Raw genomic sequence first — 70368 nt, 5'->3', positions numbered from 1 at the left:
GCCGCCGCCCTCCGCCGCCACCGCCCGTCGCTGGCCGCCGCCGCCGGGAGGGGAGGGGAGAGGAGAGGTGAATGAGAGAGGTGAGGGGATAAGCTTGCCGGCCGTGAGTGGTGAAGGTGCGGAGACTTAGAAAAAATCTCCTCCTATCCTAAGTCTATTTATATTCAAGTCTATTGATTTTCGCAGGCGCCGCTTAAGTGGTCCGCCTGCGAAAATAGATTTTCGCAGGCGGACATCAAATTTCACCTCGATTTATATGTTTGTAGGCGGTCATTTAGTTCTAAGGGTTATGTCCGCCTGCGAAAATAAGACTCTCACGTTGGGAAAAATACCTTTTCTATTAGTGAGTTTCCGAGGAAATTATTTTTCTTCTGCTGTTGCTGCATTCGGCAAAACTATTGCACGCCACCTATCCAAATTCTGAAATCAGCCCAGCATGCTTTCCGAACAAGTTACTACTCCTACCCCACGGAAGAACACATGGACAGATTGATGGCCTAATCTGCTCGAACATGCACACATGATTAGCGAGAGATGCTCACGCCCAACTCCTGCTCAAATAATGGGAGATCCCTCCCTGCTCACCAATCATCATCAGACACGCACCCATATTTTCTCTCCTGCCCATACAGCGTGAAGCACCAAATGCACCATCAACGCAACAAACAGTAGTAGCGCTCACGCTCGTTCTTACGTACGAGTAGGTATATTATGGTCTGCATGCGTCCGTATACACATTGGAATATTCGATCTACCACGTAATAGTATATCAGTGTATGTACGTACGTAGTACGTAACTGCTACCAATACGGAGGATATAAAGCAGTGGGGGTATACTCCTCCGTAGTAGAGGAGAGGAGAGCGACGCTGACATTTCCTCGGCATGTGACGCATTCAATTGCGATGGGTAAAGCCGGTAGGGGTTGCAAAGGAAAAGCGCCTCAAGTTGTTGGTGTCGCGACTACTAGCAGCAGCTATACACTCGGGTACAGCAGTTGCTTCTGCCGCACTCCACGTAGTACTACTACGCGCGCAGTCAGGCCACGCACGAACATAATCGCCCTACGGTGGTGTAGCGCGTAGCAGTAATTAACTCCCCAAAGCCCTAACCATCGCATTGCTTTGTTGACGCCGGCTACAGTGGTACTAAGGGTCTGTTTGGGACAGCTCCAGCTCCAGCTCCACCCCTCCTAGAGCTGGAGCTCAGCCAAACAGTTTCAGCTCCACCAAAACTGGGAGTGGAGTTGGGTGGAGCTTTCTCACAAAATGTACTAGAGTTGTGGAGCTGGGTTTAGACAGCTCCACAACTCCACTCCAAACTTAACTCCTGAAGTTATATTTAGGGGTTGGAGCTGTACCAAACATGCCCTAACTGGTAAGGCAGCATGGAAGTGAAGCTGTAGCGGATAAGATGCAGTGAAGGAGAGGGGGCAGTAGAAACGAGAGGAGAGCTTGGCGTCTTGCTAGTGAATGATCGATCGGTCGATCGATCGAGGTCGATGATTCGAGGCCCATATGGATGGAGTAGTGGCTAGCAAAAAGTTAATCTTGCCAACATTCACAGCCCTCCGGCCTCCGGGACCTCGATGTGGATGGATAGGGTTCGAGCTGATCCATCGATCCACTAGCTGAAAACTTTTCCCCACACATGCACCCGTCTCTTTCAGCTCGTTATTACTATTACTCTGTCATGCATAGTAGAGTGTCAGCACAGGAGAGCATAGCTAATCGCACTCGAGACAGGTTTCCACGAGATCATGACAGTGTGATCAGCAGTTGAAATGAATGTCAAAATGCGTGCTCGCCTCGCCGCTGACGCGCTGCGCTCATCGGTCCGATCGCGCAAACGCGTGGATACCGAACCGAGCGGCCTGAGATGATCGCATCAACCGACGAGACCCACCGTTTCCAATCGCGTCTCCCCTTTCTGGCACGGGGCTTTTAACTATTTGCCACTCTTACGGATGTTGCTTAATGATTTGCCACTAGGCCCACATGTCATAGACACATGAGGGCCCACATGTCATTGACAGGGTGTGGCAAATCGTTAATTGCCATGTCACAAGAGTGGCAAATAGTTAAATTTCCCTTCTGGCACGGAAAACCGCACCGGTTGCTCGTGCCGCGACGGAGGGAGGTAAGGGGGACGGGGACCAGAGGGGCCAAGTCCCATTTTTTTCACCGCGTCGCGGCGAGCGTTTCGTGGTCCAATTCCGGTTGGCTCTGCTGCACGTATACTACTTTTTTTTTCTCTCTCTCTCTTTACGTGTACGTTGTACAGGAGTGCGTAGACTGTGCGCAATTGTATTCTGTCCCGCTTACGTACACGTAAGAAAGGGAGTATTTGCCGAGAGAGAGAGAGAGAGAGAGAGAGAGAGAGAGCAGCAGCAGCAATGGCCATTTACGCGGATGCAATACGCACGGAGTGGTTTTTATGAGAGCGGTGCGTTCGTGTTCCTGCAAAGACGTTAGTATCAGCAAGTTTGCTCTTATTGGCATGTTTCGGGTGCTATTTATATCTGCAGGTATTGTGACCGAAATAGGGCTAAACCTATAATCGAACTCCTCCCTGCTATTCACGTAGATTTGGAAAATTCTTCGCTTCTTTATTACTACTATATGTTGGGGCCTGTTTGGTTTCCAGGGACTTATTCCAAGTCCATGTCACATCGGATGTTTGGATACTAATTTGGAGTATTAAACATACACTAATTACAAAACACATTCCATATCCTTGGACTAATTCACGAGACGAATCTTTTGAGTCTAATTATGTCATGATTTTGACAATGTGATGCTACAGTAAACTTTTTATAATTATAGATTAATTAGGCTTAAAAAATTCGTCTCGCGGATTAGCTCTTATTTATGAAATTAGTTTTTTTATTAGTCTATGTTTAATACTCCAAATTAGCGTCCAAACATCTGATGTGACATAGGCTAAAAAGTTTTAGCCCCATCTAAACACCCCCTCACCCCCTTAGTATGTTACCGAGAATAATAGTTGTATCTGGCTGAGCTAGCTACAGTTAATAGACTGTAGAAACATGAATAAAAAAATAAAATTATATGTACAACTTTTATATCCATACTGCTAAATATTTAAAAGCAAATGTTAACTCCAATTTTTAATTTCAAAATTGGTTGCAGTTGATAAATCAACAAACAATGACGAGAGCCGATATCTACTTATGTATCTACCAACACTTATAAGGAGACATATCTAGTGAGTAGTGAAACCAGATATGAAAGTTTTGTAAAATCATGAAAAAATTAGATATATGTAGGCATGAAATACATTATCACCAAATCTGAATTTCAAACTGAACTTTATTATGGAGCAAAGAAAACAATTTTCGAGTGAATAGTAAGAAAAACACCATTCACCTAAAAATTGTCATTTTTTCTCTCAAATAAAGTTTTTTGAGTTTGAACTTAAGATTTGGTATAAATGTATTTCAGGCCTACACACATATCTCTAGTTATTTTTTCATAAATTTACAACACATTTAGATATGGTTTTCACGAGTTTTTACTTATTTAATGATTTTCTCTGGAGATTTCCCTCCCTATAAACTACTATTTTGCACTCTAAGGTAACTCTTACAGTCCTACATTAATTAGAAAAAATCATTTATATAATGGCATGAGATAATATAATACTACATAAGTAAGTAGAACTTAGTATTAATATAATACTACATAAGTAAGTAGAACTTAGTATTTATTAATTCTAAAATTCAAAAAAGCAACATTAATAAATAAAATAAGACCCCAACACAAAAGCAAACATTAATTCGGATTGTCCATTTCCATATTACGAAAAAAAGCTATAATTGAGAATACAAAACGAGTATAAATCAATACTTAGTATAATTCATAATTTCTCAATTAAATTAAGGAAAAAACTATACTATATATGACTCTGACATTAATTAAAAATCAGCATACGAATAAAACTTTATTTTATATTATATTAATAATAATATGTGCAAATCACGAGTGTGCAACTAGGAGTCTATGACCTATACTGGTTAAGCACTCTAAGAGCAGTACAATAGCAGACTATTAGTCAGCTATAAACATATTTTAATGAGATAAAAGATGAGAGAGAAGAGCAGCGGGATACATATCTATAGCCAGCTGCAGCACAGACTCCAAGACACAATGTGTGTATGACAGGTGGGACCATATATTAATAGTATAGTAAGCAACTATTGTATGAATTAACTATTAGATTGGCTATAGATGAATTGGAGCTAGTAGTGGGCTGTACAATTAAACTTGCTCTAAGGCTGCGTTCGTTAGGAGTAGTTCCCAACTCCTCCTCCTTGTTTTTTGCGCGTACGCTTTTCAAATTGCTAAACGGTGCGTTTTTTGCAAAAAGTTTATATACGAAAGTTACTTTAAAAAATTATATTGATCTATTTTTGAAAAAAAATAGCTGAAACTTGATTAATCACGTGATAAATGCTGCTTCGTTTTGCGTACCGGAGAGTGAGGGTTCCCAACCCTCACTCCCGAATATAACCTAATTAAGGGAGCTCTTGCATTGGTTTGAAACGATCTACCCGTTGGTTATAGATCAAATTATCATGATTATACATCTTCTATTGCATACTAAAATCCATTAAACTTACTATAAACGGTACTAATTTGACATTTGGCACTCCAACAAATGCTTATAGGTTTGTTAAGGACGAAATTTGGTAAGCCCAAAGTCATCATCGGCTTAGAGTCACTATTGGCTTCAGAGTTATAGAATCAGCCGATGGGAGTTGTCAAATCGCCAGCAACCGTGTTCTCGATGGAGTCGGATCAACTAAAGGGAATTTATCCAAAAGAGTCTGAGTTCAAGAAGGATGCGGCATGGCAGTTTATCTATTAATTAGGAATAGTTTGTTAGTTTCCTTTTATCTTTAGAAAAGTGTGTTTAGTGTTCGATAAGGATTTTATGTTTTCCTTTTATCTTTAGGATAGTTTATTTCTTATCCGACAAGGACTTGTATCAACTCATGGGTGTAAATATGTACACCCGGGGTCTATGTAATCTATCAATCTCGATCAATACAACTACTCTCGGCGCATCGCCACCCTATTCCCTGAGGTTTTTTACTTATCAATCGGCGGAATTTGGCACCTGACGCGGGGCTGCATCGGCTTTCGATCTCCGGCGAAGGAGTAAATCCTACGTTCCGCCGGCCCTGGTGAATCTATCGGCTACATTGGTGTTGTTCAAGGCTGCATCGCTTCAATCTCTTGGATCGCTCTGGTTTGGTTGATATATTTGCCCATCTGATATCTCAATTCTATCTCTAATTGCATTGTATTTAGAGACGAATCGGTTTAGTTGGGACTGACTCGGTTAGGTCTGATCTCCTGTCTTAGCCGATATATCTCTACAATCACAGTTGTTCTAAATAGATTTGTTATATCCATTACATTGGACAGATCTATCGGCTCATCGAGTATTAGATTATCATATACAATCTTGTGCTGCATCGGTTAGGTTCGACCTACTAGATTGTTGTTGATAATATAAGTCTTGCTAAGCCGATAGGTTCATGCTAATGTTTTATTGGGGTGCTAGCCGATAAGTTATCTGGACGTTGCATCGGCTTATAAGGATTACATACAAGTTAGATTTAGCCGATGACAACTAAGCCGATCGCTTTTATATCATTATCTACATATAGCTGATTGCTCAACCCTATCGACATCGGCTGGAATCGGCATCGGCTAATATCGGCTATCGGCTGGAATTACTCCATCGGCTTGTCAGCCGATCGGCTCATTGATCTTCAATTTGTATATCTTGTCAGCTGCAGGGTCAAACTGACTGGCACGCTCGTATCTTACCAACCTTTGGTCCTACACTGGAGCTAAGCAAATATCTCAGGCCAGTGTGTTCTCTAAATAGTTGATTTAGTGTATTAATGATGTATTACGCTTATTTTATTGGCACATACACAATTTCAAAATAGTGATAATAAGTCGTGGTGACAAAAGGATAATTTATACATAACCGGTACAAAGTGATTTTTAAAAGATATTCTTATCATTTAAGTCTATGGTCTATCTCATGGCGTAAAAATGGTGAGATATGACTTTTGTTAGCATTATTTCATAAAACAGTAAATAAGATTCCCACTAGTTATATAAAAAGCCATGTTAAATAGAACATGATATTGAAAATAACATGCACTCTTTAGTGTTTATTATTGTGAACTCTATAATATTAGGTATCCTAAATTTAATAATTTTTAAAACTAGAATTAATAAATACTACGTGCAATGCACACACTTTTTTATTGATATCATAATTATTATATATACTAGGTGAAACCCCACTCGTTGGTGCAGGAGTTTGGTATGATAATAATAAATAAAAATAATGTGTAAGATAGCTAGACGACATAAACTCGCTTAAATTGATGTGGTTTATCATAATTTAAATAATATATAGAATGTTGATCCAAATGTAAAAGTAATATGATGTGGTTTTATGAGAGAAGAAAATGAGGGAGATAATTCCGACCATATATTAATCATTTGGGGGGTTAGAAACAACTGCTGTGATATGGCTTAATGATACAAGAGAGAAAGAATATAAACTAATTAAGTGACGATGAACTGTATAGGTATATAGATATTATACAAAATGTTGGAGAGATATATTGAAATATTTTGAGAATTATGTGGAATGATGATTTAACATGTTTGGATTTTTAAAGCTCTAAAATGTAAGTGAGGATAAACTATATAGTCATATAGGATATTAAAAAAAATTGATGGAGATATATATTGAAATATTTTGTGAATTATGTGGGATGATAATCTAATTAACATGGTTGAATTTTAAAGCTCTAAAACATAATAAATTAGCATGCTTGCATGAGGTTTAAGATGTAATAATTATTAGTGGATTATGTGGCATCTTTGCATGTTGAGCTTTAGAATTTAGTGTGCCTTAAGTTTATAGAAATATATGATTAATCAAATACTAAATACGATGTTGTTTTCTTTATTGTAGCATTTAAGAAGGGTCTGCAACTTTTGCAACTCACAAATTTAAATTTAAATTAATAAAATACTAAATACTACTAGTATGTTTTTATTCAGGTGTATAGTAAAGTGGGGAAGGGGAAAAAGTATGCACAATACACTTTATCTTTCTCTAAATTACAAACTGTAATCTAAACTGATATGACGAAGTACGATCCGACTGCGTCGGAATTTTATGTGTAACATAGGAGCTCCCTCAAAGCACCCGAATAATATAATAATGAATAGATAGATGACGTTTTACCCACATTAGACTTTCCATTTAATATTTTTTTAGGTTCATAATAAAGTTAAAGATTAATAATCAGTGAATTATAATTGACATTGACTCTTCTCTTAACATTCAAATATTAATATTTCTACAGTAATAACTATAATAATAGCTTTTGCATTTGCACGGTTCGTATACCTTAAAAAAATGTGATAGTCCTTTATTTGCTGATATTCTCTCACCTTTGGAAGAATCGACGTATACTTATATGATACTCGGCCCTTTAAAATCGATAACCTAAAATAGAGGAGAGAATAAAAGAAGAGTAAATTGCAGTTTAGGCCATATATTTTGATCCTTGTTGTGGGTTGGACTAGGTCTTAGCCAATGTTTTCACTTTGGACCACATAATATAGCCATTTATTTCACCTTACACCACCCTCTCATCTTTCCTAAATTCAAACAGCCCATCATTGATGGCATCAAATCACTCTCGAGTATGGAACAATATTAGTGGCATTGGTACACCACGCACAAGCTAATAGACATCGGCCAATGAAGCAAAGAAAAAAGAGAATTAGGAAACACAAGTCCAATATGAAACTTGTGCAAAAATACCTAATCCAAAGTGATACTATTAACTTACCCTTAGTCTAACTTACAACTCTGATAATAAAATGTGGCCCAATGTACTATTCACTCGTAAAAGAATCATACAAAGAGGGAAAAAGAAGTGCAAGAAAGAGGAAAAGAAGAGGATTTTTTTTTTTGGTTGGGCAAACAAAGAGATGTGTACTGGAGTAGTGGGGCAGCAAACACTATTCTCTCTCCATCCTTTTAAAGCTCACCACCCTATACAAGAACCTTTTTATTTATATCTGCTGGGCCTGTGAGTGTGGGGAAGAAGAGGCGGAGAGGTGTTGCCCAGGCATCTTGGCCAGCTAGGATGTTGAAGGATCGAAGCTTTCTCTGAAAGGGAAAGCAAGAGGAGCAAGAGAGAGAGAGAGAGAGAGAGAGAGAGAGAGAGAGTGTGAGTGAGAGAGGTGGTGTGGTGCAGTGCAGTCAAAGCTGGCATTTCTCTCTATTTTTGCATTATTATTCCCTTCTCCCATCCCATTTCTTCCCCATTCATTCAAACCAAGAAAAAGCTTATAAAATACGGGAGGCGATGGGTGTAGGAGAGGTAGAACGACAGGGTCCGTATATATAACCTCTCCTCTCTTCCTTCCTGCCTAGCGGTTCCTCCTCTCATCTCCCCTCTTCTCTCTTCCTGTGGGCGTGTGTCCTGTGTCCCCCGGGGGATCGGCCGAGGCGTCCGTTTGGGTTGGGTCGATTGATGCGTAGGAGGCAATGGCGGTGTCCTCGCCAACTTCTGCTCCGGAGAAGAAGAGGAAATGGCTGCTCAGCAACAGGAAGGTCAGTGCTTGTGCTCTGCTTGCTATCCGTTTCTCTCTGTCTCGTTCTCTTTCCTCCATTGTTGGTTCGGTCTGGTACCATCTGCTCGTTGCCGAACAGAACCAATGGCTCATCTGTTCAAGAACTGTGTATGGTCGTTGGTACCGCACAAATGCCAAGAGCATTTTGGTCCTTACGTTTTGACTTGAGAAGTTTCTGTTCAGTCCAAACGCGAGGACGGCTTGTTCGAGCCAAGAACCATTTGCCCCTTTCGATCTTGCCCGGCGTGCAGGTTTTGTTTGCTTGTTTCGTTCAAGAACTGCTTGATTTGAGCGCATTCCATCTCCTCGTCTTGTTTTGGTTGTTTTTGTCCCCTTTGTCCACCCAAAAGAAAAAAAAAGATTTTTCTTTCCTGGCTCCACAGATTTGTTGATCTTTCCCTGTTTCTGCAAAGATCCAAGTCTTGGATTGGAAAATCTCATGTCGATCGGTTTTGCAGGTGATCGACAAGTACCTGAGGGAGGCGAGGGCGATTCTTGCGACGGCGCCGGAAGCCGGCGGCGGGGACGCCGTGGCGGCCCTCGGCCTAGTAGACGCGGCGCTGGAGCTGTCGCCGCGGATGGAGTCCGCACTGGAGCTCCGGGGCCGCGCCCTCCTCTCGCTCCGGCGGTACAGGGATGTGGCGGAAATGCTGCGGGATTACATCCCCAGCTGCGCCAAGACATGCTCCGGCGACGACACCTTGTCGTCGTCGACATCGTCGTCCCTCTCGTCGTCCGGCTCCGGTGACCTCGGCACGATATCCCGGGCCAAACTCCTCTCGCCTGACCGCCACCGCTCCGACGCGGCGGCCGAACCAGGCGCCGCAGTCGCCCGCTCATTCCGCTGCTTCGACATCTCCGAGCTCAAGCGCCGCGTTCTCGCCAGCCTCTCCAAGAATCCCAACACGGACACCCAATGGAGGTATAAACCTTCACCATTACTTACACCTTGAATTAATTTCTGGATTCATTACATTCATCTGATTTTCTGATGTGCGAAATCGGGCAATGTGCAGGTACTTAGTTCTTGGCCAAGCTTGCTTCCACCTCGGGCTGATCGAGGACGCCATGGTGCTTCTCCAGACCGGACGCCGCCTCGCCTCCGCGGCGTTCCGCCGCGAGAGCGTGTGCCTGTCGGAGGACAGCTTCTCTTCCTCCTCCCCGGCGGCAGCCGTGGCGCCGATTCCTTCAGGGAACACCACCAAATCCGGGTCGGCGTTCATCATACCGGCCATGGAGTCGGAGGCCGTGTCCCAGCTCCTCGCGCACGTCAAGCTCCTGCTCCGCCGGCGCACGGCTGCCATGGCCGCGCTCGACGCTGGCCTCCCGGCGGAGGCCGTCCGCCATTTCTCCAAGATCCTAGAGGCGCGCCGTGGCGTGCTGCCGCACCCGTTCGCCGCCGCGTGCCTCGTTGGCCGCGCCGCCGCGTTCCAGGCCGGTGGCCGCCCCGCCGACGCCATCGCGGACTGCAACCGTGCGCTCGCGCTCGACCCCGCCTACATCCCGGCGCTCCGCGCCCGTGCCGACCTTCTTCAGTCCGTGGGTGCGCTTGCCGATTGTCTCCGTGACCTTGACCATCTCAAGCTACTCTATGACGCCGCGCTCCGGGACGGGAAGCTTCCAGGCCCCAGGTGGCGACCACAGGGTGGCGTCCGGTACCGCGAGATCGCCGGCGCGCACCGCAAGCTTACCGCGCGCATCCAAGGGCTCCGCAGCCGTGTCGCCGCCGGCGAGGCGTGTAACATCGATTACTACGCGCTTCTGGGTGTTCGACGCGGATGCACGCGCTCTGAGCTGGAACGCGCGCACTTGCTGTTGACTCTGAAGCTCAAGCCTGACCGCGCCGTGGTGTTCGGCGAACGGCTGGAGCTGGTGGACGAGCACCGTGACCTGGAGGCGGTGCGCGACCAGGCGCGCATGTCAGCGCTGCTGTTGTACAGGATGCTCCAGAAGGGTTATTCTTTCATCATGTCCGCGGTAATTGACGAGGAAGCTGCCGAGAGGCAGAGGGCGAGGGAGGCGGCTGCCGCCGCTGCTGCCGCAGCAGCAGCAGCAGCCGCGGCTGCAGCGGCGGCTTTGGCGGTCAAGCAAGAGGCCACAAAGCAAGAACTGGCCGCGCCACCAATGCCGGAGAAACCGAGGCAGACGGAGAGCGCTCCCTGCGCGAAACGCTCCATGGCATCGAAGGCCAAACCGAAGGCAAAGCCCGCTGCGACCGTGCCATCAATGATGTCCAGGAAGGCAGCGACCACGACGACCACGGCGAAGGCGGCGATGTCCAAGGCAGCAGTGACCGCGCCCAAGGCAGCGGCAGCAACGGCAGTAGCAGCGACCGCCGTGGCGGCTGCGGCGACGGCAGCATCGACGTCGACGGCGGCGCCGGTGTACCAAGGGGTGTTCTGCCGCGACATGGCGGTGGTGGGGACCCTGCTGTCACGCGGCGGGTTCGTCGACCGCGCCATGCCGGTGAAGTGCGAGGCGATGAGTTGCTGACGGGTGCCAGCCATGGCACGGCGATCCATCAGCAGGACGTCGCCGGCGCGATCTGATGCGGAGTGTACGGACCACGCGGGGATGGATGGAACAGAAGATCCAGCACGGTGGCGGGAAACCGGAGAGAAGTTTGAATTGTTCGATACATCTTCGCTATTGTACAGTTTGGGGAGAGGGGTACTTGAAAAAAAAAATTGAACCGGACCATTCAGAAAACCAGCACCAAAAAAAAAAAATTCAGAGTGGCAAGGCCAAATTGTTGGCAGGGAGGTGTGGATTGGAGGGTAAATTTTTGGTTGCATCTTCTTTAATGTGAGTTGTTACAGTGCAGTTAGCCCTCTACTCCTACCTGTGTTGTTGAGCTACTGGTACCCCTAATATTATCATGTGTATACATCCTCTCCTTTTTTTTCCTTCTCTCGTTGGCCTCAAGATTCTTCTGCTCTCTGCTCTCTGCTCTCTGCACTGCTAGTGTACTCCACACACATCTATCCATCCTGTGTATCCACTAGGGCACCAGGCATCTTTGCATCATCGCTTCCGGCCAACGCGTTTCAGAATCATCAGAGAGGATGGGGCGACTCTTAAAGCTACGTGTAAATGATGCACAGTGACTGATTGCTTGGGGCTCTGCTGCTGGTGTGTGTGTCCACCTCTCCACTGGCCTCTGCGTGCAGAGCGCCCCTCTGCAACCGTGGCCCTGATGATGCGATCTAGCGGTAGATACTACTAGGATGAACTGTGCTACGCATGACCTCACCGGGTGGCTTTTGCGAGGGGGAAAGACGCGCCGTGCCATGGTTGTGGTGGTGTGGTGTCTCTTTGCTGCGAGCGAGCAGATGGGAGGTCAGGTCAGAGCACCAGAGGCAGAGAAGAGAGAACCCCAGAGAGGCAGAGAACTCTCCTCTCCTCTCCACTCCTTTGCAGCTACCAGTGCATGTTACAGCGTGCATCACATGACTACTTTTTTTTCCCACCCAAACGTAGTACGTGTGGTGGTGGCATCAGAAAGCGAACGATGACGCGGATGCATCCCTGTCGTCACGGAACAATCTAGCAGTATTGCTGATCAGATCCGATCGATCTGCACCGTCCAACGGCTGTCACAGCGTGGCAAGGATTACGCTAACGAAACCCGTCCTTAATCCAGCAGTAGTTTAATGGCATCGAGTGGCTGGTTTCTGGAGTACTACAGGTCAGTGCGCGTCATCTAGTCGCCGTATCTCCGATTCGTTGTCGCAGGAGGAGATTTGACGGTCTGATCGATTGATGGGGTTTGATTGATTTGACGGGGATAGGCCGGGCCAAGGGTGACGCACGGCACGGGGTCGCGTGAGCTGCAGCGGCCGCGGTTTGTTTACCCGCTAATTTGCCTCGGGTTAGACGTAAGCGCGAGGCAAGTTGGGGGGCTAAACAAAACACGGAAATTAACGGGGCTCTGATTTCTGATCCCTTGTGCGTAGCGTAGCGGAGAACAGGAGGAGATAAGGGTTTCTGACGGTCGTGAGTTGTAACTGTATATGCAAGGCATTTGCGTGGGTTTGGATGGGATAATTGGGCGCGTTCCATGTGCCATCCACGTGATCGTCTGTCTGATCCATCGCCTCGGGAGGAGCCTCTGGATGATTAGGGCATCCATAACGGCAGTCTTTTGTTTAGAGGATTTTTTTAATTTTTTGTTTTTGGTTTCCTTTGGGTGCAACGGAAGGAAAAGAATTTGAGCTCCAACACGATGGCAATTCTCTCTCCTTTCTTATGTACTCCAAGTCACGATGGCAGTGGAGTATCTTGCTCCAAGTGACTCAAATAACCACACTTTGATAATGCCAGAGTTTTATCTCTTTGACAAACCGAAACTTAATTTGCCGTATCAGCCATGGTTTTCTCCGATACGTATGAGACAATCAATTTATACCTGTTAATCGAGATATATAACATCTCTAAAATTGTGAGGGACTCGTACCTCTTGAGGACCGAAGTAAATGAAATCTCGTAACAATACCAGAGGAGTTAAGATATGTTGTTCCCAGTAGTTATAGCTTCATGATAGATCAATCAACGCTGTCTCTAATCAGAAGCATCCTGATCAAACAAATGCAGTGGGTGGGCAATTACACTACAGGTTGTTATGTTGGTGCAATTTATTAGTTTCACTGCCTCTCTGTGCCGACAAGTTTTCTTTTATTTCCCTTGAAGCCAAAAAAAAAAAGGCTGGTGTGAGTGAGTCGCAGTACCACGGACACGGAGCTTCTCTGACCACCCAAATTAAACTACTCCTAATCCCGTTCAAAGTGATGATGCACCTGTGACGAACGGCATCGTACAAGGGAGAAATTGCTAGTTAATCCGCACTGTACTATTGAGCCAGCGTGCAGCAGCCAGCCACCAGTATATTTATTTTTGTATAAGGTTTGCTTTGCTTTCGAATGCGTACAGCTCGGGTGGATGCACTCGCCCCTTCTCTCCGAGAGTAATAAATAAACTAAGCGCGAGAAATCTGCCCAAATCTAGCTTTTCGGCAGCGGTACGTGACTACGTGACCGATCGGATCACGTATGCCCTGGCACGTTTAATTTCTCCTCACATGATTTGCTCTGTGCATTTTAAAACACATTTGGAATTAGTGCAGCATTATACGCTAGCGTAGTACTAGTACATTACACTATCTATCTGTATCTGAGATAGTTTTAAATGTAGGCATCATGTTGAGCTAAAGACTCTCACATTAATTGAAGTCTAACCACACTTCTAAAATCATTTACATTAAAATTAAGACATTCCCATTAATTAAAGTCAAAAAATTTATATTAAACTTAATTTAACTTTAAAATCTATCATGTATAAATTAAAATTATACTAATTAATAGTTATACACCGAACACAATTATACTTTTATCTAGCTAGCCAGTGTAAAATTACTCAAGACAAGCTATTAAGTACTCCATCCGTTTCATAATATAATACTTTCTAGTATTGCTCATATTCATATAGATGTTAATGAATCTAGACACACATATATATCTAGATTCATTAACATCTACTATATGAATGTGGGTAATGCTAGAAAGATTTACATTATGAAACGAAGAAAGTACGTAGTACTAGTAAAGTATTCCCTTCATCCTAAAAATATATTAAATCATAGTAGACTTTAAATTTTCCAAAATAAATTAATTTATACCTACTTAATTACCTACTCTCAATCAAAAATATTTATCTTTTCAATATCTCTTACCTACCCATTCACCAATACTAGTTATCCTATTAATGACAGGTATTTTAGTCTTCTCTCCCTCTTGTTAACTTCTCAGGAATCTAGGGGTGGGTTTCGATAAATTTTATGGTTCTTAAGAAATATATCTCGAGTCATCTATTTTTTATATAAAAATAATGTGGTTGCGTTTGAGACAGATGATAAAGAGAAAAAAGTCCATTGCTTTTTTGTTTGCCTATGTTTCTAGAACTATTAAATGATATTTTTTTTAAAAAATATTTTCTATATGATACTTAAAAAAGTCATGTTAATCTTTTTTAAGTTTAAAATAACTAATACTTAATTAATTACATGCTAATTACTCATCTCGTTTTACGTACCATTTTAGTTTTCTTCTTTTCTCTCCTCTTAAACACCGGAAACTCTAATGCGCGGTCGATCACGGTAGCGATCGGGTAGCGATCACCACCCCTCTTAATTTGAATTATATCCGATTCAAATTTGAATTTGAATTCAAATATTTTCTATATATAGTATTTCTATACATTTAAAGTTTATACACCTAAAGTTCATAGACCCAAAGTTTATAAGTCAAAAGTTTACATACCCGATTCAAATTTTTATATATAGTATTTCTATACATAAATTTTTCTAACATTTTGTTTTTTAAATTTTTTTTGTGGTTTACTATAGTAAGAAGAGAAAAGGAGAGGAGGAAGAGGGGAGAGAGAGGGGGGAGTAGGGGGACGGATGGGTGATCGCTGGGAGGTGTGCCCCTTAAACACTCCCCTATTAATTAAGTAGAGATACCAAGTTTTATTTTAAAAAATAGAAAATAGAGTACCAGTTAGTAAAGGCGTAGACAAGCTAGCCTAGACAAGTATGGCTTGAGCCCTAAGTTTGTCTCCTTAATCCCTTCTAAGTTCATGAAAAGTTTTTTGATTCATCAATTTGCCTTGGTTGAGTCATAGTCTTTGTAAATTTCTGGCTCTGTCATTGCTTTTTATTATCTTCTTACAATTACTAAAATTATTTATGGTTTTTTTATAGGACATGGGGAGTTTTAATCAATGGTACCAAGATTAGATTGCCGACCGATTTGGTCCAAATGGACACACGTTCTGATCGGAGATTACGCATGGCTTACTCTGATCGGAGTAGTAATTTAGACTGGAGTCGGGGCCACAGATACTATAGTAGCTTAGCCGTTGGTGCTTGGTTCGTGACAAGTTGGTACTCTGTTAATTGATGAGCTTGTGATGCGACGCACACACTCTGCGTCCAGACTCTGCCATGCATGACGGTCGATAGAGATACTGCTATTACTACTCCTGGATCAGACGACATGGGATTAGACGGTCGTGCTCGTTCGATCGATCATTTCGTGATAATGGCATTGAAAAACCGGTGGAATTAGCTGTCAGCGACGGGAAATCAACGTGTCTGACCGACCGCGCAGGAGCTACCACCGCCGCCGGAATTTTCAAACGTTGGTCAGGGAAAGTGTTTAAGTAAACTGTTAACGCGGGCTGGCAGATTTTGTTGTGTTCGAAAATGCCATCTCCCGGGCATATACCCTTTAGCTCCTCGTGCCAGTTGGGGCACATGAACTTGAGCTTTTGCTAGCTAGCGTCCACTCAGTAGGCAGCTAGCTTGAGCCCAAGTACAGAGGGTGAGATGGGCTCCACGTACATGTCGACCGCCACGACGACGTCGTCGTTAACTATTACTATCACCGGATTAATCAATCGCTGGCTAGATCGGTCCATGACCTATTTCATGCTGCGTCGGTCAAGGTTGGTCCAAATAGGATCTATAGAGTATATACTATAATAACCTACAAATTTAAGGATATATTGGCCACCTCCCCTGAAATTATTAAGGCCCTTGCTATATACTATCACCAACTCGCCGGTTAATTACTCGGCTATCGTGGTGGGGGTGGTCACGTCTCGCGACGTGCGTGCGTGCAGCAATATGCAGTCGGTCGCCATCGTGGATTAGTTACTTCCTAATTAACGGGTTGACAGAACGTACCTGTTGCTAGCTAGTACTCTAGTACATAATTCCTGCGTGCGTAGCACGTAGTAGTTACGTGCCATGCATCAACAACGTTCCTGGGATAAACACACGTAGTATGTGGCGAACAGAAATCTCAAAGCGTACGTGAATCGTATCTCCGGTGTTTCCAGGAAGACAAAACACGTCGGCCTCGGTCCGTCTGTACTACTACCATGGAAAGCCACGAACAGAGGACACGGATTATTGCAAAGCCAAAGCCTTTTCTCCGCCACGAAACGGCCGCCCTGCTGCAGTGCGAGTGCGACGGAGTAGTAGTAATCGTAATAGTTTACGAGTTGCCAAGCACGGGTCGGTGAGGTTCGGGCAGGCGGACAACGGCGCGCGGATGTCAACGACATGCACTGCACTACGCGTGGGGAAGAGGACGACTTGCTACCGATCCGTGCGTTTGTGCGCGCCTCTCTCCTCCCTTATTCCTGCTGTCCTCGAGGCGGAGGAGCCAGTCCACCGGGTGGAGACATCTCCGGTGCTATCCCCACCAAACCATGTGACGCCACGCGCGCCATGCAGCTGCAGCAACCGCGACCAACCACGGCGACGAGACGAGCTCTTCCCGTTTGCTTCCGGAGAGAGCTTCACACACATTCACACAGACACATTCACCCGGGTGAATTGCCATGGCCTCACACTTTTGGTCACTTGTCGTACTAGTACGTGCTAATTAACCCAACCACAGGGTACTGGTACCGCTTATTGGCTGGCAACCGCTAAACTGTCGCCTCACGTCGTACTTTTCATCGGCCCCTTTGCCATGATTCATCGAGATCGATGTACTTGAAGGCCTCTGTGGCTAGTGGCTATAGACATGGTCATCCACTCACGATCATTTGCCAATGTAGTACGAGTACCGCAGATAATGATGGGGATCAGCTGCAATGGAAACAAGTACAGAAATGGAGACCTCACAAGAAACTTTCTCGGCAACAGAACAACATGGGAGCACATTCTTAAAAGAAAAACAGATCAAACGATTAGTTAGCTAGGTCGGTTTGTAATTTTGCAGTCCGTTCTCAAATATAGGCGTTTTATGAAGTTTTTGTTGAGAAAAGATGTGAAATCAAACAGAGACTACTATGATTGGTTAAGATTAGTAAGCGGGTGAAAAAAATAATAGTAACATATGTATCCATCGAGATGAGATAGTAGGTGAAAAGATTGCTATATTTCACGATAAGCTTTAAACGCTGGAAGCAGCTGAATTTTACTAGATGTGTATTGTCAATATTATCAATAGTACTTCAGTCCAAAATAAGCATCATGTGATGGTCCAGAGAGGGACTGCTGCATCTTGAAGGTACAATACATTATGCTTGAATCATAACACATGCAGCAATCAACCCTTATTCAGATTACAACGCAATATTGCAATGCCCGTACTAGCTACAAATTAGTTATTCATCACAAAAATACGCAAACTAAACAAGTACTCTACCTGTACTGTGACCTGTACTGCTGTACATATACACGAGCGTTTAGCTTGCTGCCGCTATCTAGGGCACGGACCATGCATGCATTGCCTACTCTCAAAATTCTCTCAGGCCGTAGAGTGATTTGTATTCTGTCACAATACACCAACTACTACTGCTGCAGAATCTTTCAGGTACCAACAAAACCATTTCCAGCCATTAGAAAAAGAAACACTGCATGAGCACTTCCAATTGCTACCAAGCAAGATTTAGCAACCAACTACATACCACGATCTTACCCAGGCATACGTCACAGCGATGTCTTTTGCTCGAGTACATATATACAAATCGACGGCCTCCAACTTGTGGGACAAAAGATATTCAGAGTGCATACAGATGCATGATTGATTAATTGTTTGGGTATAATTAAGGAGAGATCAGAGCATCAGGAAGATTACAAGGCCCATAGACTATCTTATCTAAACCACTTCTTCTTTTACTTATAGTTTACTATACAAGGGTACTATACAAGTCATGCATATGTTGTGTGGTGGCTAGAGAGATCCCTTCTTCTATTGGCCACTCACAGCCTAGAAACACTCACCTTTTTTTACCAGTCTCAACATGCAGCACAAGTGTGTGGTTTGGTATTCCTATCTGACTTGCTGAATTAAACAACAACTAGTGGTGCTCCACCAGTAGAAAATTTCACAGAAAATTTGACCAATATCAAGAGGCCATTCCCAATGCCATTGTACAGCCCACAAAATTAATTCATTGTATTAATATTGGACTTAATATACTGGAGACCTCCAGCCCTAGGATACCTATATCTGTGCATTGTGGTTCAGAACCAAATAAGCTAATTGCCACTGTATTAAAGTCACTGACAAGCATATGGTGGTCACAACACCCCCACCCCCCAGCATCAGACACACTCATCTTGTGGGGAATGCAAAAGTAGACACCTCATTTTGAATTCATATGTGTAATCCTTAGTTCAATTATGATATTGAAAGTTGCACATATTATTTGCTCTCTACAAAGCCCCTGAAGACTGTCCATAAGAACCCTGCACCCCAAACCAGGAACTATAGGCCAAACTGCCTCTACAACTTTGCTGTATAATATTTGACATGAAAAATACCACTCAAGATCAAATTGTTGTATGATACTTGAAAAACAGTAAAGGATGCTCAACCACAATGGCCGCGACATAAAGAGTACCACATAAACTTTGCAAGGACCACAGCAGTATAGCGTAGTGTGTCCTTCCCTCAAGGGGAAAAAAGGTGAGCCAAATGGCTAATTTTCCATCCATGTATATGTGTGCCCAACTCATAAGAAAAGCATATGTACATGTGCATCAACACATGACAGAGGAAAAGCACTGTGAAATCGAGTGCAAAGAAATAAGTTTTTAGTATGTATAGTACCCTAGCTTTACATATATCCATATATACACGCATCCATGGGCACACACACACCAATCAAGTTACCAACATTGCAGACTTGCAGTGCGATGCGAGACACTGCGATAGATGGATAGTATTACAGTGGTGGCACCATGTCATTTTGGGGGCAAGAATCTAAGGCCACACGCATTGATTGGAAGCACGAGCACGAAGAGGGGAACAGCAGAGATTGATGATACAGTACTACAATATACTAGTATATGTGGATGCAACTAGAGACATGCATGCATGAAACGGCTTTCCTTCAGGCCCGGCTAGTCATGTGAAGGAGCGTCCCGTTTCTCGATCCGTGTTGGCTTTGGCCATGATGGAGCTCATGTGAACAGCGTCTCCCAAACAACATGTATATGCATCCATCCATGATACAACTCTGCCTAGTGTCTGCTATCCCTGCTCACAAACCGCATATGACTTGGCCGGGGGCCCTCGATTTTTTATCGCTTTTGGTTTTATGAAATTGTTCGCATGTAAGCAGAGACAGCGAGGATTTCGTGTAATACCACCATATACAACAAGTTCAAAGTGTGTGTGACCTGGTCGAGTGGTCGACAGACGACAGCGCTAGGACCATGCCCGCTTGCGGCTTGCCAGTTGAAGGTACTAGCTTAGCTACCACCGATCGTTGGAGACGACGGAATCCACGTTCTGACCGCTCTTATCATTTACTCCCTCCAGTTGATCATCAATGTGCGTGTGTCATTCCGGATAAGCATCTCGTCAAACGCCCGAATTATTTATGTGCCACTGCCTTCTCAAATGTTTATATTTGGATATATGTAAAAGAAAATCAAATGCGTAACGGTTTTACAAGTATTTGACTATAGATTCCAGTACGTAACGGTTTTTGAATCCTTTACTTTAATCTTTTTGTATTTTTTTATAACTTGTGTGCATATGGCATACCCTTCTATTGAAGGATTCTAACACGTTAGGAGCGTCTCCTACGGTTTCTTGTAAAAAAAAAAGAGGTCGTACATGGAATACCATGTGATGATGTCTTAATAGACATGTATCTGTACTGGAGGGAGTACACAGATCAGAGAAGTTGGGCAAAAACAATTAATTACATGTGGAATACTACTTCTTAGAGCAAGTATAATAGTGAGCTATAAGCTTACTATAAACTTATGTGGAGGAGAGATGTAACAAAAAGTTAAGGGTGTTGGCTCTCATGTAAGAGCTAGCTTAACACAAGCTCCAAGACAAATATAATTAATGTATAAGTGAGAGATAGAGAGAGGAGAAGAAAATTATAGCCAACCTTATAGCTATTTATTATATGTGTTGGCTTTAAGATTGGCTAATAATAGGAAGTGAGCTTTATTATTATTCTTTGCTCTCAAGGACTCGATCCGGTTCGTTTTCTGTGATCTTTGTACAATCTAGTACTGGTACTACAACTACTAGTACAATCTCCGATCCAAGGATGCATGCAGCGTACAGGAAATGAGGAAGCACAATCTTGGACGCTGCCATTTAGTAGATCACAACAACTCCATGATCTAAGCAGTACACAGAAACAGAGCATGCATGGCTCACACATCACACACTGAGGAAGGAGGGAGAAGAAGATATTTACTCCTAACCAACGTAGCTAATGCTCATAATTAGCCCGTGCCTGCTGCTGCTGCCGCTGCCGCATACGCTGGCACATGATCGGCTCCGCGACACGGCCAATGATCATGAGTTGCTTAATTGCATTTAAGCATCTTCCCCGCTGGCGATTCCGTCCCCTTTTTTCTCCAGCACAACACATGTTTTTTTCTTTCTTTTGGGAGGCCTCGTTTTGGATTAAGACTTCAGTTTTATTGATGGAAATACGAGACGATGCTGGGTGTTTGGCGAGCGGCAGCGTAAAGCGCAGCGGCGTCACGGCGAGATCGGTAGGAAGGGAAAGCAGAGCAAAGCAGCGTAGCGTTGCGCCTCGGATTCCACCGGGAGAGGCAGAGGCCGTTGGTGGGGGAGCTGGACGGGGCACGTGCGACTGAGGCGAGGAGCACATGGGGGGGGGGGGGGGGGGGGGGGGCTTGACTTGGGCGCGAGCCGCTCGCTTTTCCCACCTACGAAAGCAAAGCCAAAGCAAGGCGACTTGTTTTGCGGCTTGAGATGTGTACTTGGCCTGGCTGATGCTGCCTGCGCCCCGCCTGCTGCCCTGTGAGGGCACCCACAATGGTTATCTATAGGCTCTCTATAAGAGATCCATGTTAGCATATTTTTCTACTTAGAAGGTATTAAATAAAGAGAGAGAGCAAAGGTATCTACTAACTTAGAGATAGTCTATAGAGAAAAACGAGACAATGCATGAGAGAGCTATAGATACTAATATAGACATACTATTAAGGTGGTTTACTATTAATCGAGTCTATTACTGAGATGTATATGTTTTACAGAGACCAACTTACTTTACCATTGCCGAGGCGCTCTGAGTGTTTTGTTTTTCCGGGTTACTTTGGTCACACGTGACTACGTCAGCGTGTGGTGATTAGCAACGCTGATCGAGTTGTCTATTCAGGGTTTGTTCCGTCACTGAATTCAGTGTCTGAGCCAAGAATCTTATCCATGTGGTTATGAGGGGGGGGGGGGGGGGGGTCAATTAGCACTATTTCAAATTTAGTCGGGCTGTCCTGTTTGTTTCTATGGAATCACATGTAAAACTAAAGCAACCTATGGGTGGTTTTAAAAGATTGTGGGATCAGCTGATCCTAATACCCCATAGTTAACATATGGATATGTTTGTTGGGTGAATTGTATGCTTTATTATTACATGTTACTCGAACTATATAATTTTGGAAAATATGACACTACATTCCAAGATTTCACGAATTTTTCATAATTTATAAAATTCCGCTTCTACAGTACTCTCAAAATGTTTTTTATTTCTAAGATATATAACAAATCATGGCCATAATTCATGTATAAAAAGACAGTATTATAAGAAGATGTTTTACATAGTAGTTCTAGACTTTACACGGGTGCTTGTATTTACGACTAATTATTTTTTCAGTGGTAAGTGATGCATCCGTCAATATTGAAATGCATGTGGTGACTTTATAAATCTTAAGATATAATCTTTCCATTTCAAAATATAAAACACAACTACTCTTAACTCAAAGAATAGGAAACATTTGTTATCACTCTTTATTTGGATCACTCCAATAAACACAATGCATGCATTCAATAGAATTAGAAATTTTGAGGGTGAATGATTTAAAAAATAATAATTTAGTGGAAAGAATGTGTTAGTTAATTGCATGCATGAATGCACTCGTTGCGTTATGAAACATCTTTAAAAAAATAGTTTGTGGTTTATATTTTGGTACGAAGGAAATTCTCATAGAAGTATGGGTGTATGTGTGTTCGTATGACAATAAGTTAGTATCAAACCAAACAAGCCTTAATTAGCCCGCATGTTTACATTGGACTGTCTTTGGAAAAGAGAAAAAGAAAACCATAGGAGCCAGGAGACAAAAGCAATGGCTGTGGTTTGGTCGATTTCCAAATAAAGCCCCACAAGTTCGGTTAAGGGTTGGGTGGATCGATACAGCCGCCGCTCCTAGATCAATAGGAATATATGTCATCCTGCACCGGCCGTTTGGAGCGTGGGCAAACAGTAGCAACGGATAGAAACGGGCCAGCCAAGAGCACAAACAGAAGGACGCGATCGCCAATGCGATCCCATTTCAGGCCAGCATCCTTCCTCTCTCGCTGCAAACAACCCGGATCAAAGCAGATCATGGCCTCCGATGCGAAATGCTTCCGATCTCGGCCAAGCCAGAATGCGTCCCATCTCTCGCCTCCTTCTTTACTGCCTCTCTCTTTTCAAGTGAATGAGCGAGCGAGTGAAGAGTAGTACATGTGCACGGAAAGGATCGCGTCACATGATGAAGAGCGGGGAGAGCGTGATGGCTGCACTGGCTTTTCGGGACAGTTTCAAGGGGGAGGGATCCAAAAAGAAGCCGAGCTTTGAGTGTAGATGAGGACCAAGCTGGTATAGAAAGAAAAGCCCTAAATCGCCTCATTGGTGAAACGGGGAATAACAAAAGAGGAGATGATCGAGCGTGTGTTAAACCGGGGTTGCTTTGTGGCCAAATCACCTGCCATGCTTGTTGGAGCTTCATGTAAAAGCTTTCACTGCTGCCCTTTTGCTGTACTACTGTTACTTCCAAGGCAAAGACATTTTTTTTCCCCGCCCGTGATGCACAGGGCCTTTTTGTTGGCTCACTGACTGCACTCCCGGGGTTTTTCCATGTTCGAACAGTAGCGTGCTCCTTTTATCCTTTGCATGGTGTCATGATCGCATCCTCTTGGTGGATATGGAAAGTGCTGAAGGCAAGGAGCAGGTGATAATCATGAGATAGCGTGACGACGGCGGCTCGGTTATTCTGTACTAGAGGGTGCGCGCGCTGCCGTGCAGGTACAGGACGCTTCGTGCTCGGTGTCGCACGGACGTGTGTCGCGGCGTTGCTCTGATTCTAGGAGAAGGTGGGCCGTGGGCGAGGTTGGAGTGGTCCAGCCTGCGTTGGTCTTTGCCTCGGCCCAAAAACTGTACAGTTTTGGGTTAAGCCACTTCTGTTTTCAAGACGCTACAAGGCCCAACTCACTCAAGTGATTTTCCTTTTATTTTATTTTCTTGTTTCTGAGAGGAAAGCTGATACAATGGTTGATCAGCGATTAATGAGCTCTAAACGGGATGGCTTCAGGAAGCTATTCATCAATCAACCGACTTTTAGTATTTTGACGAATCAACAAATTTCTTGCTATCCGCTTTAACGAATCATTGAACACATAAGCCATGAGGAAAACACGCCTGTATAGCAGCAGAATGAGAAAAAACTACACTCAGAAATGCCGAGACAGCATCTCTGCCACTGATAAAAACTTTACAACGGACGAAAATAAACACACCGTTTATTCTGTTCAATAAAACAGGGTGAAAGCAGAAAAAAAAGGCAGAAAAATCACCTTTTTCGCTTGGATACTCTCGATTTGCTAGCTACGCGTGACGCAGATTTCTTCGTCGCTTTGGGCATTTCGCACTGGGGGCACAGCCAGTCATGTTCTGGGACAGCTTCCAGGGGAGGGTCGCAGCAGTCGATGTGCATACCTACACCGCAGCCGGTCGAGCCATCCTCGTTGCCGCAGATGAGCATCACCTCGCCCCGGTCCGTACTCCCGCACGCCGAGCAGCTCAGGTCGTCGGGATCTCCGTCCTCCTGTGGCTTCAGTACATCTGTGGCCACCTCTTGCTGGTTTTGCAGTAGTTTCTTGAGGGACTTGTTGGCCAGATCGTTTGTGTTGAAGAGAACATGCCTGTCGAGCGGATGCCCATGCTTGCAGACGTACTCAACAAGATAATCAGCAGTGATACAAGGAATATCGTGACTGATGAATTGTTGAACCCATGCGTCTGCACTTGGCATGGCCGAAGATACCACAGCGAAGTCGACGCCAGAGTTCAAGAACCGTGTGTACGGTGGCGAGGTTGCTAAGATGGTGCCATCGCCAGATCGTACTGCACGCTTTACTGTATCCTGGAATGGAAGGAAATTTGAAAATTAGATTAAAATGGAGAATGGATCACAATGCGCATCAATGTATTATTGTTTTTTCTTTCAGAAAAAGGTGAAGTTGTGCTCTCAGATGATCTGCTTGGACTAACAAGTCTTACCAGCGATGGACTAACGAGCTGTCCATATACAATTATCTGCATCCCATAGAAGGCACCATGGCCCATCTGCTGCCTCAAAACACGCCATTTCTTGGGAGCTTCAAAGCTGATTGTTTCCCCGTCATTAAGGCCTGTACCAGACCATTCAAATGGTTCTTCGTCCAACAATTTGCCAACCTCATTGCAAGAGGTCAAGTAATCAGTTTTCAGTATCCACCTATTGAGTAAAGTAGGAACATTAGTCATGTGCATCAGCATGTAGCATTATAACATGTAAATAAAATATAAGCCAGATGCATATGTAGCAAAAAATATAAAATAATAAGCTAATATAGCTGCCCACTTCAAAATAAAATCTTAAGAATCAACATTGCAGTTCTTACTTGCCAGCTGCTGCAGCTGCAAAGAATTTTTCAGTTCTCTTGAGAGGGTCTGGGGCAATAAAATGTGTCGCTTGGTATGACCAATGATGTGAATCCCTGCAAACTCGTGCCTTCAGGCACCGAAGTATTGATCTATAGTCCTTTCTCTGTTGGCGATGTCCACTTAAAATAAAACATGTAGGCTCAGGCGTGATCAAGGTGCCAGGTCCGTTTCCTTTTATTCTATTGGGCTCATTGAACATATTTGCACCGTGCTTCATCGAATTTGCATCTAAGTTGGAATTCATAATAGCAGTTCTACCATTGGATTTAGAACTGAGAGTACCATTGTCTTGCATATTCTCCTTTTCATGGTCTAAAGAAAGAGATTTATTTCTTTTGCTGCATCTCAACTTAGAGTTATTCAGATTTTCTGACCTGTCTATCACAGAAGTATCACTCGAAAATAATCCAGATACATCTCTCATTCCATCGGTCTTCACAGAATTTTGATCAGAACTTACTTTGTTGATGTTGCATGAGCTTTCTTCAATTCCCCTTGATGCCACAGCTTTAGCTGCAGATACAATGGCACCACCAATTTTTCCAAGCTTGCTGTCTGACTTGTCTTCTAGAGCTTTTATTTTCCTCTTGGCAACTGCATTCCTAACTCTGGCAGGCGATGCATTCTTACAGGATAGTGATCCACAGCCGTCAGCACTTGCACTACTTGAAAGCTTTTTAGGGTGATCAATGTTTTGGGAAGGAAATAAGTCATCAAATAGTGACTTGCCAGCCACTGTTTCAGTTTTATCAGCTGATGATTCACCAGTCATTTTGGTGTCAGATACCCGAGACCTCTTGGCAAATGTATTCCTCATACTGGTATTGGGTAACATTTTCGGTGAATTTGTTTGATGTCCCTCAGTAGTTGCATTACTCACAAACTTCTTAGGGGTTATCCCAATTCCAGTATTTTCCTCAGAAATCATCTTACTGGATTCCAAGTTGGAAGCTGCATGTCTATCATTTTTCATGGTGTGAACATTCTGCAGTCTTCTGGAAATCCTACTCGCTCCATCTGTAAGAACTTTGTCTGAAGAATTTGTTCTGTGTTCTGCTGCGTTTACACTATCAGGGCCATCTTTAGCTGTTTCACCAATGTGCTTGTGAGCAATCATTTTATCAGGCTCTGACTCAGAAACCACTGTCTTAGTCTTACCATCGTCAACTACTGGCTCATCAACCACCTTGCTAGCACTACGAGGTCTCTTTGTGCTTGCTTTCATTCCTTTACGAGATGCTACTTTCTTTAAATAACCTGTTTGGCGCAGAACATTGTTTGAAGTACCTGGAAAGTCTTTAAGCTGGTCTGCTTTTATATTTTCATCAGGTACCACTTTCTCAGGCTTGCAATTTGAAGCCACTGCTGCCTTATTTTTTTCAATATCAAGTGCATCAGACATCTCAGTATCACCATTTCCAGAAGAGGGAACAAGTTTTGATTTCCTTGAACTGTGTAAAGATATGTCAGATGTTCTGACCTTTGCAAGAACGTTTTCTGTCTTGCGCATCAGTGGCGAGCCATCTTGATTCAATGCATTACCACTATCTTGTGCATAATCACCATCCTTGTTTTGAAAAGAGAAATCTGGACATCTCTTTACATCGTGAACAGTGGCTGAAAGGCTTGTGGCGAGCAATTCTTTTGGTTTCGGTGGAGGCTGCGCATTTGTCTCACTTGAAGAATATTCAGGGAGCTTGATTCCATCAACCAGATTACCATGCTTGAGTGCAGTCCTAGATCTTGATTTAGATGAGCCAGACTGTTGCTTTCCCAAATCAACATTATTAGCTTCACTTGGATTTGTTCCTACAGATGACCAAATTGCTGGTTCAGATGTGTCACTAAGCCTATTTGCAGAAGGAGAGTTCAACGCACCAGTTTCTTTCCCCGTATCTCCATTTTGCACTTTGAACAAAACTGGGGAAATGGAGCACTTCTTTTTTTGGGAATATGCACCATCCAGTACATTCTCATCCTGTATATTTTCACCACCTTTCAGAACCTGGACGCCAGCTAGATCAGCAATTATTTTATCTCCCTTACGTGCTGTCGAGATACTAGAATCAGATCTCATCATGCTCCCATCAGCCCCCTGAAGTGGTCCTATACGGTTAGCTGAATATTGTTCAGGCAGTACCGACTTCTCTAAGGGTTTCAAAGAACTTTTGTTGTTGATGTTGAGCGAAGCATTGTTTCCTGACTTCAAACCAATATTATTATTGGTGACATTGTCATTAATGGTTGACTGACCAGCTGCTGCATCAGGAGTACATGTGGCTCCATAATCCTCTTGACTTCGCCCTCTGGCAACATTAGATGAATCAAGTACATTTGCAGGCAGAATTTCTCTGGATGGGGTGGTCAAGTCAGCTTTGCTAGCATCAGTGTCGCCATGATCCTCCACAAAATTTGTCTTGTTTAAGGAATGCACGTTATGGTTAGCAGAAACAACCATCTTGCTTGAGCATGGAGTGCCTGATGCACCGGATGTAACATCAAGTGTCTTTGTGCCAACATCTTTGTGTTTATTCCCCTGGATCTGATCTGCATTTTTCAAATCTCTTACTGCAGCATCCCCTCTACTATCACTATGAATAAATGGAATCTGACTGGGTGTGCTAAAATCAGTGTTAGCAGACATTGCCAATCTAGTTCTAGGAGTGCCTTGGACTGCGACATCATGTATCCTGTTGACGGCATCTTCTGCTTTCCTGATCTCTCCAGGAATGTTCGGCTGTTTTTCCAAAACCATCCCTATATTACCACTCGAAATAGTCGGTGACCGAATTGGTGCATTCACAACAGGGTTGGCAGAAGTTCCCGCGCTACCTTTTGGGTTCAGAGTGGATCTGACAATCTTATTTCTAAATGATCTTTGGCCTACATCTTCTTCATCTTCTGAGTCCTTGGCTTGCGCCTCCATTATCTCTAGTTCCCAACTACTGAAAGAATAAATAGTCAGCATTAGTACATGAGAAATCCATAAATAGATTCCCAAACTAGAACAAGCAAACTCCCTACAATGAGTTACAGTGGATTGAGAACTCAACACAGGAATACAACACAGGTTCAAAAAAGATCTTCAAAGAAGCAAGCACGGATTACATACCTTTTGCTGTAATCATCTACTGGAAGAATTTTCCAACACTTTAAGCTGCCATTTTAAAAAAAAAACAAAAAGGGAACAGTTAAATTATATAATAATCTGGTTAACATGTTTACTTCAACTGAAGTTGGTAAAGAAAGGACGCTGTGTAATACCAGTCTTCCAACCACCGGTGATTAACAAGTTTGATGTTAAAGTTGAACTTCAACTTCGCCTTTTTAGCAGCCTCATACTTCTCACCTAGTTCATTTGGAAACTGAGATGTGGCATGAAAAGAGATACGGTAAAATTTTGTTTCATCATAAATATATACGTGTAGAAAGAGATGATCGTTAGCAGTCCTTCTGATAGGCATGCCCTGGTATTTTTTCAACATACTAGAGGAAATAATATTTTCTTGGATGCTTTCTAACCAGCAAAAAACATTTTTTATGATATACATTCAAAAGTTTCTGAAGGTTTTCATTTGTATACTACTATGCCTAAACGGAAAAAAAAAACACCATGACCATGAGATTAGTTTCTACATGGTTCACAAATAACAAACAAAAGAAAATGAAAAAAACGCTTGAAGTTACATGGTCCAAATTTGAGAGAAATTATGAAGTTACATGGTCAAAGACTGGCCGAACAAACAAGCAATACAATGCAAGTTTAATGTGAAGTATGTTTATCTATATGTAGCACCAATGGACTGCTAAGAGTAGCAACAAACCTTCAAATTTATAGCAAATAAGGTGAGTGACTACGTCTGGATTCAAAGATTTGGAGAATTGCGCTCCCATCAAAGAAACCATGCTCTGCAAAAACAAAAGGAGAAAAAAAGGAATGCTTCACTATAAATAAATATAATTGGGCAACCACAAATCCAACAATATTAAAGATTATGTATGAATGCAACGTGATACTTTCTTGAACTCCTGATATATAACACCATTCACTCTATATTAAATGAGAGAAAGGCCCATGGGTCTTCTGGCTAGCACCACAAGCTGTGGGCTAACCGACCCGGGTTCGAGCCTCACCTCTCTCTTAATAAATTTCTATATGAGAGTCATTCCTCTTATATCCAGCATTTTTTTCTATAATAAATGCAATGACATTTATAAATCTCTAGATTTGCTTAAGGATGTGGTCCACAGAAAATATGTACACAAACATCAGCGTACATATAATAAATGCAATGACATTTATAAATCTCTAGATTTGCTTAAGGATGTGGTCCACAGAAAATATGTACACAAACATCAGCGTACAGAACCAAGTGCACTGAGGAAAAAATAACAGGGGTTTCTACAATATGCTCAAAATAACAGGGGTTTCTACAGAGGAAAAAATAAGCAATAATTATGTCTATAAAGATCTAAAGAAACTAGGAGGTAAAAGAAATGCAAACACCCAAAGCAATCCATTGCCCCTTGTACAAATATGTCAGATAGATGAAACATGCATTACATAATATTAATGTATTACTGCAGCTGTTCATTACTTGTTAATAGGTGGAACGCAGTTCTTTCTACTCAACTAAGCAAAGAGATATCCATCTGCTCCTGAAGCATATTAACCTTACTGTTACATGTTGAGGAAACACTCACTCAGATTTCAACTGCAGTAAGATCAAATATTTTCAGAGATAATCTAGGACGCTGCTAAGAAACCACAAACAACATTCTAGGATTCAGGACAGAAAATTTCAAAATGGTGTGACAACAAATCAATTAAAGACACATAATAAACAATAGTATCAGAAAACACAAGGAACGGTAGATTATATGTAAAACCGTATGCAGCAGAATTTTGAACTAGCAAGTTTGTTTATTACCATTATATCTTCGCGGTCACTTCTTTGGTAGCCCGTCAAGCAAATGCGTAATGATTCACTGCCTGCTATTCCATTCAAATCTCGCACCGGCCAATACATAACCTGGAAAAAGAACAATCAGTGCTGCAGTGCCGCTTCAAAAACCTAAACCAGCAATATATGGAAACAAAAGCGGCCATATGACTGCATTGAAAGGTGCACCCTTTTTAAACGAGCTTAAACAACTTGAGTTTTTCTAGTCCGATTGAAATACCATTTTATTTTCTGTACCATATTCTCAGAAACGCCATGCTAGAATTTTCAGTACATCATTGGAGGTTAAATTTTTCGGTGTATCACAGGAAGTTACAATCTTCCGGTATCTCACAACAACTATAGAAAAACTCAAACAAATTTGTGGCTGATGCGAAAATAGGAGCAAAAGATACGCAAACAATTAGCAGAAAGACCGACCCTATCGGCATCGGCAAGCATTCCCCGATCCAAGCTAGCTTCCACCCAAAGCTCGGTGACGACCTTTTTCCCTTCCGCCCGCGCCGCCACGCATGCCGGGTCATCCTGCCCAAAAACCAAAATCACACCATGGCCCCCCAACGAAGTCGCCAACACATCAGCACACAGAACCGTAAGCCCGACTCACATAGACGAGGCCGCAAACGATGACGTGGGTGCACCCGCTGCCGAACCTCCCGGCGTCCACGCCGCTGCGCCGCACCATCTCCGACCGATACTGCGAGAACGCCACCAAAAGTACCAAAACATCATCCCCCAGAGACAACCGAGGCGAGCCACCGCGAAACCCCCGAGCTCGCGGGCCGGGGGGGAGAAGCTACGCGCTCACCTGGGACTCCGAGAGGGGGTCGAACCCGACGAGGAAGAAGCGGACGCCGGCGAAGAGGTGCTCGTCATCGTCGTCGCTGCCGCTGATGGGAGAGGCCATTGATGCGAGGGGGCGTCTGGATCGGAGCAGGGGCTAGGGTTTGTCCCTTTGATTTGGGGATTTCTACTTCTCCTCCTCCGTGTTCGCGCCCGCGTCTTCGTGTGTCTTACCGGGGAAGATTTCGATTTTGGGGAGGGGAAAGGAGAGAGAGGGAAACTGGGCAATTTTTTGGGTCTGTGGGAGGGAAATTGGAAATTTTCGACCTGCCTCGTGGGCCTCGATGTTCTTGTCGAGTTGATTGTGATGGGCTACAGGTCGGACCATTTGTTCGAGTCGTTTCTTGGCCCATGAAATAAGTTTGCGACATTACATTTAGATTTAGGCACATAAGATTTTTAAGATAAAAAAAATTCAATCATTAGACAAAAGGGGATGTAGCTCAGATGGTAGAGCGCTCGCTTAGCATGCGAGAGGTACGGGGATCGATACCCCGCATCTCCAATTTTCCGTTTTCCATTTTGGTTAATGTACTTCTTAGTTATTTTTATTTTACTTCATTATCGTTTTTGGCTAATATACTTTCTTTTTTTTAACTTGTGGCCTATTTTGGCTGTGGCTGATATACTTCCGTATTCTGATCATTTTCTAATATATTTCTGAATTATTTCTTTTTACTCCATTACCGTTATTGGCTAATATACTTCCTTTCTTCTTCTTTTTTAACTTGTGGTCCATTTTGGCTGTGGCTGGTGTACTTCAGTATTCCGATCATTTTCGTTACCCATTCTGGCTAATTTACTTCTGATCATTTTTATACTCCGTTGCCTATTTTGGATAAGATACTTTTTGCCGACTGCATCCCACTCGAAGCCAAATTGCGTGTTTCGTTTTTGTTGGAGCTAGCTCCTAATCCCAACCAAAATTATGCTACCACGTGTTGCGCTCTCTTCATCCGCCCTACGCGCCGCCAAGCTCGCGCAAGCCTGATTAAATTAGTCTTCCTCGGTGATGGCGGCATCGCCGTCGATCGTCACCGAGTTCAGGATCCAGTGCCACGTCCAAACACTTGATACCGCACAACGAAGCACACATGACCAAATAATAGGTTTTTAGATGTGTTGTGGCGAGCAATACTAGCAGTTTTGCAACAACCCCACCCACAGAAACACAAGGAGGCGAGTTCTTTATTTTTCTTTCTTTCTTCTCTTTCTTTCTCTTTTTTTTTTCTTTTTAAGAACAAGGCGAGAGGTTCAGAATGCATATCATTTTGCAGTCATTCGCGCGTGCTTGCTTTGGGGGTGATTCAGCTGTACTTTTACTATTAATTTGGAAACAGGAAACGATATAAGGAATTAGCGGAAGTTTGTTGATCAACCGCATGTACCTGTTTCCAACTTGGTGAAAAAGAAGATAATCCGTTAGCTATTATATGCAGCTTGTGGTCAACTGGGATGCTAAAATATTGTGGTTTTCAGTTAAGATTACCCGGCGTCGATTTCGACAGGTCAAACAGGTTTATATATACACTAGTATTAGTGTCCTTTTTCGGTACCACAACTAATCAGAAATTTGCCTTTTCCTGCATGCCTGATCTCGCTGTGTTTTTTCAGAAGGGGTGTATTTTGTCTGTTGTGGTCATTGTGCCGATGGATCGTCAGTGTCCATCCAAACACTTTCTTCTTGCAGCTGCGGTCATCTTTTGCATGACAATCCCCTCCTGCAAAGGTACACGGAAGAGTAGCTTAGTCACTTACTGTTCACTGAAGCCCCCCAGGTTGCATTGCTCGCTCGCGTTTTCGAAGGCTAATCAACAGTTTGATTTTGTCTGACACTCGCATGCAGCACAAGATGCAGTTGAGATCGTAGCAAAAGCGGCTCTTTGCTTCGACAACCACACGGTAAGAAGAAAACTGATCGAGGCTGCCTAGACATCAACTCGATCTCTCAAGCAAGTACTGTAGTATACAGCTAGCTAATAATTAACATTAACATGGTGATCGATTTTGCTTAACTAGGTGATCAACAAGTGCCTGCAGCAAATTGGGATCGACAGCAACGCGAGGGCTTCAACGCAAGGCGCCGGCGGCGCGGTACTGGACGCGAGCGCGAACGCCAGCGCGGCGCTCTGCGACACGCCGTGCTTCGAGCACATGTTGATGATGACGGACTGCATGGACGACATCCTCTCCAACTTCCAGGGATACAGCGCCGGCCTCATCAAGGGCTACCGCGCCGTCTTCCAGATGTCGTGCAGGGTGGTCACCGCTGCCGCAGCTGGTGGCGGCGGCAGCAGCAGCAGCAGCAATGGCACCGCCAACGCCACCGTCGCCGGCGGCGGCGACGCGGACGATCGCCACTCCCCGTCTCATGGTGAGACATGCTTTATATTTTTGTTACGATCGATCGAACTGGCTAGGGCGCCTGCCATGCATGGAATGTGACCTTGATCTGCCTCGTCGTTCGTGCAGGCGCGGCGAAGGGTAATTCGCTTGTGTCCAGAACCGGAAGCGCCGTGGCGAACGGCGCCGGCGGCCGACGACTTCGCGTCGGCAACCTTGTGTGGGCGGCCATACTTGCGGTGACAGTGTGACGCACATGACCAACCACTTGTAATAGCGAGCAGCCTCGCAGAGCTAACTGGGATAATTAACTCGTAATGATCCCCAAATGCGTGCGTATGTACGCCGGAATGGACGGAAATGTATGAACAAGTGAAACAAAACATATCCATGAGTCGAGGAACGTACGCACGAAAATTCCTTGTAGGCCCCTCGTACGTTCTGGAATCCCGATGCATCATCCAAGATGAATTATTGAAGAATGTTTTTTCACCATATAAACAACCTAACACGAATGTGTAGTAGTACTAAAGTAATCGATACTGTCACGGTACCACCAAATCCGGCGAAAACGAGAGCAACGTTTAACGCCGGGTTTGTTTTTTCCCACCAAAAAGCGGCAAACATTTTCGATGGATCGGCAGGCGTTTTGTCCGACAACTTTTGGGTTTCTCGATCGAGAAGCACAAGGGGTTTGAAGCAGCAGTACAGACCGAGACGCATGGAAAAGGAGGAGACTGGTGCAGGTAGGCCTGAATTCGCCGCGCGTACGTTTCGTCTTCGGCCTCGTCTCGGCGTGTGCTCCTTAATTAAACCACTGCATGCATGCACCCACCCACCATGGTCTATGGCATTCGTAACGGATTGAACGCCACCGGCTCGACCGCCGATGCCCAATGGGCCTCTCCGCCGCTCGCCTCAGCCGCTTCGCCGTCGTCGTCCTACTCCTCTGCCTGTGCGCGCCCTTCTGCAAGCCAGAGCCAGGTGTGCGCACGCCGCGGCGCGCTAGTCTCTCCAATTAATTAGTCTCATTCTGAATTTCTGATGTGTGGAACGCCTTTCTCCTGGCTCCGTGACAGATGGTGACGTGCCGATCGACCCCTTGCCGGGCTTGCCATCGAGATCCCTGCGCTGCTTCGACGACGGCCAGGTAGCGAACCATCATCACTACGCCCGACGCGCGCGTACCGCGTACGCGCGTCTTTGTTCGCGCACGCGCTGAGCCGCCGAGTGAACGCGCGTGCAGGTGTACAGCTGCTGCGAGGGCGCGTACAGGCTGAACCCGTCGGGGGTGATCGCCGTGCCGCCCGGGGAGGTGGACAGCTACTGCGGCGGGGCGTGCGTGGTGGAGACGGAGGACGTGCTCAACTGCGTGGCGAGCGCGCTGGACGGCTTCCGGTTCTTCAACGGCGCCTCCGTCGAGGACGCGCGCTACGCGCTCAGGAGGGGATGCAGCCACACCATCAAGAGAGGTTCGAGCCGCGCCGCGCCGCCGTGCATGTGCCTTCCGTTGATTTGCCTCTCCTCTCGCGTCTCTCTTTGTTTTAGCTGGCTCTTTTCGCGCAGGGGACTTCAACGACTTGGAGCCGCAGATGGGAGACTACCCGGACATCTACGGCGACAACAGCAGCGACGGCGGCGAGGACAACGCCGCTTCGCCGCGTTTGCTCGCGTTTCTTGGCGCCGCCGCCGCCGCCGCATGGCTGCTGCTCTTTGGTCGCTGAGCAGGTTGCATCGGCGGCCTTAAAGACTGACGCTGTCATGCTACTCCGTACTGATCAGGCCTACTCCGTACTGATCAGGCCGGTTTTAACGGTGTTAATTCAGTGCTGATTTTGCTCTCAGTATAAGCCTCAAGTGCCAAATTAAAGTCTTCATGCACACAAATGCAACATGCAACAAAAAGGCCTTAATTTATAAAAAGTAAAGTACAAATAATTAGAATCTAGTTTTACTTTTACGCAACACAAACGACGAGAAGCCGGCCAAAAAATATTGAAATTGAAGAGGGTTCGGTTATAGTGATAAACAACAGGGTTGCTGGAAAGAAAATCTAAGCATCGCGATGCTATGATACATAAAAGCACAGCTGTATATCGAGCAGGAACAAACACTAGTGTGCCTACTGCCCTACTATATATAGGGAAGAACAATACTACTAGCTATTACTGCAATACTGCGTGATCATCGTGCCTACTCGGATAATGATTTACAGAGTCTCAGTTATACGGCTTTAGTATGTTTTGATGTTGGGGGCCATTATGCCAGTTAATTGAATCAGACCTTCACCTCACATATCTATATCGAATATATAACAACTCCATCCATTTCAGGTTATAAGACGTTTTGACTTTGGTGAAAGTCAAACTACTTTAAATTTAACTAAAGTTATAGACAAATATAATAATATTTATAATATCAAATTAGTTTCATTAAATTAAATCAATAGTTGAATATATTTTCATAATAAATTTGGCTTGGGTTAAAAATATTATTATTTTTTTCTACAAATTTAGTCAAACTTAAAGCAATTTGACTTTGACCAAAGTTAAAATGTCTTATAACCTAAAACGGAGTGAGTAATAGATGGCGTGTGTGTGTGGAAAATTGAATATAGCAGTAATCTTTACAACGTCAAGGATACGTCCCCCCCCCCTCCCCCTCCACCACCACCTCTCTTTCCCCCAACACCAAAAAAAAAAGAAGAAGAAGAAGAAAAAAGGAAGTAATGTTAGGCAAGAGGATAAATCTCATTATCACGAATAAATTCGAGAAAATAATCTAATGATGAACTATATCAAGGCAGTAGAATCCTATATTGATATTAGCAACACCAATTCACCAAAGATATAGTTTACCAAATGTTGTTATGTAACTTGAGAACATTTACCAACTGTCAATAGTAACCATCGAGATGCGAATCATTAGTCAGAATAGATACAAAGCTCCCAATGTTCACACTCTTTCCACTAAAGTTGTATTCCTAACTGTGAGGTTTCTAACAATTGGGTTAAAATGTCAATTCGAATTAAGGGATATTCTACATTTATCAACTTTCTAAATAATCAATCCTCCCATGCTTCATAACAATATATAATATAGATTAAACATGAAAGATACAGGTTAATGTAAATCATGTTGAAAGATCCGGACACTGAAGTTTTACGAAGATAAAAGTGTGCATCACAATGTTATAGCTCCAGCATAGCTTACCATAAGGCCACCAAAACTCCTTCAATCAAAATCATGTAGTTCCAGATGTCGAAGTAGGTATGAATTGACAATTTGGCCTTCACCAAAGGCCCAAGAGATGCCACAAGAAGGTAGAACACGAATCCCATAAGGGTATGTACAATATTATCTAATAATAGATTCTCTTCATTGTCATACAAGTTTCGTGACGTAGAAGAAAAAGAGGGAAGGAAGGAGAAACATCGTTTCTATGCATGAAAACGGCTTAGAATCGACTCTTAGAATTTATTAACGGAAAGTTTGTTGCATGAGGGTGGAGAAAATGAAATAAGTATAATAAAAAATTATTTAGAAATCTTATTATCTATGTAGTGATATTAATTAATATAAAGAGCTCATATTAGACTTTATCTTCGTACATGTCATAAGGCCTGTGAATCCCTAGATTCCGGCGACAACTCCATTGATGATTGACACGAATGTCCGACTGCATGGCAAATTAAAGAAATCCTCCCGGTTAAGACATACTTGGTATAAAAATGAATCAGTCAAATAATTATTAATATCTAGAATGCAGAAAGGGATAAATAAAAAGAGATAATAATGGGAGGTACTCCGTATCTAACACCTATCGGAGCATGAAGCAGAAAAGCACACGAACATGGAAAACTTTCAGTTTATGCATCGATAATAGTCTTTATTAGCGGTCTCTCTTTATTGTCATGCAAGCATATTTAGTGATGTGGAAGAGAGAGGAAGAAGAAAAGAGAAAGATGGTTGCTACGCATGACAACGGCATAGAGTCGACTCTTAGTATTTATTAGGAAATTTTTTGTTGCATTGCGTCTAATAAAGGAAAGATGACTAGTAAACAAGTATTTTGATACATTAATGATTAGAGACCGTATTGTCTTAACTACTGTAACGTGATAGTCTCTAATTAACGTAGAGGCCATACCGGTCTCTACCTTTGTACTTGCCCTAAGAGACCATGGTCCATGTTCACCGATTACTCTAATTCGAGTAGAACCAAGTATAAAGTGTGCTATTTGACCCACAGTTTCTGGCATTACGAACCGGTCAAACTACACCCCCAGATTTCAAAATTGTAGCTGAAATAGCGGAGGCATGCGTACAGTGAAACCACCAGGTCGCACAGTTCCGGATCGAATCGAAAGAATTCGTCAACCAATATCGCACAAACAAATCACATATCCAACTCAACGAGTATGACCGTACCCAATTTTTCTGATCAGATCGAATCCTAAATTAGGTTGGTGAGGATAACGAGAGGAACCTGTAGTAGATGGATTTGATGTTGCTGTTCTCCGAGTGGAGGATGGGGACGTCGGCGGAGATCCCGCCACCGGTCGCCGGCGCCGCCATCGATCTGTTTGTTTCTCTTCGCAGATTATATAACAGATTATTAGAGGCCGAGATCGTATCGCGGTGGCGGCACCAGTGCAAGAGAGGGGCAGGTGCGCAATAACCTAACTCGCCCACCCGCCGCATGGAATTTTTTTTATTTATAATTTTTCTTATTAAAAGTTTTACAAAAATAATTTTCCATTTTGAAAATTGACGGAAATAGTCGCCTACCGCTCTCTGGGAGGGCGATTTTTAAAAATCGCCCTCCCAGAGGGCGGCGAAAATGACGTGGCAGACGGCCGTTCGCTCTCGGGCGACGGCCGTCAACGAAATTTGCAGGCGGCCCCCTTGCCGCCCTCCGCGAGGGCGATTTTGTACTGTGCGGAGGGCCGCCTGCAAATGGGCGGCGAGGGGGGGCATGGAAATTTGCAGGCGGCCCCCTTGCCGCCCTCCGCGAGGGCGATTTTGCACTGTGCGGGGGGCCGCCTGCAAATGGGCGGCGAGGGGGCATGGAATTTTGCAGGCGGCCCCCTTGCCGCCCTGGGGGAGGGCGATTTTTGCCTCCCCCTTATAAAGCCCAGCCCCTCCCCTATGAAATTTCATTATATTCACTAAAAATCCAAAAAAAACGAAAGAGAGAGAGAGGGGAGGGCAGCAGAAGGGGAGCGGCGAAGCCCTGCTGGTTCGCTCACTTCATCACAGGTATGCTCCCATACATCTTTTGCATTTGTACTAATATATTACGTTTGAGTACATATGTTGCGTTTTAGTTTTAGTTCCATATATTTTAGCAGATCTGTAGCACACAGCACATATGTGTAGATCCAGAGCATAGAATATAATAGTATGAATTGAGACATAGACAGTAGTGTTAATTGTAAGATGTAGTTTAGTTTGATCTGGAGAATGTAACCTACTTTTAGAAATTTAGAGAACAATATTGTAGAGAATGTAACTTAGGGCGTAGTACAGAAATGCGAGGTTAACGCAGTTATTGTTTTCATCAGGCACAATGTCAAGTAAGGTCACATTTCAGATAGTTCACGGTGAAGGAAATATTAGATTTGGTCCAGATGGTGTTGATCTGTCAGATTTTGTAATGACATCTAAGGGCATCGATAGGCCTGCGGAGAGAACATTTCAGTCAATTTATAGTTGGTTGTTGAGAGGATTTAGAATAGACCAAGAAGTCTACACAATGTCAGTATCTGTTGTAGTGAGTCGTGCAATAGAAGGTTATTTTTGGGAACTAATGCCGATGGACAGCACTGCTGCTTGGAGACGGTATGTGGAAATGGCTTTTGAACGGTCATGGCCCCTCGTTATATTTGTGTCGGTACAAGAGAAAGATACAAATGTTTCAATGCAAACCGAAGATGTGGAGGGTCCTAGCAATGCAGGGGATGTTGTTGGACCATCGATGCAAAATGAGGAAAATCAACCAAGGGAGGAGCAGGCCATGGGCATGGCGGATGAGGGGGAGAGAGTCGGTATAATTGTTGATGAAATGGAGAGGGAAGATTCGGATAATGAGCAAGCGGAGGACGACGCATCATCCGATGAGGAAGGTGATGTAATGGCCACTGATTGGGCAAATGAGGACTTCTCTGGTCTTGTTATATCAGAGGGTGATCATGTACCCTGGGAGTATAAGGAGTACGAGGTAATTGAGGGTGCAAGGTATGCTCATAAGGATGAGATGAAGGAGGCGGTGAAGCATTGGGCAGTTTCATTGCAGAGAGAGTTTAGGGTGGTCAAGTCAACAAATTATGTGTATGAAGTGAGGTGCATGAAGGAAGATTGTCCGTGGCGTGTCCATGCATATAAGGGTAAATGGAATGATTATTGGAAAGTTAGCATTGTGACCGAGCACAAGTGCTACTTACAAGGGGTGGAGAAGTATCACCGAAACATCACTTCAGCTTTTGTGGCAAGTGAGATGTACAGCAGTGTTGTTGGTAACATTGGCTTTGAACCAAAATCAATTATTAGGCACATCGAGAACAAATTCAAGTACACCATAAGCTATGCAAAGGCCTGGAGAGCCAAACAAAAGATCATTGAGATGAGGTATGGCACATTTGAAGCTTCTTATGATAATTTGCCTCGTTTGTTAGCCACCATTGCCCAGAGGAATAATAATACTTACTATGACCTACATACATTTACATCGGTTGAAGATAGAACAAAGAGTGTGCTGCAAAGAGCCTTTTTCTCATTGGGTGCTTGCATCAATGCTTTTGTGCATTGTCGACCTGTTCTATGCATAGATGGAACTTTTATGACAGGTAAATATCGAGGTCAGATATTGACAGCAATTGGGTGTGATGGGAACAACCAGGTTCTACCTATGGCTTTTGCATTTGTAGAGAGTGAGAACACTGAAAGCTGGTACTGGTTCCTAGAGAGAGTGCACATTGCAGTGGTGCGTATGAGGCCCAACGTTTGCCTTATACATGATCGTCATGCGGGTATGTTGCGGGCTATTGACTACTTGCAGAACGGTTGGGATGAGAAGGGACTTCCAGCTAAGTGGCCTGATGTTCGGAGTCGGTGGTGCATGCGTCACATGGGTGCAAATTTCTACAAGCAATTCAAGAACAAGCATCTTATGGAGCTCTTTAAGAGGCTCTGTGCACAGAACCAAGAGAAGAAATTTAATGAGTTGTGGGACAAGTTGGATGAGTTGACAACGAAGCAAACAGATGAGCAATCTCGCAGACCACAAGTTGAAGGTGACGAGCCTCCCATACCTCTTGGTGCATTACATGATGACCCACCAACAATGAGAAGGAGGTCAGGGTCGGCCATCAGAAATTTCTCTCAGTGGATTGAGAATGAGCCTAAGGAGAAGTGGGCTCTATTGTTCGACACCGATGGATCTCGGTATGGCATAATGACAACCAATTTGGCAGAGGTGTACAACTGGGTAATGCGAGGAGTTCGGGTACTTCCATTGGTTGCTATTGTTGAATTCATCCTTCACGGCACGCAAGCCTACTTTAGGGATCGATACAAGAAAATTGGTCCGTCCATGGCCGATAACAACATAGTGTTTGGCAACGTAGTGACAAAGTACATGGAAGATAAAATCAAAAAGGCACGGAGACATAGAGTTGTTGCTCAAGGCACACAAGTGCATCGGTATGAAATAATGTGTGTTGACAGGAACCACCGCTCGTTCCTGTCAGCAGTCGAGGGTGCACAGCTCGGCACCTTCCGTCCACGCACGTCGCGCGAGTGGTTGCGTGTCGACCCCCGTCACGTTCCTTGGTACGCGTATGTTCACATTTCAACTCAACTTTGCTTTGTTTTATACTTATGTTTGAAGTTTGCTCTATACAGGTTGCGTGCGGCAGGCCTTCTACCACTTTGTAGGCTTGTTGAGGCGGCGGCGGACGACCGTGACCCAGCGAAGCGGTGGGATGCAGACCGGTCACTCCTTGCCGCTCTTGTAGACCGCTGGAGACCTGAGACGCACACGTTCCACCTTCCCTGTGGGGAGATGGCTCCGACACTGCAGGACGTGTCGTACCTGCTCGGGCTACCGCTGGCGGGAGCACCAGTTGGTCCCGTCGACGGTGTTTTTGGGTGGAAGGAGGATATCACTGCGCGCTTCGAGCAGGTGATGCGCCTTCCACACCTAGGACCGACCACCACCCTTCCTCCGTACTCTACAGTCGGGCCTAGCAAGGCTTGGTTGCTCCAGTTCACTGTAAGTAAATAAGTTGTTATTATCATACGTGCTTATTTGCGACCGGATCAGTGTTTTGTACTAACATTTCATTCTTAACTGTAGGCGGACCTTCTGCACCCTGACGCTGATGATTACTCGGTCCGACGCTCCCTTGAGGCGTACCTGTTGTGGTTGTTCGGGTGGGTGATGTTCACTAGCACCCACGGGCACGCTGTGGACTTCCGGCTGGTCCACTACGCACGGTCCATCGCGGATGCTCAGCCACAGGACGTGCCGCAGTGGAGCTGGGGTTCTGCCGTGCTAGCAGCCACGTACCGTGCCCTCTGTGAGGCGTGCACGAAGACTGACGCGGGAGCGATCATCGCTGGCTGTCCTATGTTGCTTCAGCTTTGGGCAGCCGAGAGGTTTGCCATAGGGCGACCAGTGGTGGACAGCGCACCCTACGGGGTTGGTCGCAGCGCGCAGTGGCCAGAGGACGGTCCCACGATGGGGACTTACTGGTGTCAACGTGGGGTTAGTGCAACTTCGCTGCGTTATAAGTTTATCAGTCCTCTTCTTTTTTTTTCCTTCACATAACATGTCTAATTCCGATCATGTTTATTGCAGCGTCGTTACGCTCACGTCCAGGTGAGACGTGGTTACCCGGACTTCGTGTTCGAGTTTGACCGTCTCCAGCCGAGCGACGTCATCTGGGAGCCGTACACAGAAGAGGCCGTCGCTGCGAGAGCACCGCTAGGACTTTCGTCCTTGTGCACACGCGACCAGGCTTACTGGCTCACCATCCTGCCGATGGTGTTCGACATTTTCGTTGAGCCTCACTGGCCGCAGCGTGTGATGAGACAGTTCGGACTTAGGCAGGTGTTTCCCGGCAACGTGCAGCCGACCGTCCCCCCTGCCGACCACTCGTGAGTTCGGATTGTTCATTTCTAAATTTTTATGATAATTACATCATCGAGCCATACAATTTACCTCTCTTCACAGGTTGACTCGACGGGGACAGCTAGCAGGCGCACTTTGGGCTCCACGTGTACAGCAGTACGTTGACGACTGGGTGTTAGCTACAGAGGAGGTGATCAACGAGCTCTTCCCACACACGGAGGAGAACTACCGTGACTACCTTCGCTGGTACCTTCCTCGCACTCGTGCGCGTGTGACCTTCACTCCAGATGCCCCAGAGCCGCACGTTGCCGCTGTCACGGACGCGTATCCCACGCACCGTGACCGAGACTACTTCGTGGCGGTACGTCCAATTTGTATTACTTCCAACAATTATGTCATTTATCTTGCATAATATAGGACAACTACTGAATTTTTTATTTCCATCTTGCATAGGCTGATGCGGCACGGGATATCAGTGCCGATATCACCGCAGTCCAGGTGAGGTTGAACAGAGGTTTGCACTTGACTGACGTTGAGCAGAGGTCGACCTTCGACCGGATGCAGGAGAAGATGCGTGCGGTCATGCGCGTCTTCTCCTGTCGCAGCGCCGTGGACGTCGTACCTCCAGCTGGTCCGGTACACCCACGGCCTCGCGGTCCTACCGTCGGAGCAGGACCTCGTTTGTCTTCGAGCGCCCCTAGCTTCGGAGCAGTGCGACCTACAGCACCGGTTTCGCACGGTACAGTTCAGCCCAGATATTAGTTCATTTTTGTTTCAGCTTTTGCACGAATGTGTCACCATGTTTTAACTGCACGTTTCCTCATCGCAGGACCTCGTATGCCTTCGAGCGCGTTCGCAGGCACGACCGGCGCTTCCGCGAGCTCCGCAGGGGCGTTCGCCACCTCTTCAGGCGCGTTCGCCAGCTCTTCCTCTCACGGAGCGTCGATCCCTCGCCCACACGGTACTTTACTTTTTATTAATACTGTTAAATACCTATACGAAACTGATGGTCCTTGTCCAGCAGGATTTGCAGCCGGGATCTTCGGTACTGGGGCCTCTTCGTCTCACGCCGGTAGGACTGGTCCTACTAGCCAGTTCTACGACGACGACTTGCACGGTGCAGACCACCAGGACGTACTAGGCTCCTCTCAGCTTGGAGGAGCTCCAGAGGCGCACACTCAGGAGCAGCCAGAGGTCACACCTGTACAGGCAGGACGGGTTGGCCGTGCCGTACCCCCGGACCGACTCACGTACTCCCAGGGGCACATTAGGGCGCAGGGTAGGAGGGACAGGGGTAAGAGGCCTCGTCAGTAGTGTTCTACCTCTTCAGTCCTTATGTGACCGTTTCTTTTGGCTTACAAACTTGTAAAGCAGTACTACTTTTGCTATTACTACTGCAGTACTACTTGTGTTTGTCTCGTCTACGTAGTTCTTTTCATTCGTATGGTGCTTGAACAACTTATGCTCACAACAACACACTTTCGGCGCTTCACGGTAGTGCCATATCCAGTAGCGCGCACAGTCCACAACAGCACACATGAAAAGCGGCAGCTCGAGTTATCACTATCAACTTTCGGCGCTGCCTGTTGACATAAAGTGAATCACGCCCACGCGTGATCGTCTTGTCACATCTAATGAATAATGTATCTCATTGAGTTCACATATATTGCAGTGAAAACGACGCTATATAATTGACAATCTGAAGGCAACCTCTTCATATCTTCTTTCCCACTACCACACCACACACGAAAATGGAAGCCTATTAATTGGTAATACGTAATCTAGAATTGAGATTATGTACAACATTCTTCACTACAATTTTACATTTTGGCAGCAAACCAAATATGATCAAATGCAATTTTACCTTACCAAATATTTGGTAGTGCCAAAACTTGCTTATATTTTGGCATTAACAAAATATTTGTACGGTAACATTCCAAATATGCCCTAAAAAATAATAAAATTGTATTTTACCAATCTTGGAGATTTTAATCTTGTATAGTTTTCAATATAAAAAGATTTGATAACTATTGATATTTATATAAAAAAATATAGAGCACAGTACAAAATCGCCCTCCCCCAGGGCGGCAAGGGGGCCGCCTGCAAAATTCCATGCCCCCTCGCCGCCCATTTGCAGGCGGGCCCCCGCACAGTGCAAAATCGCCCTCGCGGAGGGCGGCAAGGGGGCCGCCTGCTAATTTCCATGCCCCCCCTCGCCGCCCATTTGCAGGCGGCCCCCCGCACAGTACAAAATCGCCCTCGCGGAGGGCGGCAAGGGGGCCGCCTGCAAATTTCGTTGACGGCCGTCGCCCGAGAGCGAACGGCCGTCTGCCACGTCATTTTCGCCGCCCTCTAGGAGGGCGATTTTTAAAAATCGCCCTCCCAGAGGGCGGTAGGCGACTATTTCCGTCAATTTTCAAAATGGAAAATTATTTTTGTAAAACTTTTAATAAAAAAAATTATAAATAAAAAAAATTCCCGCCGCATGCACGTGATTTCTTCGAGGATTTCGCTGGGCTGCGACAAGATCACAAGATGGGTTGGCCCGGCCCGGGCGCACACGCGTTGTTCCCTGTAGCCCGGTCGGTGCCCTAGGGAAAGTACACCGAAGGTCCTTCGACTTGTAATTGAGTTACAAAATCGTCCTCCAACCACAAAACCAAATATATGACATCTCTTAACTCACAAAACCATTCACCTTAGGTCTTCGGGCGCATCCGGCGGCTGACAGGGGAGGAGGGCTGGCGCGGCGGAGAGGAGGGCCGGCGCAGCGGGCGACAGTCAGTGGCTGAGAGGAGGGCTGGCGCGATGGGCAGCGGTCAGCAACGCGGGCGCGGGGAGAGGAGCGGAGGTGGAGACGGACGCAGCGGTGGCGCCATCGGCGACGGCCTCTCCCTCGTCCTCGCCTCGCCTCGTCTCGTTCTCCATTCTACTCGACAGGAGGCGACTCCAGCGGTCGCCTGTGCATCCTCCTAAACTCGGCGGCGGTGGTCCTCGTTGGCGGCGGTGGCGCTCGCTGACGAAGACGAGTGGGGAGAGAAGCAGCGGCCGACGTAGAAGAGCTTGGCATTGGCGGTGGCGGCCGTCGGCTAGACCTAGCGGGCGCCATCCATCTCGCAGCGCCATGCAAGAAGGACTTGAAGCAGCAGTGACGGTGAAGAGGATGTCGGCGAGCATGCGGGAGAGGGAGGAGGTGGCGTGGAAGTAGGCCAGTGCTTCGAGCTTGCCACGTCCACATCCGCGCCCACCGAGCCCGCCGAGTCCACCGCCGCCGCGTGGTCCCTTCTCCCGTGTCGCCGCGCCACCATGTCGCCCCTTTTCCCGCGCCCCAGCGTCACCTGTCGCCGGCGGCGCCTAGCTCCTCCCCCACCGACGCCGCCCAATTCTTTTGCGCCGGCCATTCGCCGAGCCCAGCCGCTGCCCCGCCGCACCGTACCTAGCCACTCTCATCGCCTGTGGAAAGGGGAGGAGAGAGGAAGAGAGGTGGAGAGGAGAGGGGAAGTAGAGGCTAACATGTGGGACCCACATGGGTCCCACGCTGAGTCAGCAGCCACGTCAGTCAAAACCGGAGTTAAAATCATTAAGGCATCTAGTTTGCGCTGGTTTTGTAAGTTAAGGGATGCGTTGTATCCGGTTTTGCGGTTGGGGACGATTTTATAGTTCAATGACAAGTTGAGGGACTTTCGGTGTACTTTTTCTGTTCCCTGGGGATCGAAGTTTGATGGGCCAGATTTAGCCCTGTATTGAATTGATGAGTCCTGTGCTCTCGCTTCGGATTGGGCCATGCCGTTCAATGTACACGACACAAGCGCTTTAGCTCCCAGAAAGGCAGAAATGGTTATACCTGATCGATCGGACACAGGATTGGAAACACTGGTAAGAAGAAGGGAAAACCGATAAACGCGCCAACGCCGCCGTATGCTCAATTGCTGATACACGCATTGCTTCAGCAGCAGATGTCAAGGCAGGCACATGTGGAGCGAACGAGCGATCTGCCGATGAGCACGTGCACACAGTGATCGATCGAGTGCCGGCTATTGCTGCACTGTCTTCTCCTCCCACATTGCCAAATTGCCAAATTGCTGCGAGTATCTTTTTGTCGGACGCGACTACGCATCGTCGCCCGATCCGGGGCCGGGGAAATCGTGAGATTAGCGTACGATTTACGTGTGAAACTATTTTAAACTGATTTTTCTCTTAAATTATTTATCTAAATTATGATCCGATTGCACAATTAAATTCGTTGCAATTAAATCTTCAAAACAAGATCACACATGGATATATTCCGACGAAAATTTTTTTAGCTTATTATTGATTTTTTTTAAATGTTGCACGATATTCCACCAGGTATATCGGAATTGTTTCACTAAGTAGATCGAAAATTTTTCACTCGTTTAAATTGGGTGTTGTTTTACCTTATATAAAAACAATGTTTCAGCAAATAGCGAAAGAATGTTTCAGTTCACTGCAACACTAGATCTATACATAGTGAAACATTGTGAGTACACTTAGTGAAACATTTTTCGGTGGAACAAAAAATAAACCAAATTCCCTTGATAGGGGGTTCCCAAAATATGTGGTTTTTTTTGTTGCAATGGAATGTTCCGTTCAATGCACAATTAGATCTATACGTAGTGAAATATTGTGAGTACACTAGTTGAAATATTTTTAGTAGAACAAAGAATAAACCAAATTCTCTTAATAGAGAGTTTCCAAAATATGTGGGGTTTTTTTTTTATAAAAGAGTATTTTAATTCAATGCAACATTAGATATATAAATTGTCGGTGACATGGGACCGGGAGTATCATGACTAGAGGTTTGAGGCAGACACAATCGCACACGTGGCCTGGTACCCCCGAGGGACGTCGGGCCCGAGGGTGATGCGTTCGCCCTCCTCTTAGTCCCCCCGAGGGAGTCGGGCCGCACCCCCCTCGGCCCCGAGGGCCGAGGCGCCCCGACCCCTCGTGGGTTTTTGCTCCGTGTATGGGTTAGGTGAGCACAGTGGGGCTCACCTAACCACATTTATTGCGGTTTGGCTGAGCGTGTCACGCCGCATGTAATGCAGTGCAGTGCACTCGTTTATCCGGTCTGTGACCAGTCACAGACCGGTCAGATCGCGGGTTAGGTGGCGACAGGCGATCTGACGCACGCCTCGCCCCATCCCGTCAGGACGAGGGCTTCTAGGCGCTCGTCCCCAGCTGGAGCTAGCGTGTTACCTCCCAGAGATGGCACGTTAGTCCTGGTCAGATATATGCCAGGCTTCATCCTAACCATTACAGGCAAGATGTTGTGTGAAGAAGGGCGAGCATGTAGATTGCTAAGCTGACACGTGGTGGACAAGAATGACCGACGTAATTGGTCTGACACCGGTCATGTCGTCAGCAGACAGCCACGATTCCACGTCGCACCTGCTCCCGGCGAAAGTGGAGGTAGTTGTGGCCCGTCTCATCAGAAGGTGACTCGGACGGCAACTATACAAATCTCCGTCCATTTATGAAAAGGTAGGGTAAGTCCCCACAAAAAAAGAGAGAAATGGTGCATGTGGTATCCCCTTAAGATATAAAAGGAGGACCTTGCCCACTGAGAAGGAGACTGGACTTTTCCAGATTAGAAACCCAGAACAAGGGAGAGGCTGGCTGATACTTTGTAGCTCCTTCATACACAGATCTCCCAAAACACAGGAGTAGGGTATTACGCTTCTCAGCGGCCCGAACATGTATACATCGCCCGTGTCTTGTGTGTTTCCTGTCTCGCGAGCCTTCCACATACAGAGAGCTTAGAATCTCTCCCTGAGCCCCCGGCCGAACCGGCAAAGGGGGGCCTGTGCGGTCTCCCGGTGAGGAGCCCCACGCGCCGTCATCTGGCGCGCCAGGTAGGGGGCTCTGCGAGGGATTTTCTGAGCTCTCGCACTCTTTCGTGTGCGCCAAGCTTTTCCTGTTCAGCCCAATGGCCGAGCCAGCAAAGGCGCACGACCTCTCCCCGAGTATGAGCGGTGACGACGGGGAGCCAAACCCACGCCGTCGAGCTCGTACTCCACCGCCCCCTCCACGCCAAAGTCCTAGGCGGGAGAAGGCGCTCGAGAGGGCCGAAGGATCCGCGACTTCGACACCCACAGGAGGTGGAGAAGGGCGGCGAGATGGGGAGCGTCGCCTCCTCGTCTACGGCGACGGCAGCACGCCCCAGGGCGCGCTCCAAGCTGCGGGCGCGCTCCTACGTCACCCGCCCGTCGCCCATGACCCGGAGTCTCCAGCCCAACGTTGGCTGGACGATGTGGCCAAATTGGTCATGACTGCACGGCAGCGCCTAGATGCTGGTGGGCGGTCCTCCGCCACCAAGGCCTCTGGTGCTGCTACCACCGGCTCCGCATCGTCAAGACGGAGGGCGCGGCGAGCGGCAGCCGCTGTTCGCCATTCGGCCGCCACTCCTTCGTCAACGCCTCCGACCCGGGAAGATCTGCGTGGGGAACCGGATGCTCGCATCAGTATCGAGCGCCGGCGTAATGGCCGACGTGCTCCCCACGCAACGGAGGGCGTCTCCTCGTCCGGAGTGTCACCTCACCACGGACGCGGGGATCAGCCCTCCGTGCCCCCGGTTGGTGGTGTCGGCTGTAGAGCCTTTGTGGCGAGCCTTCGGAATGTCCGTTGGCCCCCAAGGTTCCGGCCCACCATCGCCGAAAAATATGACGGGAGCGTCAACCCCGCCGAGTTTCTCCAGGTCTACACGACCGGGATCGAGGCCGCCGGGGGTGACGACAGGGTCATGGCGAATTTCTTTCCCATGGCCCTGAAAGGACAAGCGCGGGGTTGGCTAATGAACTTGCCACCCGCGTCTGTCCACTCTTGGGAGGATTTGTGCCAACAGTTCACCATGAACTTCCAAGGCACATATCCGCGCCCAGGTGAGGAAGCGGACTTGCACGCAGTACAGCGAAGGGATGATGAGTCACTTCGCTCGTACATTCAGCGGTTCTGTCAAGTCCGCAACACCATACCATGCATCCCTGCGCACGCGGTGATTTACGCGTTCAGGGGGGGTGTGCGGCACAACCGCATGCTTGAAAAGATCGCCTCCAAGGAGCCCCAGACTACCGCGGAGCTTTTTCAGCTCGCGGACCGAGTGGCTCGTAAGGAGGAGGCATGGACCTGGAACCCCTCCGGTTCCGGTGTGGCAGCTTCGGCCGCCCCCGGATCCGCTGCTCAGACAGGGCGGCGTGACAGGAGGAGGAAGAAGAGGTCAGCCCATACCGACGACGAGGGTCATCTCCTCGCCGTCGAGGGCGCTTCGCGGGCCACCCGAAAAGGGAGGCCTGCGAGCGACAAAAAGAAGGAAGCCGACGCTCCCTGACCTCGGCTACTTGGAAGAGCGAAGGTGGCGCGCGGCCCTTCGAGCCGCGCGCAACCAGCAGAGCCTGCGGCGCTACCATCAGCGCCACGTCCGGGCCCGATCACTCTGCGTCGACAACCTCGTCCTACGCCGTGTCCAAACGCGTGCTGGACTGAGCAAACTCTCACCAATGTGGGAGGGTCCGTATCGAGTGATCGGCGTCCCCCGGCCGGGCTCCGTTCGGCTGGCCACGGGCGATGGCACAGAGCTGCCTAACCCATGGAACATCGAACACCTTCGTCGCTTCTACCCCTAGTGGGGGTCGGGTGTCAGGTCTTGGGCTCGGGCCAACCCCGCACCCCCCCGGGCGTGCAGGGTTGGCCGGGGGCTTATCTTTTTTCTCTTCCGTATTTCAATAAAAGCATTTTCGATTTCCTAAAGGCTGTATCTGTGCTGTTGTTTCCTTTTGAAGGATCTTGACTTGAAATAGGTCACTCGTGTTCAATCCTGCCCTCGGGGGCTCGAGTCGGCTAAAATCGCCAAACGGGGCCCAGAACCGAGCCGTGCCCCGAGGCGTGGTGAACTCCGGGGGGGAATCGGCAAAAACCCACAATCGGGTCACCCATAACCCTCGGTCACCACGCTCCCGGCCTGGCCAGTCTCGACATGTGGATCTCCCCAGGCACTAGCCTTGACCCGCGCCGTTTGAGGCTGGGACCTGGGCACGAACCCTTGTTCAAGCCAAGACACAGAAGGACCGTGGCACAGACCATCCTCGTCTCATACACAGAACAAATGAAATTGACACAAAAATTTCCTCTTTATTTGATTGCAGATTAAATCAGCCTATAACAAGAAGGAGGCCCGAAGGCCTCGGAAGAAGAAGGAAAAGAAGAAACTATTTAAAGATTGGCGGGGGCCTGGGGGCTCACTCCGATGCACCCGGGTCGCCAGCCTCGTCGCCACTGTAGGTTTTCCCTTGCTGATGCGCGCGATTTGCGACCGCCGGGATTCTGCCCGAAGAGAGAGAGAGCAGGGAGGAGAGGCCCCCGAGCCGAACGGCGGCCCAAGGCCCCTGACGGCCGGAGCTGGCTCTCCGCCTGCTTGTCCGACGGTGCCAGGCGCCCCCGACCCCCAGGATGGCCCCGAGGCCACTGCGGGAAGGCCGCGCCTGTCGCCCTCTGACCCCGAGGTCGTCGGCACAGAAGCCGAGTGCGCCCCGCGTGGCCTCTCGGATGGAGAGCGCCCTGGAGATGTGGCCCCTGACGAAGAAGATCGGCCCCGCCGAAAGGTGCAGCGGCCGGTCTACTTCGTTAGCGAGGCCCTCTGGGACGCCAAGACCCGATACCCTCAGGCCCAGAAGATGTTTTATGCTATCCTGATGGCTTCGAGGAAGTTGCGCCATTATTTCCAGGCGCATCGGGTCACGGTGGTTACGTCTTACCCCCTCGGCCGAATCTTGTATAACCGAGAGGGTACTGGACGGGTGGTGAAATGGGCAATCGAACTCTCTGAATTCGATTTGCGCTTTGAACCAAGCCACGCGATCAAGAGCCAGGCCCTCGCCGACTTTGTGGTGGAGTGGACCCCAGCTCCCGAGCTCGTCTCCGTCCCCGAGGCCAGCTCGAGCCCATCGCAGCTGCCTCACACCGCCCTCTGGGTGATGTAGTTCGACGGCACCTGTAGGAACCGGCCCCACCTGTCACCAGGCCTTAGAAGTGGCGTCACGCCCGACCGCTTCCCTCGGTGAGGGCGATCGCCCTGGCATAACGCCGGGGGCTACTGTCGGTGACATGGGACCGGGAGTATCATGACTAGAGGTTTGAGGCAGATACAATCGCACACGTGGCCTGGTACCCCCGAGGGACGTCGGGCCCGAGGGTGATGCGTTCGCCCTCCTCTTAGTCCCCCCGAGGGGGTCGGGCCGCACCCCCCTCGGCCCCGAGGGCCGAGGCGCCCCGACCCCTCGTGGGTTTTTGCTCCGTGTATGGGTTAGGTGAGCACAGTGGGGCTCACCTAACCACATTTATTGCGGTTTGGCTGAGCGTGTCACGCCGCATGTAATGCAGTGCAGTGCACTCGTTTATCCGGTCTGTGACCAGTCACAGACCGGTCAGATCGCGGGTTAGGTGGCGACAGGCGATCTGACGCACGCCTCGCCCCATCCCGTCAGGACGAGGGCTTCTAGGCGCTCGTCCCCAGCTGGAGCTAGCGTGTTACCTCCCAGAGATGGCACGTTAGTCCTGGTCAGATATATGCCAGGCTTCATCCTAACCATTACAGGCAAGATGTTGTGTGAAGAAGGGCGAGCATGTAGATTGCTAAGCTGACACGTGGTGGACAAGAATGACCGACGTAACTGGTCTGACACCGGTCATGTCGTCAGCAGACAGCCACGATTCCACGTCGCACCTGCTCCCGGCGAAAGTGGAGATAGTTGTGGCCCGTCTCATCAGAAGGTGACTCGGACGGCAACTATACAAATCTCCGTCCATTTATGAAAAGGTAGGGTAAGTCCCCACAAAAAAAGAGAGAAATGGTGCATGTGGTATCCCCTTAAGATATAAAAGGAGGACCTTGCCCACTGAGAAGGAGACTGGACTTTTCCAGATTAGAAACCCAGAACAAGGGAGAGGCTGGCTGATACTTTGTAGCTCCTTCATACACAGATCTCCCAAAACACAGGAGTAGGGTATTACGCTTCTCAGCGGCCCGAACATGTATACATCGCCCGTGTCTTGTGTGTTTCCTGTCTCGCGAGCCTTCCACATACAGAGAGCTTAGAATCTCTCCCTGAGCCCCCGGCCGAACCGGCAAAGGGGGGCCTGTGCGGTCTCCCGGTGAGGAGCCTCACGCTCCGTCATAAATAGTGAAACATTGTAAATATATTAGTTAAAATATCTTTTGTAAAAAAAGAGAGAGAAGTGGGTAGATCCATATGTGCACACGTTGAGGGGAGGGGCGCGGGGGAAGCGCCCGATCCGCCTCCCCTGCGCCGGGCGATCGAGGGTAAGTATTTTCGCTTTTTGTCGCAGGGCCGATCCAACATTGCCAAATTGCTGCGACACACAGCCTCGTCATTACGTGCATGTCATCATTCCTCGTCAATTTCGTGCCTGTAATCATTCCGGCCTAGTAGTAGATCGAAGGCAACAGTGGCGGGGTCGAGCTTGAAGGAAAATTACACGGTTGTGACGGAGTTTGTCCACGAGAGCGTATGGGTCGGCAGATGCCATGGTCAAGTGGCAGCCAGCGGCAGAGAGGCATCCGTTTCATTGTTTCGAGGGGCACATCATTGAACGTACGACCATGCGATCGATGGAATCCGAGAGCGATAGATGTGGCGGGCGCGAGTAAGATAACTGAGCTATTGACACCATATTAAAAAAAAACTTAAACCCTAACCCTAGCCGCCTCCCGCAGCCACCCTCCTCGTGGTCGCCGCCGCCGACGTCGTCATCGTCATCGCCGTCGTTGTCGTTGCCGTTGTCCGCATCGCCGCCTTCCGCCGCGACCGGCTCCCAAGCCCACCGCCGCGACCGGCGCGTCGCAACACCGGGGAAGGGGCCGACGCCGCCAGCGCCGTCAGATCCGCCGCGGGAGGGAGGCGAGACGGGTCGGACGGAGCCGCCACCGCTGGATCCGTCCTCGGCCGCCACCACCGCGGCCGGATCCACCCGCGGTCGCCGTCGCCGGACCCATCGCGCGAGAGGCGAGAGAGAGAGGCGAGGGAAAGGACGGTCGGGAGGAAGAGAGGGATGGGGAGCGGCACCGCCGGTGGGTGGAGGGGGAGCGACACGCCGCCGGGGAGGAGGAGGAGGAGCGGCGGAGGGGGAGAGGCGGTGCGCAGAGAGAGGGGGGAGGCGGCTCGCGGTGGGGAAGGAAAGGGTGGGAGGGTTAGGGTTAGCGGTTTTGATGTTTTGAGAATCAATCCGAGCCGTCGATGAAAATGAATGGCTTAGGTTGATCCCGTGTCGGGCCGGCCTCCCTTCCCGGGCCGCAACACTGCTGGGCCGCGTGCGCGAATGCCCTAGCAGGCCGGCTGGTCTAATCTCTAAAGAGGCCTTTTCTTTCTTTTTTTTAACTTTCATTATTTCTCTAGAAATATATTTTCTTAAAGGCCCATATCATGGAAAACTCAACCTAATAATATAATATTTTATATTTGGTATAATTTTAGTTTACCCGTTGCAACGCACGGGCATTTTTTCTAGTTATTATAAAAAAACAATCCATAGCAATATATTGTACTATTGCAATGATAATTTTTCTGTGGTAAATAACTATCGTCACAAAAAAATGTTACAGTTGCAAAAAGCATGTTCTATCGCCACAATTTTAATTTTGGTGGCAATTTACATAGTACACAGCTGTGAAGTTACTTTTCACTCTTTTTTTTTGCCACAATCAACAAATTCGTTGCAATAAAAAATTATCGTCTCATAATTTAACTTAATTTTTTGATATGGACATAGACAAATTTCATATCAAAATTATAACTCTCGACGAGATCTACAATTTTATAGGTGATAAATTTTTTATTTTAAATCTTTTAGATATTCAAATCTATGATTCAAATCGTAGTTAGGGAGGCTCAAATGGAACGATATGTATTTTCCAACAGAATTGTTGCGTAGGTGAGTTGGTAAAGGTGAGCACACGTAAAGGATATGATAGGTCTTGGGTTTGAATGCTAGCCAAGACGTGGTATCAAAAAATAAATAGATAGGATGATAGATTAATATTTGAACTTTAAATTTGGTACGCAGAACTAATGCCACATATGGAATGGTGGCAATATTTTTTATTGCAACAATGTGAAGTGTTGCAATATGATTTTTTACCACACCCATTCTGTGACAACATCGAAATTTATTACTACTAAATAAAAATCGTTACAATAACATATTACCACCCTATTTATTACTACGGCTAGTAACAATTTTAAATACGTATCTATTGCTATAATTTTAGTATTTATGCCACCAATTTTTTCATGGGGACAGATGATTTTTCTTGTACGGAAGCAGATAGTATGGGCCCTGGCAACCGGCGGCCTGCCGGCCTGCATCGGCTAGAAGGGATGACCGAGCAGCTAAATGACGTACGGATGGACCCCAACCTCAGACTCAAGCCTGCCTGTGGGTTATGCACGTGTCTTGTTCTATGCTTCGAATATACCCTCTTCATCTCATAAAAAATAAATCTAGAACCGAATGTGACATATTCTATTACTACAAATTTAAATTTATGTATATTCGGATTAGTAGTACTATGATGTATCACATCCGATACTAGGCTGGTTGTTTTATGGAATAGATGGAGTATGCATTTATCTTTAAAAGAAAGTAAGACAATTTTTATGGCTATGTCTAGATTCACATGGGCAGATTTACAGTGCAAACGTCGGTGTCAGGCGATACCGACAACTTTCTGCAAAATCTATGATTAAACTGCTTGTTCATATAATATAACACTATGATTTAAGTATAATTTGCATACACCGATAGATACACTATGACACCAACCAACTAGTTTTTTTGATTGACCACTGGATTCATGTAAAAATTATATTTTTAAATAAAAGAGAGGGAGCAAAATGGTAGCATGACATGATATTAGCCTCATTCTTTTTTAATTAAGATGTAAAATTTTTTAACTCAGTTTATATTAGCATACTTTTTGAACTGTTTAATGCTAATTAAACAGTACATTTCTTGTGGAAAATCTATGTGTAGAAGAAGTTGCTTCAAATAATCATACACTAATTAATATTTTATCGCTTTACATGTGTTGTTTTCATTTTCATCTTCATAGCTGACGAGAAGGTTCATATATCCAATACTACTTACCCTCTCTTTATCCAGATTGTTATATTAGAAGGAATTTTAGGTTAGCTTTTTTTTTTTTACACGGAGTGGTACAGCAGATCGCGTCCCAACGTGAGAGAGCGATCCGAACCCTAACCGAATATGCCAAATCAAAGCCACGTCTCAGCGGCGGCTCGCAATCCAGTCCGATCCCAGAAGCAGCAACGACGTCAAGCCTTAACTCAGCCTGCTAGTAGCTAGCTCGTTTTAAAGCCATATCTGTCTATCTATATCTCTCGCGCGCTCGCGCGCGGTCTCGCTCATGCGGGGCCGGTGGACGTCGTGCCGTCGCTGAAAGGGCACGCCGGCTCGCGCGACCGATCGATCGGTCCACGTACGTGTCGATCGATCGGCCTATGAGGGGATGCGCTTTCCGGTGACCCCGACCCTCCTCGACGACTTTGTTGCCGCGTACGTATGTACGTAGTAGGTCGAGGCTCGCCGGCGGCGCTAGCTGTCGATGCGGCGCGCTTGCGGTTCACTCGTCGTGACAGGGATCATGCATGGGGCCTCGAACTCCACGTTATCTCTACGAGTTCTTTTTTGGTGCAAACGTTGTAGAAACACGTACCACTCGCGCGCGCATGCATGCTGAACAGTTGGGGGGGGGGGGGGGGGGACGGCTCTGGTTTTCCTTTTTCTCCCGTCCCCACTCGAGAGATCGGCAGGGAACAGGCAGCATATATCGGTACGCTTGTTTCGATCGTTTCGTCGGTCCTAGGCGAAATTGATCGAGAGGCTTTTGTATTGTACGGCTACATATTTGATGCTCCCTCCATATTTTAAATGTATAACACCGTTGACATTTTGATTAATCTTTAATCATTCGTCTTATTCAAAATTTGTATATAAATATAAAAATATTTATATCATACTTAAAAAATATTTAATAATAAATCAAGCCACAATAAAATAAATAATAATTACATATATTTTTTTAATAAGATGAATGGTCAATGTTGGTAGAAAGTCAATGGTATCATATATTAAAATATGAAAGGAGTATTTCTCTTCTCGATGGCTCGATGGCCATGTCCCAACTAATAATGGAGTTCCTTTGAGGGACACGAGGATAATGTATATGGATGACGCTGGTGGCGAATATAAAAATCATTTAAGGTAGGACTTAACTAATAAAATACTAAATTTCCACAAATTTCTCAAGATAATTTAACGAAAAAAAATATAGTTATGGAGGCAGACCCAGGGCTTAGACCCTAGTTGTCATAGGCCTGCAGAGAATGACGCCATGCGTATATGAATGATACACTTCACGAGATGTAGCAAAAAATTGCTAGCAATATGGTCTATGCATGCGTATGAGAGATACTAGCATGGAACCCCTCATCTATGACATGTGGTAACCCATATCTATAACAGGTATAAGCCTCGTCGCAGATGAGTAGTATGTCTTGAGAAAATCTCATTAGCGTGATGATTGAACGTCATCTGTAATAGGCGGTAAGAGCAAATTTAATAGTATAGCCTACTATAGGGATGAAAACGGTCGGAAACGATCGGAAAACAGTCTCAACCATTTCCATAATCATATTTTTCTTGGAAATGAAATTGAAAACGATATCGGAAATATCGGAAAACCGGAAACAGAATACTACGGACGAAAACATGTCGGTACAGATCGAAAACCAGTAACAAATACGGAAACATTATCCTATAAAAAACATATATTTAACTTTATATAATTATGTTATATGTATAAATAAATTCAAGCTATACTATATAAAATATAAATTAACTCTATTTTAGCCATGCACTTAAGTTAGGGATTTGATTGAAGAGTCAATCAATCTCTAAACTGTGGGTCAAGTAGAGATGTGCCCTATAAATAACAACATATTTAGAAATACGGTAATTACTATATTATAAGAAACGGTAATTTCTATAAGAATACAGTAAATACAGAAACGATCGGTATAACAGCAAAACCATTTCCGTTTCCATTTCCATTTTTTTTACCATTTCCACATTTTTTCGGTCGATTACCACTTCCGTATGGCTCGGCCGGTAGAAAGTCGGAAACGAACGCCGGTCGGCCGGGAATTTCCGTTACCGTTTTCACCCCCTACCCACTACTAGCTTCAATTCATCTATAGCCGATCTAATAGCCAATTCATACAATAGTTGCTTACTATACTATTGATATATGGTCCCACCTATCATACACACATTATGTCTTGGAGTTCGTACGTGCTGCAGCTGGCTACAGATTTGTAGCTGTAACGCTCCGCTTTTCGTGAGGCGTTAAAAACTAACTCGGCAAAATCCTAATTGCGAAAATTTCCGTCCTTTGTGTGCGAGTCTAAGTTGTGCCAAGATCTCAATTCAAATCCGTCCTTGATCCCTCTCGTCACCATCGAAAATTGCCTCCTCGAAATTCCTCTTCCGACTCAAGTCTCCAAATCAAGCTCTGAAATTCTATCCCTCTCTTTGAATCATCGCCAAATACTTCCCCAGATCCAAAATATCCAAAACCCTATCTTGAATCCTCCGTCTACTCCTTCCTCTCATCCAGATCCCAATTCCGAAATCTAAGTCAAATTCCAAGTTCAAATTCTCTTCGAATCAATCTCCTCCAAAAAAGTCTATTTTGCCTCCCTCGGATTTTTGTGGGCCGTTTTCTCCTCGGCCCATCTCCTCTCAGCCGCTCCTCCTCCTCCCCCTCGCACGTGCGTTGCGCGTGTGCGCTCGCTCTCTCTCTGTCTCTCTCGCTCTCGCTGTTTCTCCCTCTCTCTCTCTCGCCGACGCCGCTTCCCGCCGTCGCCGCCCAAAACCCGCCACAGCCTTCGCTCTTTCCCGCGCTCGCGCGTGGCCGACCGGCCGGTCGTTGCCGCCGTCAGCCCTGCCGCGCCTACGCCGCGCAGCCGCCCGGTTGCCGCCGCGTCAAGCCCTAGTGTCGCCTGCGTCGTGCGCTGCTGCTCTGCCACTCCACGCCGCTAGCTTCCAAAGCCGAGAGAGGCAGCCCCTCTCTCGCTCCCTCTCCTTCCTTCAACTTTTCCCGAAACAGCAAGGAGCAGAGCTCCCTTTCTCCCCCTCCTTTTTCCTTTTGCCCGACCACCATCGGCGTCACCGCCTGCCACCGCCTGGACCATGGGCGCGACCGCCAACTCGCCGCCCCCACCTTGACCGCGCCAGCCTGCGCTCCCGTGGTTCGATTTCAGCCGCCCGATCCACCGCCTTCGCCGCTCCTTGCATCCTCGGCGTCCGCCGCTCTTGCATCGCCCGTGACCGCCGGCCGAGCGCTCGACCGCTCTATGTCGGTTCCCCCTCCCAAACCGACATTCCTCCACTATAAAACCAAGCCACCCCAAACCCCTTCCTCTCTCGTTTTCACTCGCCTCAGTCCTCACACCCACCGCGCCATTGCCGCCGAACCACCGTCGCCGCCTTGTTGCTGCTCGTCCCGCTCTCGCCGTTGCCGTCCGTTGCCGAGCACCGGAGGAGCCGGTGCGTGCGTGGACGCGTGACGAGGAGCTCCGGGCACCACCTCTCCCTCCCTTCTTCCCCGGCCGCGCCCTCTCGGTGCCGTGCCGCCTCGGCGTCGCGACCACCTCGCCGCGACACCGACCGCGCCGCCAACGCTGCCTCCTCTTCGTTGGTGAGCTCCCCACCATAATCCTCCTCCTGCCGCACGATGCGCCGCGCCCGCCGCCGCTCGCCATAGCTCACCACGCGCTCTTGCTCTGTCCCAGAGGCCACCTCTCGTCGCCAGCCAATCTCGGTGCCGCTCCGTCCAATCCGACGCCGGAAACGGATTCCTTGAACCCCGGAGATGCTCCCACCCCTTTGAATCGAACCCCCGTCGTCTCGTCGTGTTTTCCCCTTTTGATCTCCGGTGATTGCCGCCGCCGCAATCCACCGTCGTCGGCTCCTCTCGCGTCGATTCCTCTCGCCGCCACGCTCCCGAGGATCCCCATGACCTCCCCCTGGCTGCCCCATGACCGTCGGCCTTCTCCTTTGTCTCCGCGCCGTGTCGCCGCTTCCGCCGCCGCCTAACGCCGCCATGCGTGCGCCGCCGGTGACCATCGGGTCCCGCGTCACCGCGTGCGCGTCGCAACACCATATCGGTTCGGCTAAGCCCGAGCCCGCGCACCCTTCGATCTTCTCGCGCGCGACCACGTCGGCGTGCTGGCGAGCTTGGTCGCCGCCGCTAGCCACCGTCGTACCTCCCCTCTCAAATCCGTGCCGTTAAACGGATTCCCCCTGACCTCCTCTAGCCGCCGGCGGTGGCCGCTCGCTCCGGTTCGCCGCCGCTCGCCGGAACGCCTCGCGCGTCGTCAGCCGTCCGATCCCAGGCGCCTCCTCCTCCTCCTCCTCCCCTTTCGCCCCTGCCCGCGTGGCCGGCCACGTGGCAGCCACCTCAGCCCTGGGCCCGCTTGACTGGGTCAAGTCGCGCCCAGTCAGCCTCCTCCCTCCGTCTTCCCTCCCGTGCGCGCGGTCCACGGCAAACCGTGCGGCTGCACGTGGGCCCGCCACCATCCGTCCACCCGGCGCGCCGCGCCCGAACCACGCGCATCCGAAACCCTAGCGCCCGCCCCCGCGTGCGCCCTCCCCACCGTGAACCCAACCACCGCCATGTGGGTCCCGCGCGGTGGACCGCGTCCACCCGCGTCGGCCTCTCTCTCCCCGCGCCCCTAATGGGCCGACCACCCGCGCCCGCGCCGGCCCAATGGCCTGACCGCGCTGCGCATGACCCTTGGGCCGAGCCTAAGCCGCCCGAGTAAGTCTAAATCACATCCCTCCTTCATTTTCTTTCCAAAAAGGGTTTAATAAATTATTAAATCCTTTTTCCTTTGATTAGTAAATCCAATAAACTTCGAAAATCCATATATTCCAAACCGCTCATCCGATTGACTCCGTTCCACTTCCAGTAATTCCGTAAAATTGAGATCTATTTAATGGCACTACTAATTAGTCTAAATAGGATCTTTCTTTTGGTTTTTTGTTTAGGTTTTCGATTGTTTGCGTATAGTTGCGGTTATCGGATTTTCGTCGATCGCGGGTTTCCTCGAAGATTCGTGAAGCTTCGTGAAGACCTTGAGCAAGGCAAGTCACCCTTTGATCAATTGCCCCTATAATTGAAAAGTCATTATTATTTTGTTTGCAACTTTCATTATTAGAATCACACTTAACTTGCTTGGCCTCGGTTTGCGTGCCAAACCGACGGACCTACCCAGTAGTCGCACTAATTTCCGTAGGTCGTAATACCCTGATTCCTTGTCGCTCCACCCTTGTGGTACCTCGGTATTCGTGCTCTTTGAGCGCGTATACCAAATATCTCACATACACCGTTGTTTGTTGAAAACTTGGAAAATGGGTTTGTGAAGCCTTCAAAACCCGACATGTGGTGTCGGTGTGTTTGAAAATAAAATGAATTGTGAAAACTCGCGATGCGGGGGTTGTGCCTATGTGGCACTGTCCCGTATTCGCATATAAGGACCGATTCCTGTGGGAAACTCATCGAACATAATCAAAGTGCAACCACAAGGTGGAATGGGACACCCTGGCTAAGTAACTAGTCGGTTCAGGGAAACCTCGCATGCCAATAGTTGGGAACGCCGGGGCGGGGTCGGACAAACCGGGTTCCTGGTAAGGCAAGGACGAGAAGCTTGCTCACTTACCGATCAAGGTGGTTGGAGTTTGATTTGTGAACGCCTAAAATGGCCTATGTTTATGTGAGGATTTGATCCTTCTATGTGGCATGAGGTAACCCTGGGTCAGCTTGGGAAAGGCTTTGTTGCGAACCTCCGATACCGACGGGTGTTCGGAATAAGTTCGTATCTTGTGGGTAAAGTGTACCCCTCTGCAGAGGTTAACTAACTGTTCGAACAGCCGTGCCCACGGTCATGGGCGGATGTGAGGTGGTTCCCGTTGCGTAGATTTGTTTGTCTGTGCTTTGTGAAAAGTTGTTGTGGTGTGGGAATCGTAACCAGAATCAGCCTATGTGGCAGATGGATGACCTGAGTGGTCAAGAAACGAATCTGTGTGATTCGGGATGTCTGCGGGCATCATAGACTAGGCTTCCTGAGTGGAAGCGGATTGTTGTGCTGCTAGGCAGCTGGACTCTGGGAGTCCGAGAAAATGAAAAAGGCTCTGGGAGCCGATTAATCAAGTGGAATGGCTCTGGGAGCCGAGAAGTAATGATCTGACCCGGGAGGTCGGTACATTACTAAATGAGCTGTTGAAAAACATCTCTTAAAGTCGAATCGAGACGCAAGTCTCTCTTCGGCCCAAACTTAGAAAGAAATAAATCACTTAGTGATTTCAAAATGTCTTCAAATAAAAGATTTGTAAAATAACCTTGCCTCTCTTCCAAGCTTGCATTAAACACCTAAGTTCCCGTGACTTGCTGAGTACGAAAGTACTCACCCTTGCTCTATATAAATATATATATATAGTTCCTCCGCCCTGAAGAGAAGATAAAGTAAAGTGAAGATTAGGGTTTCGTCCTGGTTTCCAGCCGTCGCCTGTGGTGTTGGGTGTTAGTCCGTTGGTTCCGCTGCTGCTGCTGCTGTTGGTGTTTCCTCGTCCGCGTCGTCGGTTGTAATCTCGGGCTGTCTGAGCTGCAACCTAAGTTAAGGTAAATAAGTCCTCTATTTAGTTTAAGGATTGCTATGATTCATATTTGTCACCGTGGGTACCAGCACTATGTCCTGGGACTGGTACCGTGATCGCGGTTTCGTAGGAAGCGGTTCGCGCCGTTTTCCCTACGACACGCTCCTGTCAGGTGCCGTTGTACGGCGGTATCAGATTGGGGTGTGACAGTAGCCCGCTACTCTTCTTTTTCAATTTTTCATCTCATTAAAATATATTTATATCTTGCTAATAGTCTGCTATACTGTACCTGCTCTAAGTAGATGATGGGTCATATAATTTACCCTCCTTCACAAATGTGTTATTTGTGACAGGTGGTAAGTTACCACTTGCTATTGATGACTCATTTTGACTGGTCATATATAACTTATCATCCGAGTCACTAATGACAAGTCATGATTTTTAAATTTGGAATGAACAAAAAACTATAAAGAATATTTTGAATTTTTCTAGTTATTGAAACATCACTACTCATAAAACCACAATTTTTCATTTTTTAAAATTTTATAAAATGCACAAAAAACTAGAAAGAATATTTTGAGTCTATATAATTATCCTATACATGATCACACATCACTACTTGTAAATCCATAATTTTTTTCAATTTTAAATGCATAGAAAATGTAAAAATATATTTTAAATTTTACTAACCATCCTATATACATGATACATAATTTTCAGATAATATTCACATATATTCGGCTATGGAGTTCAAGACATAATATCTCCCTCTCTTCACAAGGCACGCCCTTACCAACTCACCTATAAAACTCACGTTATCAACTCCTTCATCATTATTCGTTTTACTGTTCTTATATATCCAAATCATGTTTCACACTCCAGATGACTTCAAATGAAAAGGTCCTTAACTACAAAGTTACCGATCTTATGTGTTCCGCGACTTTTGTATAAGGATTTTCTCTATCAAAGATCGTTCGAAGAATTTAAATTTTTATTTTTTAAAATATATTTTTTTAAAGAGTATGTAAACAATCTGAAATAAAAATTAATATTATCGCTTTTAACATTATAGACCTAGACATTCTTAACGAGTTGGATCAACATAATACGTTTGAGATACTCATCTCGTACAGTTAATTATAACATTTTGGTTGCTTATTACGACGAGATTGATGGATGAAGGGATGGATCTACCATGAAGGCAACGAGGTCTCGAGTCTTCGGTATTGACGCGAGAATCACGGAAGCCTCCACGAAGCTCTCACTAAATTTTTTTTGATATATGTAAATAGGAAGTGGAGGGGGGGTGAGGGTAGTTTTGTCTAATTTGTTTGGATGAACATTGGTACGAACGGCACGTTTCGGCTTCCTTGTCTATATGTAACCGTATATATATATATATATATATATATATATATATATATATATATAAATATAGATATATATATATTTATATATATATGCATGCACCGTCTTTCTGGTTGAATTTATAATTTTGTGCTGTCTTATTAATTACATGGTTAATTACGTCTACGTGCATGCATGTACGTGCAAACACGGATGATGGATATCGTACGCCGACATAACGTACGCAGGTTGAACTCTTGACCGAACTCGGTGATTCGGTGTGTTATTCACGAAAAAGTTCGCTGCCTCTATATCTATTTATGTACCTATGCTAATTATAATTGGTTATTTAATTTCTCGAACGAACTCGATCGATCGGTGATTCGGTGTTATTCACGAAAAAGTTCGCGGCCTCTATATCTACTATTTATGTACCTAGATATACTAATTATAATTAGTTATTTCAACTTTTCAAGGGAGCTGACTAGGGGTGTTGATTAGACGCATCATACCGGGTGTTGATTAGACACATCATACCAGCGCGGAGGCGCGGAACCATGTAGGGTTTTATCACCACTTTTCCAAGTCATCTGTCTCATTTTTCACGCGCCCACTTATTAAATTATTAAATGGTATATTTTTTTAAAAAAATTATACGAAATTTGCTTTAAAAATCATTATAATCCATTTTTAAATAAAATTAACTAATAATTAATTAATTATGTATTAATGCACCGGATTTGTCACAAAATTTATGACGTTTTTTTTAAAAAAATTAAGACGTATGATGCTGTGTCAAGATTTGTCCTACTACATTTTAGTTAAAAAATATATTTTAATATATTAAAAAGTACTATGTAACGTCGTACATTTTAGTTAAATTTCTTGTAACTATATTATAACCTCTATATAATAAAAAGTTGCATATATTTGCGTATATATAAGTTGTATTATGTTGTGGTATAGTTATGGTAAAAGGTATTATAAATAGTTTTTCGTTAAAAAGAAACTTGTGGCAGTTTTTTAATAGCCCCCTATATGAAGAGCCTGTATTAGACTGAAAAAAAACTACGATGAACTCTTTAATTGTAGTTTTTTTTTCCAAATTTGTAATTAATAAACATGGATTTATTCCCATATTAGATTTCTACTACTACAAAATCGATTTTCACGGTCGAGGCACCCTATAGGTTACAACCTGGATATAAATGCTTCCACATGCAAAAATCGATCACTCCCCCAGGGTCGATTGAAGAGCCACATGTAAAAATAAATTATCGCATGCATCTTTAAAATTTTCCAAGTCATCATACTTATCTCCTCACCTCCTTTCCCCCTCTAATTTCTACTCTCCACTCTCTCCCTTGCCTCCCCCTATCAATCGGTGGGCGAGAGCAACCAGTGACAGCGGGCTCGCTCGGCAGCAACACCGACGCATGTGACGACTGCAGCGACGGCGGGTAGCAAATGAGGGTGGCCGATTCGGCGGCGTGGTCCTTGGGGAGGGGCGGATATCCACCGCCCTTGGCATTATGAGGGGCGACGGCAGAGCTCGAGGGCGGTGGTTTAGGTGGCACCGTCCTTGGGAGGGGTGGATCCGCCGTCCTCGGTCTCAGGAGGGGCGATGCCGACGGTGAACTCGAGGGAGGAAGCTAGGGTTTCGACCAAATTTGTTTTATTTTTATTTTTATTTTTTTCTTGAAATTATTTTTGCATATGGTTGGCATAGGGGACTGCACCAGCCACATGAAAAAATGTGGACTTTCGCACACACCTGAGTGTAGGCGGGCCACCTAATCGCTTGCGAAAATCGATTTCGATCGCATGCAAAAATCGATTTTGTAGTAGTGTTTTAGTTTACCAATTTTGAATATATTCCAAAATTCGAAATTGATACTGATTAGCAAATTGCAAGTGACGTGGACTGTGCTTTAAATCTAAATATCTAATCCCCTATAATTTAGAAATAAATTTAGAATTAATAAATATGGAAATGTAGCTATCTTGGATTTATTTTATCAACTTAATTCTAAATTCGAACTTAACAGGTAGTAAGTTATAATTGACGTGGAGTCTTCTGTTTAGTCGCTATAATTTCAAATATATACCCTACAATTTTTTTTAGACAGAGAAGTCGAAGCCTCCATCATTTCACAACGAAAAACAACAGAAAGCCGTCATGTTATTTAGAGTAAAAAAAAGATAGTACTTCCTCCGTCCCAAATTATAGGACGTCTCCTTTGTAAGAAAAATTAAATTCGATAGCTTTTGACTAATAATCATAATAACTATATTTATACTAAGTATTACTTATGTATGTTATTATATTACTAGATTTATATTTTAAAATACTTTCATGTGATGCTAATTTCATATTTATTGGGATTATAGAATAAAATAAAATACTGGTCTAAATATATTATTGAAAATTATGTGAGAAAATATATATCTTTTAATTTGGGATAGACGTAGTATATCTGTAATAACAGCACGCGTAACGTTCGGGTTGGCAACTGGAGTATAGCTAATATGTGATCGTCGAGCCGTGTCATGTCAACTGTCTCAGGTTAGTGATAAAATATTTTTCTCCGCGAATTCCTTCTGCCGCTGGCTTGGCTAGCCCTGTAGCTACGCGTCCACCTGAGACTGGCACCTCAGGTTAGTGATTAACCAACTGTACACGTAGCTATCTGCGCGAATGTTAGTCTGCATAATCATGTGGTTAAAACTGGAACCACTAGTACTACTGTAGTAAACCCTGTGCCCATCGGGGTGCAAATGTCATATACGTGGGTACTTATGGACCAAATGATAGTGGCACATCGTGTCATCATTCATATCACGCTCTCAAAGATCTCTAAGGGTGTATGTGAGGGAGAGAGGATTGGGAAGATACGTAAAATGAGGTAAGTCATTAGCTCATGATTAATTGAGTATTAACTATTTTAAACTTTAAAAATGGATTAACATGATTTTTTTAAAGCAACTTTTGTATAGAAAATTTTTACAAAAAAACGTACCGTTTAATAGTTTGAAAAATGTTCGTGCGGAAAACGAGTGACAATCTCCCCTATCTCCAATATCTCCAATGAACGAACGCAGCCTAAAATAAGTTGCGGTCGCCGCCCTTTTCAATGCCCTTCTGATCGATCTTCCAGCGAAATGCGGTGAGGTTGATTTCACTGGTTGCATACTAGTACGACAAATTAAATTAAAGCTCGCGCCCCCCACTACTGCTATGCAGTATACAGCGACGACGAATTTAATCAAATCTGTCAAAGCGAGCAGACCTAACCGGTTTCATGATATTTGTTCACACCTAACTTCGCGTGGAGTGCATGCGCACGCGCCGGCGAAGTGGCGAATCCATTTCAGGTCCAGTCCTGCGCTCAGGAGGGGCTTCTGAGTTCTGATGAAGTCTAGGGCTTTTTGGCAGGATGCAAATCCTCCAGTGTTCTGTACCTGTAGTAGTGTCACTGATGTGGGTCCCACCTGCTCCGGGCCCATATGACAGTGACACATACTGCAATATACAGTACTCATTTGGATCCCCTGCTCATTTGGCATCGGTTTTCAGCTCAAATAAAGCGCTGGGTGTTTATTCAGCTTAGCCAAAGTACTGATCAGCTCTAATGCTAATGGGTAAGCGTTTAATTGGACTCGGATGGGGACGACATCGACAACGGAACGGTACGAAGACGATGTTATTGTCCTTAAGCGAAGCCGCGATGATACCATCACCATAGGCACAGTACGAACACTACGGAGTACTTCCTCCGTTTTACAATGTAAAACATTCTAATATTTTTCATATTCATAATGATGTTAATGAATCTAGATAGATATATATATGTTTAGATTTATTAACATCAATATGAATGTGAAAAATACTAGAATAATATAATAACTTACATTCTAAAACGGAGGGAGTATTAATTTTGAAGCAGATCTCAGTCGTCCAAAAGCTTCTCCACACAACGCGCGAAGCCACCGTTTCCCCCGAAAAACATTGAAGAAATCAAACGGTTGGTAAAAAAAACATGTGAATATATTGCATTATACTCGATTCACATACTAAAAGCCAGGATTATTTGACCGCTCCTTCCGGCCTCATCGCACGAGAGCGCAACTAATCCCTTGAGGAAACCAGGAAAACCCTAAATGATTGGTTAATACTCCCTCCGTTCTGTAATATAAGAGATTTTAACATTTTGTTTGCATTGTTTGATCGTTCATCTTATTAAAATAATTTAGAATTATTATTTATTTTTTTACTTACTTTATTATCCAAAGTACTTTAAGCACAATTTTTTGTTTTTTTATATTTGCACAAATTTTGTGAATAAGACAGGTGGTCAAACAATGCAAGTAAAATATTAAAATCTCTTATATTACAGGATAGAGGGAGTAGAAAATTACTGGTAGGATTCATTGCTTTATGTTCGATCCACACTCTCAGCTAGCTCGTCTACAATATGAGCCCATTGCAATGCACCAGCATATTCCTAGTAATTGAGAAAATTTAAGTACTATTAACCATCAAGATTTGTTCACATACATCGTACCGCCATGTTGAATTATAGACATCTTTTTTTTTTTTGAAGTCGACTTTATAGACATCTTACGGGAGGGTTAGGTTACCCATCGAGAGAAGGATGGTGAAGTGAAATTGGCAGATCTGGACCTGAACAAACAGTAAAATGAGTTTGTTATTATTTGATATACGAAACAATACTAGACAATTTAGCTGTAATATCTACTTCATATGTCTTAAGATATAAACATGTGAAGTTGGGTGAGTAAGGACTAAATGAATTTCATTATTAAAAAATACGGGATATATAGTTGCGATTGGTTGAGATGAGTAGCATATGGTTAATTATATTTTGGATAAAATTTAGACGTTGAAAAAAATAACTATATTTTGGAAAAGAGGAGAGAACTAGTAGTTTGCTACGTGCCTCAAGAACATTGAGTAATTTATTGTAGCGCTTTCGTCCGGACGGCCGGTCCATGTCAAATTAAATGGTAAACTCTCTGCGCGTACAATTCCGTACGTTCAGCCCTGCCGTAACTAGTACTAGCAACGGAAGAGGGTCCAATCCTTAGAAAGGGAGTCACTAGAGGAGCCGGCATGTTATATTGTAGAAGTTTCCACGAAGTGGATTATACGTGCGGATTATATTGCTGAGGGTTTTCCATCATCAAAAAAATTATTACGGAGGTTTCGAAAAGGGGATTTTGATGGAAATCATAGCAGATTATATTGCAGAGGTTAATTTTCACGAGGATCCAATATTCTCTATATTCATTTTGGACAATAAGAGGAAAAATAATGATGGCTGATATATCTGTAGAAAGAAAACAATAGGAGGGCGAATATTCCATATAAGTGTGGGGCAATGTGTATTTTTACCCTTTTTGTATTTTAGACTACCCACTCTCTTTGCAAGTAGATCAATAGTCCCAGTTACATCCGTGCCCTCATGTTGACGATCTCCCTTATTTACGTCCAGCCCACATTGTTAATGAAAAAAAATGTTGGATGTGGTTAGAAAAACCACTAGGATGGTCTAAATTAAGTAGGTAAAAATAATTGGTCCAAAGTTTTTTTTAAAAAGTTAGATAAATAGTGATCGAAAGTAAAACTTATATAGATAATAAAAGGTGGTCCAATCTAGATACTACAGTCCATTTATGTTTTAAAACGGAAGAAATACTATTGGACGACAAGTCCACCACCACAGTCAACGTGCCCACTCCGGAGGCAAGGAAGCACGGTATATCTATACACAGTACGCTATCCTAGTTCAATAATCAAGTCTGTTATAGCTCCTGCTAGCTATATAGTATGTGACAACCACTCTACTGTAATGATGAACTAATGATCTAGCTCTAGTACTTTTTATATGTAAAGAACTAGAACCATAAGGCATGAGAACTTGTGGTTATCTGTTGATACATGAGCTAGAGCAGATACAATAGTAAGTTATAAGACAACTATAAACATATTTAAAAAGATAAAGAAAGAGAGAAGAGCAGTGAGCTACAGATCTGTAGCCAGCTACAGCACGGACTCCAAGACGTAATGTGTATATGACAGGTAGGACCAGATATTAATAGTATAGTAAGCAACTATTGTATGAATTGACTATTACATTGGCTATAGATGATTTGGAGCTAGTAGTGGGCTATACTATTAAACTTGCTCTTACCTATGCTCTCGATCGATAAGAGCAAGTCTAATAGTACAGCCCACTATTAGCTCCAATTCATCCATAGCCAATTCTAATAGCTAATTCATATAATAGTTGCTTACTATACTATTAATATATGGTCCCACCTGTCATACACATAGTGTGTCTTGGAGTCCGTGCTGCAGCTGGCTGTAGATCTATAGTCCGCTGCTCTTCTCTCTTATCGTTTATCATATTTTCATTAAAATATGTTTATAGCTGGCTAATAGTCTGCTATTGTACCTGCTCCAAACCA

At 45.8% G+C, this 70368-nt stretch overlaps 5 protein-coding genes, 1 long non-coding RNA gene and 1 other non-coding gene across 7 annotated transcripts; 5 read left to right on the top strand and 2 right to left on the bottom strand.

The window, feature by feature from the left end:
- The first annotated feature begins 8510 nt into the window (after positions 1 to 8510).
- Positions 8511 to 11622, top strand: LOC4332590 (uncharacterized). The gene is made up of 3 exons (XM_015772912.3): positions 8511 to 8692; positions 9171 to 9634; positions 9729 to 11622. Exons 1-3 carry the CDS (start codon positions 8627 to 8629, stop codon positions 11203 to 11205), a joined length of 2007 nt encoding a protein of 668 aa, XP_015628398.1. The 5' UTR covers positions 8511 to 8626; the 3' UTR covers positions 11206 to 11622.
- A 12553-nt stretch (positions 11623 to 24175) lies between these two features.
- On the bottom strand, positions 24176 to 31446 carry LOC4332589 (BRCT domain-containing protein At4g02110). The gene is made up of 10 exons (XM_015772339.3): positions 31249 to 31446; positions 31048 to 31137; positions 30861 to 30965; positions 30408 to 30509; positions 29301 to 29385; positions 28741 to 28825; positions 28589 to 28633; positions 25434 to 28421; positions 25051 to 25267; positions 24176 to 24913 (listed from the first exon to the last, which is right to left on the bottom strand). The coding sequence occupies exons 1-10, from the start codon at positions 31345 to 31347 to the stop codon at positions 24341 to 24343; spliced, it is 4389 nt and encodes a 1462-aa protein (XP_015627825.1). The 5' UTR covers positions 31348 to 31446; the 3' UTR covers positions 24176 to 24340.
- A 269-nt stretch (positions 31447 to 31715) lies between these two features.
- TRNAA-AGC (transfer RNA alanine (anticodon AGC)) lies at positions 31716 to 31788 on the top strand. Its single transcript has one exon. It is a non-coding gene; the product is annotated as a tRNA-Ala (tRNA).
- Positions 31789 to 32856: 1068 nt separating this feature from the next.
- On the top strand, positions 32857 to 34011 carry LOC107275934 (uncharacterized). The gene is made up of 4 exons (XM_026023805.2): positions 32857 to 33012; positions 33130 to 33185; positions 33303 to 33657; positions 33756 to 34011. The coding sequence occupies exons 1-4, from the start codon at positions 32871 to 32873 to the stop codon at positions 33875 to 33877; spliced, it is 675 nt and encodes a 224-aa protein (XP_025879590.1). The 5' UTR covers positions 32857 to 32870; the 3' UTR covers positions 33878 to 34011.
- A 431-nt stretch (positions 34012 to 34442) lies between these two features.
- On the top strand, positions 34443 to 35470 carry LOC4332587 (uncharacterized). Its single transcript, XM_015774745.3, has 4 exons — positions 34443 to 34610; positions 34706 to 34776; positions 34873 to 35098; positions 35193 to 35470. The coding sequence occupies exons 1-4, from the start codon at positions 34523 to 34525 to the stop codon at positions 35348 to 35350; spliced, it is 543 nt and encodes a 180-aa protein (XP_015630231.1). The 5' UTR covers positions 34443 to 34522; the 3' UTR covers positions 35351 to 35470.
- A 1513-nt stretch (positions 35471 to 36983) lies between these two features.
- On the bottom strand, positions 36984 to 38339 carry LOC136355804 (uncharacterized). The gene is made up of 2 exons (XR_010740248.1): positions 38116 to 38339; positions 36984 to 37305 (listed from the first exon to the last, which is right to left on the bottom strand). It is a non-coding gene; the product is annotated as an uncharacterized lncRNA (long non-coding RNA).
- Positions 38340 to 42483: 4144 nt separating this feature from the next.
- Positions 42484 to 44180, top strand: LOC136355827 (uncharacterized). Its single transcript, XM_066308972.1, has 5 exons — positions 42484 to 42788; positions 42865 to 43123; positions 43216 to 43501; positions 43592 to 43723; positions 43787 to 44180. The coding sequence occupies exons 1-5, from the start codon at positions 42673 to 42675 to the stop codon at positions 44074 to 44076; spliced, it is 1083 nt and encodes a 360-aa protein (XP_066165069.1). The 5' UTR covers positions 42484 to 42672; the 3' UTR covers positions 44077 to 44180.
- Positions 44181 to 70368: the final 26188 nt, after the last annotated feature.

This window comes from Oryza sativa, chromosome 3 (genome assembly GCF_034140825.1).
Source record: "Oryza sativa Japonica Group chromosome 3, ASM3414082v1".
Classification (NCBI taxonomy): domain Eukaryota; kingdom Viridiplantae; phylum Streptophyta; class Magnoliopsida; order Poales; family Poaceae; genus Oryza; species Oryza sativa.
Note: the sequence above shows the minus strand (reverse complement) of the source record. Positions and strands in the feature narration are given on the sequence as shown.

What these genes read in the sequence shown, in the direction of transcription:
- LOC4332590 (XM_015772912.3), top strand. Translation starts at nt 8,627, where the DNA reads ATGGCGGTGTCCTCGCCAACTTCTGCTCCGGAGAAGAAGAGGAAATGG. An exon ending in GGCTGCTCAGCAACAGGAAG is followed by an intron (nt 8,693 to 9,170) that starts GTCAGTGCTTGT and finishes TCGGTTTTGCAG; the next exon opens with GTGATCGACAAGTACCTGAG. An exon ending in AACACGGACACCCAATGGAG is followed by an intron (nt 9,635 to 9,728) that starts GTATAAACCTTC and finishes GGCAATGTGCAG; the next exon opens with GTACTTAGTTCTTGGCCAAG.
- LOC136355827 (XM_066308972.1), top strand. Translation starts at nt 42,673, where the DNA reads ATGGTGTTCGACATTTTCGTTGAGCCTCACTGGCCGCAGCGTGTGATG. An exon ending in GTCCCCCCTGCCGACCACTC is followed by an intron (nt 42,789 to 42,864) that starts GTGAGTTCGGAT and finishes CTCTCTTCACAG; the next exon opens with GTTGACTCGACGGGGACAGC. An exon ending in ACCGAGACTACTTCGTGGCG is followed by an intron (nt 43,124 to 43,215) that starts GTACGTCCAATT and finishes CATCTTGCATAG; the next exon opens with GCTGATGCGGCACGGGATAT.
- LOC4332587 (XM_015774745.3), top strand. Translation starts at nt 34,523, where the DNA reads ATGGGCCTCTCCGCCGCTCGCCTCAGCCGCTTCGCCGTCGTCGTCCTA. An exon ending in GCTGCTTCGACGACGGCCAG is followed by an intron (nt 34,777 to 34,872) that starts GTAGCGAACCAT and finishes ACGCGCGTGCAG; the next exon opens with GTGTACAGCTGCTGCGAGGG. An exon ending in CAGCCACACCATCAAGAGAG is followed by an intron (nt 35,099 to 35,192) that starts GTTCGAGCCGCG and finishes CTTTTCGCGCAG; the next exon opens with GGGACTTCAACGACTTGGAG.
- LOC4332589 (XM_015772339.3), bottom strand. Translation starts at nt 31,347, where the DNA reads ATGGCCTCTCCCATCAGCGGCAGCGACGACGATGACGAGCACCTCTTC. An exon ending in GCAGCTGCAGCAGCTGGCAA is followed by an intron (nt 25,268 to 25,433) that starts GTAAGAACTGCA and finishes TTTACTCAATAG; the next exon opens with GTGGATACTGAAAACTGATT. An exon ending in AGCTCGTTAGTCCATCGCTG is followed by an intron (nt 24,914 to 25,050) that starts GTAAGACTTGTT and finishes CTTCCATTCCAG; the next exon opens with GATACAGTAAAGCGTGCAGT.
- LOC107275934 (XM_026023805.2), top strand. Translation starts at nt 32,871, where the DNA reads ATGCCTGATCTCGCTGTGTTTTTTCAGAAGGGGTGTATTTTGTCTGTT. An exon ending in TTTGCTTCGACAACCACACG is followed by an intron (nt 33,186 to 33,302) that starts GTAAGAAGAAAA and finishes TTGCTTAACTAG; the next exon opens with GTGATCAACAAGTGCCTGCA. An exon ending in TCGCCACTCCCCGTCTCATG is followed by an intron (nt 33,658 to 33,755) that starts GTGAGACATGCT and finishes TCGTTCGTGCAG; the next exon opens with GCGCGGCGAAGGGTAATTCG.